The sequence below is a fragment of the Diabrotica undecimpunctata genome, chromosome 3 (genome assembly GCF_040954645.1).
Source record: "Diabrotica undecimpunctata isolate CICGRU chromosome 3, icDiaUnde3, whole genome shotgun sequence".
NCBI classification, from domain to species: Eukaryota; Metazoa; Arthropoda; class Insecta; order Coleoptera; family Chrysomelidae; genus Diabrotica; species Diabrotica undecimpunctata.
Window position 1 is genome coordinate 117,196,741 of NC_092805.1, and position 54,067 is coordinate 117,250,807.

Here is a 54,067-nt window from a genome sequence, read left to right on the forward strand (position 1 = left end):
GAAGCTATCTTTATTAGAATCTATTGAAATTAACAAATTAAAAAACATAGACATAATTTTGAATGACCAACTTTTGACAAACAGTTCTCCCCTCCTCAAACTATTTCGTTAAAAACTATAAATTGTAAGTACATCCAAAAATAGATCACTTGAGAAAGGAACTCCGCCGAAACAGCTGTAGTGATAAAATATAATAAATTTTGTGGACGTTTTGAAAACAAAATTTTCAGTGTTTTATTGTTATATAAAATAAATTTTCATCAAGTAACGGTCGAATCCATTACTTATAAAAAAATATATATCTAATAATAGGTACTTTTCAGTTAATTATCATTTTTTTTATCTATAAGTACTTTATCCATATATAAAACAACCAATTATTCAATAATTTATTAGTTTGTTGATTTGGCGATTTCAATGATCATGAAGAATTTGTTGGCTTATTTTCTTGTTGTAGGAGCTGTTTTCTGTGTAATTAAGGGTAAGAACAATAGTAATAATAAGTGATGTATTTTCCAGAGCAGAATTTAAAATGTTTAATTTCATGTTTTCATACACTGTTTTTTAAGCTTTTTTCGCTGCATAACATTGATATCGTTTTTGGCAACAGTTTGCAACTGCATAACCAAAACCGAATGAAGGTGTTAGAAAAACTAAGAAAACAAAAACTTATCTTTAGGGCACAAGTTTTCGAGTAAGGATACAGCACCAGATCCTAAAATCATCGTAATGGAATGGTATCCTACACCGCAGAACACAAGATGCAAGAAGTTTCATAGCAGTTGCGAATTTTGACAGCTAACATATCAACCATTTTGTAGAAACAGCCATTATCAAACCCTCCACTGATGGAATTCCCAAATTTATAAGAGAAATACAAGTTTATTTTAAAGACAGGTGCATCAAGCATAGAACTAGGAGCTTGTCAAATAGTAATTGCTCATTAGTGTACCTATTTTGTATGAAAAACATTTAAGCACATTAACTAAATTCAGATTGAACTTGGAGTAATACAACTTTACAATTAGATAGGTGAAAGGAGATGCCTTACAGCGTTACAGCAGATGCCTTATTAAGAATAGAAGTCATATCAGTGTACAGCTGAAGCAACTAAATAAAGACACAGAAAAAAATATGTTAGAGACATAGAGAGAGATTACATTCAGAGACTAGTATATTAAGAATGGTATAAGAGTATAAATAGTAGTCTGGACTACGACCATCATTGAGCCGCTCGACATATCAAGAACCTCGAGAGCCTTGATACAAATGTGCACACAGATGAATATATATGTACAGATATAAAAATATGTACAGTACAAGACAAACAGAACAGAGCAGATTGGAAGTTAAGAAGAATTATAATTAAAGAAGGACATGTAGGAAAAAATCGGTTGCCTGTAAAGTCGGTTTTACGGGCGAAGATTTTACGTGACAACGTCTTTTTTATATATTATTTTATATATTATATATTATTATATTATTATTTTATATATTATTTATATTTTATATATTATATTTTTATATATTATTTTATATATTATTTATTTTATATTATATTATTCTTATTATTTTCTACAAAATTTATTTGAAAATTTTTTCGATATATCAATTAGTTGCGGAGATATCGATCATTGAAGTTATTGTTTGCTACCAGTATTTTATATATTTATTTTTTTCAGTTATAAAAAATTACTATTTCCAATTGTGTCTACCAAGTATGGTCACATGTATTTGCCTACATATTAAATAATAATAAGTACAGATAATGTTATGTGACGTTCACTTCTGATTATATATATTTTAATATTTTTAATTTTAAAGAATTAATTTGAAAATCAAAACACTTATTCAGATCGAAGGTTCAAATTTTTGCTAAATAAATTTGAAATTAATTAAAATTTGTAAATGTAAATGGTAAAGTTGAAAATTAAAACATTTACTAAAATTGGAATTTGAAATTCTTACTAAACACAGTTAAATTCTAACTCCGCGCGTGGTGATTGGTCGGTTTAGTTCGTTTGTTTGGTCGCCCTGTTTTGACAGGTTAGAAGTTATAATTTGTTATTTTAAATGTTTGACTAGAAATACGCGCTGTTTCTTCTCAATCGACTGAATTACGATTGATTGCAGAGTGATTTAAACTAATAATTTACTTAACACTATCAACATTTGTCAATAGTATGACATAACCTATAAACTCAGTTTCTCAACTTTTGTGTCAATCTAACAATTAATCAATCAATCATAGTTTACGATAATGAAATATTAGTGTACAATTATTTACCTTTATTGTTGTAGTTGTTGTAAATGACGAATCTAAGCACTCCACATTTTCACTACAGACACAGCTGACGATACTTTCAACGATTTTCAACTTTAGCGATTCAACGCGCCTAATTCTCTAGTGCCGCGCGCAGCGGACCGATCATGTTTGAGTGGGAGACGCAAGGCATGCGCCGGTCCGGCGGGCCTCTCTCTCGTTCGGCGACTCACTGTAACAGACGTGAGCGGGTGTTACACTTTTTCTTTAATGACTCCGAGCCACAACTTAATTTAAGACGTTGTCACGTCAAAATATAATGTAAAAGCATTAGGAAATTTATTTTAGGAACGAGTTACGGAAGGATGTTGAGGAATATTAACCCTTAATAAGACATGGGATATAAGGAGAATTATTTTGTTTGTTTATATACTTTTGGTATCTAAAGGAGGTAAATAAAACATATTTTTGTTGAAATATAAAATAATTTGAAAAAGTAATAAAAAAATAGTGGTGGGAACTATTTTCCCGTTGTTCTTTAAAAAAATTTTGTAGGTGGGAAATTAATTACCCTTATACAGTTTGTGAAACAATTTATTAATTCAAAAATACAAAAATGCATATATGGGTGACAAAACTAATTTAGGTCTCAACTACAGCAGTGTGGAATGATTTAAAACATTGTTTTGGGCATGAAGCTACTTGACAATAACTACATATAATGTTCGTTCGTTTTTCTTCTTTTTTGTTGAGCAAAATCTGCATCTTGTATAATTTTTTTGAACATCTGGTAAATGTGGTCCTACATTTCTCAGCCGAATTTCGTCTGGAACACCAAAGTTGCCCGTTTTTTTATTTTTAAATATCACAGGTCGAGATGCCTTTACTGTAATGTCACCTATGAGAGCTCTTCCAAGGCGAAGCCTAAAATCCTTGTGAGAAGTATTTTTTTGATCATGAATTCTTGTGTACATAATATATGCATTAATTACACTTGCATCTAAAAGAAAGAAGAACAATCTCATCCACGATTTTCTAGACTTCCTGCTTATGGGATATGATGCCCTAAAGTGGTCAAAGTGATCAACTCCTCCCATGTTTAGTGTATAATCTGCAATAACTTTTGGGCACATTATATCTTTCTTTGTGCCATCTCTTTGTGTACGTTTTATCATGGTTACTTCATGTGGTTGATTAGCAGTTGTAATAACCGTGACTTCTTTGGTATCCAACCACTTTATTGCTGTTATAGGGCCACTGCTCAAACAATAGAATTCATTCTTTCGAAGATTTTTATTTTTGGTTTGCTTTTTCCTCATGAAATCGGGCAAACCTTTGCGATTAGGTCTAACTGTACCTATAGCATACAGCTGTTTAGCATATAAATCTTCCAACAGTTTGCAACTCGTAAAAAAGTTATCAAAAACAACCAAAGATTTGTGTGGTATATCTTGGCATAATTCAGTTATAACCTTGTATCCCAAGCCATCATTTTCAATGCCTTCAGCTTTTCCAGTATAGATAATAAACTGGTACAGATACCCAGTAATAGCATCACACTTTGCCCAAATTTTATAACCACGCTTAATCGGCTTCTTGGGCATATACTGTTTGATAGAACTACGTCCTTTAAATTTCACCATACATTCATCAATAGAAAATCGACTTCCAGGTTTGGCTTGTTCTTTGAAAACTTCATTTAGTCTATCTATAAATGGTCTTATCTTATTCAGTATATCAAAGTCAGGTGAACCTCTCTCTGCAGCTGCTGAATTGTCATTTAGATGGATATTTTCTATTAATTTTTTGAACCTGGTTATTGTAAAAGCTTTGGAGATAACAGGATTATTATAAAAAGGATCACTTGACCAATATAAATCTTTGTCTGGTACAGGGTGCAGTCCCATTAAAATAAAAACACTTAGCAATGCCCTTATTTCTTCTTGGCTAGTGTTTTTGTAATTTTTGCTGTCTTTTTGTACAGCATATAAATTCGTTTGAACAACAATTTGTTCTATTAGATCACAAGGGAAGAAATTCTCAAAATAAAATATTGGTTGACTTTTATGGGCGAATTGAACATTTGACTGTAACACAGGCTCAAATTTTGGTATTTCTGGAACATCTGTTTCAGAGGTCCATTGTCCAGTAAAATTAGTTAGCGTAACCACTGGACTCTGTTCTACCAAAACACTTTGATTTTCTTGTGGGTCATTCTCAGATGTTCTTTCAGTTGTGGAATTTACATCAACGGTTGTAGAAGGAACAATTTCATCAGATTCACCAAGCAATTGCCCAATTCTGCTATCAATAACATCTCCATCGGACTTACCGCAAACAGAAGTAGATGGGGATGGTATAAAAATGCCATCATCATCATCAGTGTCGAGATCAACATCAGACCAATCTTCTTCTAAGGCAGCAAGGAGTTCACGTTCTGATAATCCCCTTCTTGAATTCATAATCCTAAAATATAACAGAAATTTTAATGTTTCTGGTGCATGACTTTTGCGTTTTTTTTTTATGGAATTGGATAAGGGGAATAATTTTCTCACCAACTTCAAAGACAAAAATAACTATCTTTTCATAAATTTGTATAACAAATTACAATGTATTTAGCTTGACCAAACAATATATATATCAATAATACAATAACTTTGTACTTACCAGAATTTTTGGAGCCGATTCACCAAATAATTTGCAAAATTGTAACAAAAATCAACTTTTAGCGGCAAGAAATATCATAACCTATGAAAATCTAGTTGTCGATTGTCAACTAAAAATCAGATCCATGGAATAACTGTCAGAATAGTTGGTGTATTTATCCATGAAATGAATACGTAATATCACAAAATTCAACATTCTGTGTATTGACAGCGACAATCGAAATTTGGCGGCAAAGTAAAGTGGGAAATATGTTCCCGTTATCTTATTAAGGGTTAAACTATAGCAATCATGTCCATCAAACTAACTACCTAACTATATGTAATAACTTTACCTTAATGTAATAAATCCATACTCCAGAGATATGTTGGTTATTTAAAGCCCACATTAAACAATTTCCAGGAGAATTTAAAACAAATTAAAAATTGTAGATATAAAATATGAAATTAAACAATGGATTGGAAATAAAACAACACCATTCTATGAAGAACTGATTAGTGGAAAACAGTAATAAATAATAAATATCTAAATAGACGTTTATTACCAACTACAACATTTCTTGAATTTAATGCAGTTAATATCATGTACTCACATCTATGTACTCACATTTGTATCACATGCTATATTAAAATTAATTTATTTTTGTAAGTGCGCATATTTAACTATTTATATTTATACATTTGTTAAATATTTCTTTGTTAGAATATATTTTTTAGTCTCACGCACAAGGGGTGCTACTTTTATGGTAGTTCTACTTCAGTGAGTTTTTATGTTTACTTAGTATTTAGTACTTATGATTTTTGTTTCTTGTACTCTATATTATAGTGTCAGCTTCCTAAATAAATATTATTATTATTAAAAGATTTGGAGATGCGAAATTGTATCGACGTTCACAGTAATTTCGCCATGTTTCTGGTATATCATAAATCTCGGTTTGTAGATTTCCTTGTTCATCCACCATAACCCACGTTTGGGGTTTGAACTCTCTGGTGAGGAGTTTAAATTTTTGAGATAAATCTAGTTCTAATTATTTTGTCTTTGAAATATACCCAAGTTTTCTCAGAATCGCTGTATAATTTATCTGGCAAAAGTTTATCTTCCAGATTTCTTAGAAAGTCTTCTCTTTGAAGAATCTAGGATCCTCTTATTTGTGAGTGATTTTAATGTAGCAATTTAAATATAAGCCTGATGATTTGATGAAGTATCGGTAGTTGGAGCTCATTCTTACACTCTACATTAATGATAATTTCTCTTGACCAACGTGAAAATAAAGGCATAACAATCGATGAAAAGAAACCACGCCCATCAATCAATCAATCATCTGCCAGTACAATGCAGCTAAGTTAGGATAGGAGAAAGTTAACTTAAAAATGATCACTACAGGACCAATGTGACCAATTTGTGACAATAGTGTTAGAAGACTCTGATGACTTTCAGAGTATCAACTAACAATAACCACATAGGAAGCTACAGCTGTGTGAAGAAAGGAATGCCAAACGTGAAAAACGTTTCAAACAACAAGAAAAGGTTAATGCGACTTAATAGTTAAATAAAGGTAGAAAGTATAGGCATAGCTTGCACTAGGAAAAAACAAATAAAATATGTATATAAGATGGAAGGTAAGCGTAAATACGTATTTCTGACTATTTAGCCAAGGAGAATGTTAACCTTTAACTAACCATTAACCTTTTCTTGTTGCTTAAAACGTTCCAAACGTTTAGCATTTCTTTCCTCAGGTAGCTGTAGCTTCCTGTGGATGTGCTAATTGTTGCTCTGGAGACATCAGAGTCTTTATTTAAAACTTATTTCTACAACTTGGTCGCATTGCTCCTGTAGTGATTCTTTTCCAAGTTAACATCCTCCTATTCTAACTTGGCTGCACCGTACTGATGACGACTAAATAGTCAGAAATACGTATTTACGGTTGCCTTCCATCTTATATGCAAAGTAGTGATTTTGCCCGTCGCATGCGACGGGAGATCCAATCAATGGCCATCTACAGTCACTCATTAACTTAAAAAAAAAATAAAAACGGCGCGTGGCACTTAGGGACTGGCGACAGAAATGAATACTTCTTATAGCGCGTTATTACATGTAGGTTAATGGAATTTTATGTCTGCTTGTTACTGAATTGTTAATATTTTTTTTATGATAACACCACACATTTAAGTTCTTTAAAATGTAAAAAATCTTTTTTTTTTCTTTAAAAATTTTGTTTACTGATTTTAGTAATTTTTAAAATTTATTAAATATTATATAGAATTTATTTTCATTTCATTTTCATTATTATTACATTTAATTTTATTTATTTGTTTTTTAAATTTGTTTTAATTTTATTTAATTATATTTAATTATATTTAATTTTATTTAATTTTATTTAATTTTATTTCATTTTATCTAATTTTATTTAATTTTATTTAATTCTATTTATCTTTATTTAGTTTTATTTAATTTTGTTTAATTTTATTTAAGTTTATTTAATTTTATTTAATTTTATTTAATTTCATTTAATTTTGTTAAAATTTTATTTAATTTTATTTAAATTTTTTTAATTTTATGTAATTTTATTTAATTTTATTAAATTTTATTTACTTTATTTAATTTTATTTGTGCTATCTGTGTGTGCTATCTGTTCGTGTGGATAGAGTAGAGAAAGTGGCTCTCACAAAAATATCCGCACGTCAGCTACAAGTAACACTTCTCTATGAAGAAAAGGTGTAGGGGACAATACAGTACATAGTTAAACCGGAATAAATTTGTAAAAGGAAATTTCACTTTTTGAAGCAGATTATGAAGTAAAAATTCAAAAATTAATTTTTTTGTTATTTATAACTATTCCAATTATTTTTTAAGGATCTTCCCTGCGTAATTACAAAATAGCCAGAGGTCGAGACGCAGTAGAAGGTCAATTTCCTTACCAAGTATCGATCGAAGGACTTAGAGACGGAAGCTATAGAAGTTTCTGCGGTGGCTCCATTATTTCTCCGAACTGGATTGTAACAGCTGGCCACTGTTATTTAGATAACACTAATCCTGATGTTAGAATCGTGGCTGGAATTATAAAGATCAGTGAAACTAGTGAATATATGCAAGTTCGAACTATCGCTGAATATTATGTTCATGAAGATTATCATGGGTAAGTTAAATGATTTTAGTACCTTTGAGAATTTTTATTTAAAAGTTTCTTTTTATTGCTCAGATTGGTGAACTAGTTGATATGTGTAGACCACATTGATTGACAATTTTTTTTCATGCAATTAAGGTTAAAGTTTGTCCCTAATATACGCAATGATATATTCAACTGTTGTGAGAGTTATGGTTACTAATTAACTACAACCTATTTTCGTTCATTATTTACAACTCTCTTTTAAATCTATCTAGTTAAAAGCTTCTTCATCATCCGTGCTCTTTTTAAAAAATTCAATTAGTCTCAAGTCTCATATCATAATACAATATATTAAGATTCATTTCTAAAATTCACTGCAACAGTGTGAACGATACGCTACTGAATGCTAAACTACGAAATCAATTAGCAATTTATCTCTCTCTATCTCATCGAGTTAGAATCTAACTCGATGCTCTATCTGGCAACGTTGATCGTTGATCTACTATTCCTTTCAACTGGTGCTAACAACACGACGTTGTCATGCATGACTTTTGCACAGAATATTATCGTATAAATACAAGTACCTACATTGTATTTTTAGATATTTTCTATATAATAAATATTATATATAAATATAATACCATACATAAATATTGATGTTATTAAATACATTTTATTAGATACCTTAACGAATACAAAACGATCAATAATCTATGATAATTTTGCTGCATGTGAATGATTAAAATATAAATTGCTAGAATATCTGTCATCACAAACTGGCAGCGATGTCGTCGCTTCATCGCATTCACATTTTTGAGAATCTACTGCATACAAATTTGATTCATATTGTAAATAACTAGATGATCCTTATTATTAGTGGTACTACATATCTATGTAAGCCTTGATCTTTCCTGGTCCGATTCGTCAGTCCTTCTTATCCACTGCCAATTTTCCGAGCCCATCTTCTCGTTCTCATCTACATGTATACTCAGTCTTGGTCCGTTAGTTCTTCTGCTATTTTTCACAGTCACCGATAATAGAGTAGGTACGTCTGCGAGGATAGTTTTCATTCGTTCTTGATAGATGTCATACACATTTGAGCTTAAACACACTGGTCTGCAAAAAAATATTTTTTCCTCCTTTTTGTTTTCATATTCTTCTTCTTCTTCAGCCTTAAGTAATCCAACTTTGGACATAGGCCTCCCCCAAATCAATCCAGTATTTTCTATTTTGCGCCACTTGCTTCCAGTTGTGTCCTCCGATCTTCTTAATGTCATCAGCCCATCTCATTTGTGGTCTTCCTCTGCTTCTCTTTCCTAACTATGTTCTCCATTGTTGTATTTCGTGGTTCCATCTTTTATCCTTTAGTCGGGCATTGTGTCCTGCAAAGCTTTATTTTAATTTGGCAGCATGTTCTCTTTCTTCTGCGTCTTTTACTTTGGTTTTGCTTCTAATCCATTTGTTTTTTTTTGTCTATAAGTCTCACCCCGAGCATTGATCTTTCCATCTCTCTTTTTGCTTTTACTATTTTACCCATATTACCACTACTTGGTGAGTGTCATTATTTTTGTTTTTTTCAAGTTCATCTTAAGAACTACTTTTTCCGAAGCTTGAAATAGTTGCGTCATCATGGTCTGTAGTTCTTCGAAACTTGTAGCGAATATTACAATGTCATCAGCGTATCTCAAATGACTCAGTTTTCTTCGTCTTCCAGACCAAGTGTGAATAGCTTTGGTGAGATAACATCTCCCTGGCGAGCTGCTCTGTTGATTGGTATAGCTTTGGTTTTCGCATCTATTAGTATTTTAATTGTAGCTTTCTTGTAAATATTATGTATGAGCATTCTGTATCTGGAGTCTATCCTGCAGTTGTTCATAGCTCTCTCTATTGCCCAAAGTTCTATGGAGTCGAATGGCTTTTCAAAATCAACGAAGCCAATGTATAAGTTCAAGTGATATTAATTGGCTTTCTCTATTAGCGTTTTGATAGTAAGAAGATAATCCGCTGTACTGTAACCCTTTCGGAATCCTGCCTGTTCTACCGGTTGATAGCTATCGAGCTTCGACGTTAACCTGTTAGTTATTACTCTCGTAAATAGTTTGTACATTTGGGACAGCAGGGAGATTGGCCTATAGTTCTTCAGATCTCCCCTGTCTCCATTTTTGAAGAGAAGTATTGTCAAACTTTCATTCCAATCATCTGTGACTTTTCTACTGTGAAGACATTCGTTGAAAAAATTTTTCAATTCTTCGAGAATAATTTGTCGAGTAATAATGGTCCCGGAGCCTTATTGTTCTTTAGTTGTGCCATAGCTTGTTTTATTTCGAAGGATTCTATGTTAGGGAGTATTTCTGAGTTGACATTCGTTATCTTTCTTTTAAGATCTTCCTTTGCAGTGTTATCTGGGTTCTTGTTTGAGGAATATAAATCACAGTAAAATGTTTGAGTAACTTTTAGAATTTCGTTCTTTCTCTTATTTCTTTTTCATCTTTATCCTTCAATGATATTATTATAGGCTTTCCTAAGTTTGATCTTAAGCATTTCAGGCCTCGGTTCTTTTCTATTATTTCTTCTACCTTGTTTTCATTATAGATCCTTAAATCTTCTTTTACTCCCTTCTTTATTTGTTTATTAAATTCTTTGAAACCATTGGTGTTTAGCTTTCCTTCGTTTAGTCTTGAAGTGTGTTCATGGCATATACATTTTGTTGTTCTAAGAAGTTATATAATTTTTCTCCTCTTTCATTTCGTGTGCCATAACCATGCATCCCTATTTTAGTTTCAGTATTTTCTTTTTTTTTTACTTAATTTTGCGTTGAAATCTCCCATAATGATGGTATTCTTTGTATCATTTTCTTCAAATCTTCGTAGAACATTTGAACTACCTCTTCCTGATGTGTTGTTGTGGGAGCATACACTTGTATAACCTTGATCTTGGTTTTATTATCTAGGTCTATTATAATATAAGCTACTCTATCAGCAACGCTTTTATATGTAGAAATGTATGGTGTGAGACACTTTTTGACAAGAAATCCTACTTCACCATATGTTTCATCTATTTTCCCTGTATAGTTTAAGCGATTTCCAGAGTTTAGATGCATGCATTGTTCGCCTCTTTTTTTCACTTCTGACAGTCCTACAATATCCCACTTTATCTTAGATAGTTCTTCTTCTAATTCGTGGACCTTTTTATCTTTAGCCAGAGATTGGATGTTGTATGTGGCTAGTAGTAACTGTTTTTGTTTGTTCGTATCTATTTTGGATCATTTTGTTGAGCTTTTGCCTCCACCAGAATCCGTGAGGCTGATCGATTTTCCGGTGATTCTGAGCTGCTAGCTCTACCCACCTGGGGTATCGTCCCATTTTGTTTTAAGTTCAACATGTTGTGTTTTGAAAGGTATATTGGCATTAAAACACCACGCTTGCCGGACGCGTTGGTGAGTGTTTGCAGTATCACAGCCGGTTAATTCAGTATTTGATTTTTGCCTGCGACTTTGTGGTACCGCACCTGTCAGGAATTATATTCCTCAGCCACGGCCACTAATGACACAGCTGCTGACCTGTCTCATGTCCTCCGTTGATCCGCGGGCATTTATTTGGCGAAGCCTTATTCATACCTGTCCTACATATCTACAGGAACGTTCCCTATCACCCATTGGTACGCGCCGTATCGGGGTTGAGGACTTCCCCGCCCAGTCTGTCTTGCACAAAGTACTGAAGGACCCCTACTCAGTTCAGCGTCCCTCTTTTACACAAGCTGAGACCGGTACGATTTATTTTCATATAGAGCACCAAAAATAACGTTATTTTTGGTGCTCTAAACGCGAAATTTACCGTGGGAATAAATACAGTACATATACTTTTCATATAATGTTAAGTTAATCAAAAAACGATATTATTAGAGTAATTAATCATCACTATCAGTAGCTCGACAATCCTTTTTAGATCTTGGCCTGTTCCAGGATTTGTCTCCGTTTTGATCTGTTGTGTGCTTTTTTTCTCCAATTTTTTATTTTTAAGGTTGTTATACCAATTTCTATTTTTCTATCTAATCTTCGGTTTTCCTTTTGTTTTTTTGTTTTTTTCTACTGACACTTATTTGGTTATTTTGTTTGGTATTTCGCCTTCTTCCATTCTTTCCACATGTCAGCCATTTACCACAAAGATCATTTTAAGATTATATGGAGCAGCGTTTTTCATCGATTCACATTTGGCGAAGGGACATAACCATATAGGTAATAGAAAAAGACAAAATCTAAAGACAAGAACCAACGCAACGTAGAATACCGTTCTTCTCCTTAATATTTGTGGTTTACGATCTGTGTAAGAAGGCAGAACTGTCCTTTGATGATTGACGCGAGGAGTCCCGTCATTTGTCGATAAGTTGACACCTTTCAAAGGAAGGTCGGATACCGATGCATAGTAGGTACGTTTCGGTTACAAGGTTTCGGAGCGATGAACATTTCTTTCTACCAATGATGAAGGATACATTTTGGGATATGTCCAGTAAATTTATCGAAAAAATAAATATTTATTAATTTCACAGTAACGCGGCTGGCCAACCGTGCTCTCGTTTTTTTTTTTCACTATTATCTATTTTTCTTCGCCAACGTGAACCGGCAAACAGTGACACTCCTTGTTCCGTATGATCCCGGCTTAATGATAATATGTACTTGTAATCGTCGGACACGCTCGTCTTGTCTCTAGTCGTTACAGTGACGAAAACGCTTCTACCATCGAAACAACATGTCCGTGAAAGACATTAATACAGAAATAACTAGTATACGGGTAATATAAAATATTACTCCATAAAATATAATACGAAGTAATATGGAGAACGAATGCTTATCCCTATTTATTTTACAAAAATTACATTTTGAAAATTTATATTATAGAGGTCCATCTCCCAATGACATCATGGTGATGAAAGTGAATAAACCTTTCGTTTTCAACGATAGAGTTAAACCAATAAACCTTCCAAAACAAAATTTTGAAACTATTGGAGAAGCACTGACATCTGGATGGGGAGTCACGGATAAAGAACCAGAACCAGATAATCTACAATGGCAGTTAACACAAATATCCGACGGCCAAAGTAAGTATATGTTATCAAATATAACAAATATAATAAATTAAGAAACATATATGAAAGTTTAGACCATGATCATCATGATAATTCCTAAGTTCAATTCTCCATTCGGTCGTATTTCTTGAAGGTTAATGCCAATTGGCAACACCGATTATCCTGATATCCCCATCTAAACCATCCCTCCATCTCAACCTTCTGACAGATTCAAACCGATTGGTCTGTTTCCTTACTTCTTCTTCTTATAGTGCCGTGCACCTATAGTGCGTTGGCGAATTATCTTAAGACCAGACGTCTGTCTTTTACGGCATGCAAAAGATCGCCAGTGTTATTTATGCCTTCCAGTTCTTCATGTTCCGTAGCCACGACATTTGTTTGCGACCTACTCCTCTCTTGCCTTCAATCTTCCCCTGGATGATTGGTTGAGGGATTGCGTATTTTTTTCTCTCAGAATATGGTCGAGGTATCCAATATTTGCCTTTCTTAAGACTTCCTCGTTTCTCACCCTATCTGTCCATGGTATGCGGAACATTCTTCACAAAGTCCACATTTCGAAGGCCTCCAACTTATTAATGGAAGGTACTCTTAACGTCCATGTTTCCATGCCGTATAACAATATGGACCATACATAGCATTTAACCATCTTGCAGCGGAGATTGAAGGAAAGATTGCGGTTACATAGTAGCGGTTAAAATTTGATAAAAGCTTGTCTTGCTTGTTTGGTACGGCATTTTATTTCTTGTTGAGGATCCCATTGGTCATTTATCATCATTCCCAAGTATTTAAATGTTTTCACTTGATCGATTGGAGCATTATCTAGTTGCAGTTGTATTCTTAAAAGTACGTTTTTTCTTATTGCCATGCATTTAGTTTTTCCAGCATTTATCTTCAAGCCATATATTTTTCATACGGTGTTTATTTTATTTAACATCAACTGCATATCATGTTCGTTGTCTGATATTATCGCGGTGTCGTCGGTGTAACGAATGTTATTTATCGAAAACCCGTTTAACTTTATTCCACACCCAGAGCCTTCCAGTGCCTCTGCAAAAATGTTCTCCACATAGAGATTGAAGAACATAGGAGACAAAATACACCCCTGTCGCACCCCTCTTAAAATTTCAAATTCTTCTGTGTGTGTTGATTTGTTCAGTCTCACTCGTGCTTTTTTATTCCAATAGAGATCTTGGATAACTCTTATGTCTTTCTCGTCAATGTTAGCGTCATGCCGTATAACCGAAAAATTGTGCGTCCCTTAAAGTTATGGGATGAGTGCACCATTTGAAACAAAAAAATCTAAATATTTTTTGTAAACATCCTTTTTATACTATGTACGTTAAAATTAGAACAAGAAATAACCATAGACTAAATGCAGAAGATGCGGTTTTGGATATAGTATTATGTAGTCAGTAATAATACAAGAATAAGTACCCGACCTTTGGCTAGAGCGGTTGGCATTTTTAAAAACAATGTTCATAAGACATTTATGGAACAACTATTAGCATTACCAACGAGTACAAAATTTACACTAAGGCGACTTAGCTCGAAGATTAAGGTTTTGTAGATGGTTTCAGAACAAAATCGCCAGAGAATCCGAAATTAATGTGCAAAGTGTTGTGTGCAGATGAAGCTTGTTTTGCGAGAAATAGTGTGTTTAACTTTCACAATTGCCACGTGTGGAATGACGAAAACCCGATCTGATTGGACCATACGAACTTCCTAGAAGATTGAATGGAGAAACCTACTTATATTTTTTGCAACGTGTTCTACCGGTACTTCTTGAAGACGTACCTTTACAAAAAATACCATGTGAAGTTCAATTACAACAACGAATTTTTGATGCAGCTGAAATAATCCGACACAATTTACATACTTATGATCTTAATAATAAATAGATTCGTCGAATAAATGCATGTATCCGTGCAGATGGTGATCACTTTGAACATTTATTATAATAATAAGTTTTCATATAAGTTAAAACAGTAAAGAAACCTTAATTATTAGATATTTAATAAGGCCCATTCGCTTAGCTCGGGCATATTTTGACAGATTCATAGTTGGAAACCTGCAACACAAAAGTTTCTATCTTACAGTATTAATATTTTAATTAATAATTAAATTTATAATTAATTAATTAATTAATTTTATTTATAGCTTAAATAAACTTCTATTAAGTACAGAATTCTTTCATTGAAAAAAGAAGAATTATTATAAATAGTGGTAGTGTATATTAAACCCATAACATTTTGGGTAGTATATATTTAAAAAATATATTTCAATTGGTATAATTTAACATATAACAGTAAGTATTTGTATTAATGACGCTTATAATTTTTGATGGATTCGACCGTTACTTGATGGAAATTCATTTTATATAACAATAAAACACTGAAAACTTTGTTTTCAAAACTTCCACAAAATTTATTTTAAATTATTATCACTACAGCTGTTTCGGCTAATTGCCTTTCTCAAGTGATCTGTTTTTGGCATGGGTTTACACTTTATAGTCTCTAATGAAATAGGTTGAGAAGGGGAGAACTGTTTGTCTCAAGCTGGTCATTCAGAATTATATCTGCGTTTTTTAATTTGTTGATTTCCATAGATTCTAACAAATATAGCTTAAGGCCTTTATTTTGAATGTGGAGAATTTTAAATTCGTCATTAGAAGAATGATTATGATCTAGAAGGTGAAGTGCGTATGTAGAATCTGTTTTTCTATTATTGAAAGCCCTTTTATGTTCTGCTATTCGTTTATTAAAATTTCTACCTGTTTGACCAATGTAAGTTTTTGGGCAGTCGCCACATTTAAGTTTGTACACACCACTGTGTAAGTGTTTTTTATGTTGGCTCTTGTTGTTTTTAATATATTTGCCTAGGTTGTTATTTGTTCTGAAAGCTGGTGTTATTCCTTTCTCTGGTGGTGGAAATACTAATTTCAGGGTTGTCTTGTGGAGTTTTTGAATTAAAATTTTATTAATTGTTTGTTCGTTGTATCCATTGTTTACTGCTATTTGCTTAATGATATTTAATTCTGTCTCAAAATTCTATTTTGACATAGGAATTGCTGTTAATCTATGTAACATACTATGATAGGCTGCCAGTTTATGTTGTGTGGGATGGGATGATGAATTGTGAATAGTCGTGTCAGTATGGGTAGGTTTATGAAATATGGAGAAGTCATGTTTGTTTTTAAGTTTGGTAATTTTTAAATCTAAAAAATTTATGGATTGATTTTGTTCTGTTTCTATTGTAAATTCAATATGACTATGAAGAGAATTAATATACGATAAAAATTGGTCGAGTTGCCTGTTAGTTCCTGTGAAACATACCAGTACGTCGTCTACGTATCTCCACCAATATAAAAACTGTTTGAATATGGGATGTTTTGAAATCTTTGTCTCTAGATGATCCATAAAAATATCTGATAGCAATGGGCTTAGAGGATTGCCCATTATAAGTCCTGCACTGTTATTTGTATATAATTCATTATTAAATTCAAAGTAGTCCTGGTTTATGCAAACTTCAAGAAGATGTAAAATTTCAGATGTAATGATTGGATTTGTACTATTTTGGTCTAAAAGGTTTTTTACTAGAATAAAAGTTTCTGTAGGAGGGATACTAGGAAAAAGATTTTTTACGTCAAATGAAATTAATCTGCCCATCCGCCCAGTGTAAACCCATGCCAAAAACAGATCACTTGAGAAAGGCAATTAGCCGAAACAGCTGTAGTGATAATAATTTAAAATAAATTTTGTGGAAGTTTTGAAAACAAAGTTTTCAGTGTTTTATTGCTTATAATTTTATTTATAATTGTTATTGTACATCAGATGGTGTAAATAACTAAATATTGATTGTCGGTAATTCGTAAAGTTCTATTTTATTTAGGTTTGTTTACATTAATATTGGATATGAGCACGTGTGCTTGATTGTATAGTAATTTCCAGCTACTTCTAGTCTGTCAAAAAGTAACTAACTTCGCAAAAAAATAATCACTAAATTCACTAGACAGTTCGGACTGGGAATAGCGAACAGACTATTATAATTTTTTTTATAAAAACAAATACGCGTTTTTTCCATCACTGCACTATTATCAATATTAATACATATGATAATATTATGCCTAACGATCGATGATTCATAATAGCTGATTCACTGTATTTAACGAAATATAACAAGGAGCGCAACGTTGCCGGCTGTAAATGGTGCTCTGAGCCCATACCTTTAATGAGCGCACTATTTTTCGGGACCTCTTGTTGGAACTGTTCTTTGATCAGAATATTTATTTATCTTTTACACCCCATTATTTTCATTAAAGTTTACATTATATTAAAAGGACTTTAGTGCTAATTACTAATATTTTTGCAGCTTGTTTAGATCAACTTGGTACGCTATTTAATGAAACTACAAATGTATGCACCGAAAATATTAATCCAGGTGAAGGCACGTGCTCTGGTGATTCTGGTGGTCCTTTAGCTCAAGATAGCACATTAATTGGAGTAGTTTCTTGGGGTTCTCCAGATTGTGGTTCAGATACTCCATCGGTGTTTTCTAAAGTTAGCAACTATATAGATTGGATTAAAAAACATGACAGCGAATTGTAAAATTATTAATTTTATAATTAAGAAATAAATTATATATGATTTATTTATTTAAAATAAAAAACCGAATTCTAAAATTCCAGTGTTCCACATTCAACTAGAACTTAATTGTACTTTTTACGTAGAGTATTTACCTATTAGTTTATTGTCGGCTGTATTTGCTTTTCTATGAACAATAATCAAATGGATTAAAATTTATACTTTTTTTTTGAAAATAGTTGACGCTACAAAAAATATAAAACTTTTTTGTTTTAAATGGTGCTCTCAGTTCATACCTTTAAGAGCGTAGGCGCAAAATTTCGGGCCAATGCTTTTTAAATGCATTCATTTTTTTCGAATCCTGAGGAAACTAACAAATAATTTTGAAAAATTTAAACGCAGAATCATTGCAGAATGAAAGATTACATTATTACCGAGGGCCGAAAGTCCCTTAGAATAAACAAAAAGTTTTTTTGAACGAGATATTTGAAATTAAAAATCACTCTAAATTTTCTATTCTTTTTCACCCCTGTAACTTATTAAAATAAACATTATAAATGTTTTCAGGGACTTTCGGCTTTCAGTAATAATGTATTCTTTCATTCTGCGTTTAAATTTTTTAAAAATATTTATTAGTTTTCTCAGGATTCGAAAAAAAATGAATGCATTTAAAAAGCATTGGCCCGAAATTTTGCGCCTACGCTCTTAAGGAACGCATTATTTTCCGGACAACTCTGTATATGTTGGAACTGTTGTTTTATCAGAATATTTATTTATCCTTTACACACCATTATTTTTATTAAAGTTTACATAAATATATCATCATGCTTATTTTAGTAAAAGACTGTTATTTTTTAAGTAGTGTTAATATCTCACAAAAAGACCCAACCAATGGTTATAACCAAAAGTCCCATCAGATGTAAACAAGTGATTACCGAACACATGTTAGAACAAATAGAAAGAAATAATAGAAGAAATAAGTCAACACCGCAGTCTGAATATCGGAATACTTTAGGGATATCATATGGAGGAACAAATGAGCATAGAGATAAAATCCGGATATATGCGTAATGCTTGTAGCCCGCTCCTCTATGAGCCGTATGACCTTGAGATCGTTAGAATGGCGGTGATACACAAACGCGATCCCAATTATACATTAAGCCAAGAACGGGCAGACTTGGTAAAAAGCAAACTGCTGGAAGTATTTTATGATGCCCCTTCGGGTAGCGGCAGCGTTCCTTAATTTGAAAAATCCTCATTTAACGCAGAAGTGTCCTACGCAAATGAGGTTACAAAGAACTGGCTTAGGGAGACCGTTGAAGTGCTGGGCGTTCTTTGGGAGGGAGAGAGTTTGACAGTGGTTAAATTCAAGGACCTTCCGGTGGTCTTGGTTTTCACCCCTGAGCCTAAATTCATAAATACACAGATGATTAGGACGCGCCTTCGGCATCCAAATCCGACGAAGGATATTTTTAATAAGAACGCAGATCGCATGACAAAAAAATAATACAAAAAAATTTTAAGAATTCCTAGATGGTGTCTATTCCAGATAGGCATCCATGGAGAAACAAGGAGTACCATTACCAACAGGGTAAGATCTGGTATGGAGATGGATCCAAAACTAAAAAAGGTGTCGGGGCAGGAATATATTCCAATAATCCAAGAATTATCAAATTTTCACCTAATGGAGGAACTGCGTCTTTTTTCAAGCGGATATTTATGTGATACAGCAATGTGCAAAAGGAGATAATGAGAAAATACTCTTGAAAAAGAGCAGATCCATACATTTTCCAACAGTCAAGCAGCACTAATGGCACTGGCGTGTCAGGAAGTGACGTCTAGGCTGATGTGGGACTGCATTAAAGAACTAAATGAACTGGAAGACCTGAACAAGATTGAGCTTGTCTGGGTACCAGGACATCAGGGCATCGAAGTGAACGAAAAAGCAGATCAACTTGCGAAAAGAGGATCGACCGAATCAAATGAACTGGCCGTAACTCTAAGAATACCAAAGGCTGCAGTTCGTAGGACTGTAGAAGACTGGATCAAAAAGATTCATGAGTGATATTGGGAGAGAATCTCAAAACTAACACATGGAAAAATCTTAATTGGTGGACCATGTAGAAAAAGAACAGGGGAACTACTTCATATGGGCGGACACAAACTGAGAACAGTAACAAGAATGTTGACCGGGCATGCACCAGTAAGAGGATTCCTAAATAAAATAGGCATTTACAATGGAGAGCTTAACTGCAGACATAGTGATAAGGAACTAGAAACTATAAAACATGTATTATGTGACTGCGAGGTGCTGGACCGTAAAAGACAACAACTGTATGGGCAACCAAGAGGAAACCCTGGTATATTTAGGACATATAGTAGGTATATTTTCTTAAAGTATATATTTGCAATAGGCATGTTTTGGTAGTGAGTAAACTGAGACAGTCTTTCTCTCCTTTCATTTCTCTCACCGACTTCATACTTTCCAATGACTTGTTCCTTGCCGTTTCTCTTTCCCACTTTGACATTTAAGTCATCAATTAAACACTTAAAGTGACTTTTATTGTTATTTATTGCTTTAGTTACGTTGGAGCATCTATTTGTATAATTTGTATATTGTATCTCTTTGATAGTTGTAAGGTTAAGCTAGCGACTCTATCCGAGATACTAGTTATTTCTACTACTCTTCGTATTTATTTTTTGTTGATTAAGAATCCAATACCATTTGTTCTGCTCGTTCATGTTCCTCGGTAGTAGAATGTATTTCCTAATTCCAAAATTTGGTTACCAAAAAAAATAAATAAATAAAACAAAAAAATAAATGCATGTGCATTGACAGAACATGCATTAACGTTGAAACATGAATTTAATTTCGAGGATTCCTGTATTTTGGCAAAGAAAAAGATCCATTCAAAACGTGTTTTCTTGGAAATGTGTTCCATAAAATCTAGTACATTTTGCATCAATAAAAAGTCAGACATAGATAAACTGAGCAACATTTATTGTTACTTACTGGAAAAACATCCAAAATAAAATTAATATTTACCTGTACCTACACAAATTACACTGATATGCATAACATGTTGCATACCATTAAGACAGGTTTAAAATTAAAATCACCTAAGATGGGCCTCTAGTATTTCTTAAAAAGAAATATAATACTAAGTACACCTAATTACTTTTTAATCATGGGGTTTTTTCTTTTTGTTCTCTATGTGTCAGAGTTAAAACACACCAGTAAAAGATGACAAACTAAGTTTTACCATTTTTACTATCTGTACCTAAATTTTAAAGTATTTTAGAATGTATTTTGTCCATTATTTTATATTTTATATGTGTGTTATTAATGTTGAGTGTCTATGCTTTTATAAATAATCTCAACGACTAGTAAGTTGCACTGAAGAATTGTAATATTTTATAAATATTTACATTTTTTGTCTTATTACAGTGTCTTGAAAAAGGAATAAAACGATTCCGAAAGCTAGACAAAAAGTCATAAGAGTGTTTCATTAACATCCCGGCCACATTTCTGACTGCAACCCTAATAAACTGTGTTGTTTGTTTATATCGACTGTCACTAATATCCAGTAATTCTTGTATATATATATATATATATATATATATATATATATATATATATATATATATATATATATATATATATATATATATATATATATAGATATACAGTGTGAAAACCACTTATGGAATAAAATTGTTTGTGTCCTTATTATAGAAAATAATAAAAAACTCTGAGACACGTTAACTTTTAAATTTAAATGTGCGCTTTTTAAACATAAATTTAAATGTACAGGGTGATCCGCGCAAGTCTGGCATAGTCTATAATCCTTATTTTTAATGAAACACCCTGTATATTTTTCTGTTTTTAAAAGATTCTTAACAAACTGATTTCAACGAATTATATCATGTAGGATCTATAATGAATAATACAAGGTAAAATTTTGAAATTAATAATTTATCACGTGTTATGGTATTATTTTAAATTAGCTAAATACAGACAATACACTTCTACCATTCTACTTCTACTTCTACTTATACCATTCTACCATTAAAAAAAACCGAACTTCATTGAAGCTTGAGATGAAAGTGGATATTTTTTTAAGTGTCGCAGAGAATCCAACGTCAAGTTCACGTCAAATTGCAAGCAAAATAATTTCTATTATATCTATTATAATAATATTCTATTTATAGTGTATGGTGTAAGATTTATCCTCAACTTTATTTTAAATTAATTGGATATGTTTTAAAATAAAGGACAATTGTTTTAATATCCGAATTGATTGTCTATTATTTCTTTTTCCTTTTGTTGATCTTTCTTAAATGGAACTAGCAAAAGATACTTTGAAGCCACGTTTTAATTAAAAAAATATATAAAAATTATTTTTAGCCCTGAGATATTCTTTGCTTTTGATTTGTTTGATAAAGATAAATTTATTACATTTCAGACTATATAAGTAGATTTACAATTATAAGCAAATATAAATATATATATATATATATATATATATATATATATATATATATATATATATATATATATATATATATTACAATACATTATAATAAAAGAGGTGAAAACATTAACGCCTCGGATATTGCTATCGTGGAGTCATTCCATTGCCTCAGGAGTTAGTTCGTAGATTTCGTTTAAACTAGCGGGGGGTCTGAAATGCTCCATAAGCGATTTATTGCATACTCAATGACCTAGTCTGATTCAGTTCAGATTACATCATCTGTGAGATTTTCTATTAGGTGTGTGTTGTTAGCTTCTTTGTTCCAAGATCGGTAGCTGTCATTGTTGGCGGGCTTCGCCAGCCTCAATTAGCCCTGGTTTAGTTGATCGGTGTCGGTATTTATTGGCAGTGGTGGATTCTTTTAAAATTTCTGGTATCGAGCTTTAACAGCTAACCGTCGTGTTTTAGGTGGTGCAATCTTGCTTAAAACTGGAGGCTATTGAGTTGGCGTAATCTTTATGGTCCCCATATTATATCTCATGGTTTGATTTAGTTGTGCACCGAGAACGTTAGTATAGTGACTATTTAGCCAAACGGGAGCACAATATTCAGCTGTTGAATAGACTAATGCAAGAGGCTTGTCCTCATTATGAATGAAATTGGTGCGAGTTTTTATTTTAGCTACAGTTATGTAAGTGTTGCTTGAAAGTTAGAGTGCGATCTAGTATTACACCGAGATATTTTGGGTTAAGAATATGTTTTAGAATAATTCTTTCTCTTTCTATGTTTGGTCTGTGGTTTACTTCGTCGCTATTTAGCGACGGAATAGATTGGAATAGCTTGGACATTCTCGATATTTATTTCTTATATACATAAGGTCATGTCATCTGCACGAATAAATTTGCGGGAGAGCGTTGTAATGGGAGCTAAGCAGTAAAATTAAAAGGTAATGAGAAACCCACTAAGCCCGGTCGTAGCCAACCTTTTCATGGAGCATCTAGGGAAGAGGGTAATGGAGTCATCATACAAGCCAAGGGTATGGTTTAGATACGTCGATGACACTTTTGTGATTTGGGGTCAAGGAGTAGAAAAACTTCGACGATTTCCTGTCTTATATAAACACACTACATCCAAATATTTAATTTACGATGGAAACAGAGAAAGATCAACAACTAGCGTTCCTAGATGTTTTAGTAAATCGGAAGGAAGGTTACTTAGGACATAAAATGTATCGAAAACCTACACACAGACAGATACCTAAACGGGAACTCAAATCATCAACCAGGTCAAAAACAAGGTATCATCAAAACTCTGGCGGAGAGGGCGAAGAGAATTTGTGAACCACAGCATCTACAAAGTGAACTTCTTCATATTGAAAAAGTACTCACCTCTAATGGTTATACCAGAAGAGAAATACATAAAGCGATTAACAACGTTTCTAGAAGAAAGGACGAAGAAACAGCATGTCTAGGCAAAGAGTTCTTGTTCTATATATCGGAGGTAACAGACAGAATTGGGAATACTTAAAAAAGCCAATGTAAAGACCATTTTCAAGCCAACAAAAAAAATCAAGGACTGTTTAAGATCGGTGAAGGACAAACGTGACCCGTTAGCAACGGCCGGAGTATACTGAATACCATGCACAAGTGCTGTGATATATGTGGAAACCACAAAAAGGCACACAAACACAAGGATAAACGAACATAAAACGACAAAAAGCCATTGTCGCTTAGGGCATATCGACAAATCTGCCGTTGCCGAACACGCTTTGGGAAGCGGAGAACATCGGATACTGTTTGAAGAAACACAGATGCCGGATAAAACATCACAGTACTACCCACGGTTATATCGGGAAGCGGTGGAAATGTATAAGCATCCAAATAATTTTAATCGGATAGAAGAAAGACTAAGAATTAAGAAAACATGGATACCGATATTAAAATCAACAAACTCACTCCCCGCAAATCATGAAAAAGGAAAAGCTACAAACGACCACAGGCCCCTCACTCCGAAACCAGTGGAGGAGAGGCGAGTAGAAAATATAAATATGACCTCCGTAGTACAACACGGCGTCAGTTTCAGCTTACAAGTTGTAACATTTCCAGAAGATTTCAATCCCTAGTGTTGGCGAAACGTCGAGAACTAATCTCAGAAGACAACGGCCTAACAGCCCGAACAAACAGTTTAACAAGTTTAAAGGTATTGTTGGAAAACCAACTATATCTTGTCACTACTCCAATTTAAGCTACGTCACCTGATATGAGTAAAAAGGCCAGACGATCGTCAGTATACTTGATACCTCTTCAACTCGCAGACCCCTTTGTAAGTACTAATCAGTACCTGTATTTGTATTCAAAAACAGTCCGCTTTAGTCATTCAAGTGGTCAAGTTGCTCAAGACATTGTTCCCTCTCTCTCTCTCTCTCTTTCTTCCGTTCTGCAAGCTAAACATATGTCGTAGAATTAAAATAAACCGGTAAACAAAGTGTTGTGTATAATTTCACCTGCATAAGATACAAACAAAAGTATCAGCTGCCACACAAAATCCTGTAATAAAAATTCGACAGGTCGTCACGAAGGTTTGATGCTCTACGGCAAATTGGTAGAGATAACGTACATATTTTCCTTTAGGTATATAAGGCTTTAAAGCATGATTACCATAGTTCCAATCTCTTTTAAGTTATCTGCTACTGATATATGTTTACTAAGTTAGATGCCGCCTGTAATGAACTTGGTTTGAACCTAAATTTTGGAGAGACACAATATATGACAAATCAAGAGCAATATTCTAAATTATTGAAAAAAGAAGACATTCGACCAATGTGTGCTTCCAGTCATGACTTACGGTGCCGAAATACATAGAGCACATAGCATGTGCACTATGCACAAAAAATTATAGTGCAGAGACCACGAGCTGATAAAAGAAGCAGGGACAGACCACCTACACGATGAACAGACGACGTCAAAAGAATCGCTGGGAATTGGCTGCAGGAAGCTTAAGACCGACAGAAATGGAAGGAATTAGGGGAGGCCTATGTTCAACTTTCGACGCAGACGGCTGGATTATGATGATGATGAAGGCTTTAAAACATATTTTTCTAGTTGTATTAGGAATTTAATCGTTTTGAAGAGAAAGTTGTCATATATTTGTTTGAGTTGAATATTCATCTCTTGGTGTATATTGAGCTTACTAAATTTAATAAATATTTTGTTGAGTTAGTCGGAACATGAATTTTGTCTTGGTTGAATAGTTAATATTTTTTTAAGGTCTAGAATTTTGACTATGAGAAATATTATTTTGATCAATTCACCCAACTGTAACTTTTTCGCAGAGACAATTTTTTTCGAATTTCCAATAAAATGTAGAAACGTAACTGTAATACAGTGGCGTAAGTAGAATTTTCGTGGTAAGGGGGTTGGTTGGGCACCGAAATTTTTTATATGATACCTCCATTTTGAGTCCTTAAAATTTGGGTTTTAGTTGAATTTAAAGTACTAAAGATAGCAGTGCCAAAGATTCAGGTATCTGTTATCCTGCCTACCAACTAAAATCACTTTCCTACTTCCCAGTTGACTGTCGCACGTACTGTAGTCCGAAAGTGGGATAGTCGCTGCAAGGCTGACGATATTTTCTCTATTAATTTCATATAGATGATTCCTCCATCCCTCCTTACTTTCCGTCAGTTTCACGATCATGTCTCTCACAGTCACAGGGCTCATACCTATTTGTCTATACATTCTGTTTCTCTCCTCTGTGCACCTATTATACTCCAGCATCGTGTAAGTAACAGTGTCGGAATATTCGCAGTATAGGCATTTACCTGTATCTGTCTTTCTGAACCTATAAAGATACGCCCTAAAACAGACAATCTACCCAGTTTCTTAGGTTCGCATCCTAAAACAGACAATCCTTAGTTCCTTAGACTCGGGATCAGCATCTTAGTTCAATGGGCAACACCTTCCGTATTGTTCCTTCCACTCTTCTTGTCATCTTTTCTTTTTTTATGGCTATTGTCAAATGTCTTCTTTTATAGAGATGTCTCTTTTCTACTGCTTGTACACACCTGCAGAGGTGTGCCCTACAACACTTGCAGAGGAACATAACCCGTGATAGTCTACATATGAGCCTAATGTTAGGTATCTATATCTAAATATAATGAAAAATATTAATTTAAATCTTAAACTGTATTATCCTAAAGAATAATTTGTAAACAAATTAAACTTATAATAAAATGTCTAAACGGCGTTGCTTTAGAGCCATATGGTTTATTACCTTTTCTTCGTTTATTTGAATGTCCTGATACATAAACATCAAAGCTAAACCATTTAGTCTCTCTTCACTAATACAATTTCTTAAATAAGTCTTTAGTACTTTCAGCGATGAAAATAACCTTTCACATGTAGTACACGTCGTTACAGGTAATTTAATTATTAAATTAGCGTTTTGGATTTTTTGTATTGCGTGTGAAAGACAAGTTACATTTTCCTACTATTCTTTATATATTTTTTACTTTATATGCCCTGTGGGGGAGGGGAGAGGGGGGTTAACCGTCAAAACTCCCCCTAGGTGCGCTAATTGCGGTAATATTATATTAGCTAATGCTCGTTTGACAATCCAACTAACTGACTGTGCCAGTTATTTTCGTCTCACATAGAATACTTTTTTCAAAATACTTATTTATTAAAAGTATATTTTATCGTTTTAAATACGCAAAATAACCTACATATAATTATCAACAAGGTTTAACTAAGGTTTAAAACTATAAAACAAACAGAAAAAATGAGTGCAATATTTATTTAAATATTGATATTACAATTCACTGTCGTGCTTCTTGATCCAGTCAACAAAATGACTCACCCTTGTAAATACTGATGGAGCTCCTTCTTTGCCGCATGGTAGGAATACCCAAGAAGATACTCCAACCAATTGTTGATCTAGGACTAAAGGACCACCAGAGTCTCCTTGACATATACCATGATCTTTCTCAGGATTTGCGGTACATACGTTTGATGTGGTATTGTATGGGGCAATTTCTTCGACCTTCTTACATAACTCCAAACAAGCTGTAACATTATTATATTTATGAAAAACGTAACTTTAAAAATAAATAAACCAAAACATGGCAGATTTAAAATGGCATGTGAAGTTTAATATAATTCGTAACACTCAATAAGTTCGCGTGTATAGCAAAACGATAATATATACAAACATTGTAAAGCAATAAGGAGATATAATATCACATTCTCTAGGCAGACTACGTTCGGTCCCGATTTGCCTAAAGTGCTCAGGTACTTATTTTCATTACCTTGTTAATTGTGAACCGATATATCGTAATGGTCAAATTGGTTATTAACTAAATGTTAAATAACTTACACTATTAGACTATAAATAGTTTTTAGTGTGAACTAGTCCTACTCTGCCTTTGCTGGAACCCCCGTTGTGTGTTCAAATAAATGCTTATCGGCTTTAAACAATAATGAATCTCTTAGATAGCTTGGAGAACTATAGCAGCGGACTAGGTAACTGATATAACTAAAAATTCAATTTGTTAAAGAGAAGGATTCTGAAGATCTTATGCATGGATAATGTTACAAACGTTGAAATGTAAAAAAGAATGAACAAGGAAAAAAAAGTTAAAATGGCAATAAAAGAAAGAATCTACATCTTGTGGATCATAATTCAAGCGTGAAAACCCTAAAAGACTGTTAATTTATATTTAAATGGGAATAAGCCACAATTAAAGGTTAAAATACGTTTATTGACGTTTCAATTTCCACTTCGGAAATTGTTCTCAAAATACAAACATTAGTAAATATTAAACAAATTTTGTTTTTGTTTTTTTTTATTGTGGCTACATTTCAATTCAAATCTTTAGAGTAGTTATAGTAGTCATGATATCTTTCGTAACGAAGAGGTCATTTGTTAAAGAAGAAATATAGATATATATATATATATATATATATATATATATATATATATATATATGAAGAAAATAAACTTACTTTCTTCATCGGGCATTTCAGATTCTTGCCATTGTAATACATCAGGGAACTGTGGAAATAAATTTCCTCCTGATTGTCCCCAGCCAGATGCTACTACTGTTCCTGTAGCATTTAAATCCTGGATGGGAAGTTCTATTGGTTTAACGTGGTCATTAAAAACCCAAGTTTCGTTTACTTTAATTATGCAGATATCGTTTGGTTGCACACCACTAAAATAATAATGATAATGAGAATTAACTATTTTATGAAAGTAAAAGTATCAAGAATTTAAATAAATGCTTATAGACATATGCAAAATTGTTTTATATAATGTGTACTAATAAATCATTAATTCTACTAAAGCAATTTATGAAAGAATAAACTATCGGATAGCTAATTTATATTACCGCAGTGATTACAGTATAGCGTTTTATTTTCCTAGTAATAACGGCCCTTCAAATTTTGATTGTGCTGTACCTATAATATCTCGTAGATTGTCTTTATTGCCTCTGACTCGTCTTATTTAGAGTTCCCATATCATTAATTTCGTCTGTGTTTAGACTAAGTTAAAAGTACTCAATACTTAGGCCAAAAAACCAATTGCGTATTATAAATACAGACTCACTTATCTATTAAAAATGTTTTCATGAACTTTTTCAAGTTATCTGGTAATCGGGTATATAAAACCCAGACGCCAAGTTTTACGCTTAAGTAAGCAATTTTAATTTCGCAGAAAATTCACAAGAGGATAATAGAAATAAAGCGAAAGGTAGAAGAAATAATAAATTAGATTTACTCACAATCAATTTAATTTAACTAATCAGACGACCGGTTTCGCTTTCTACAATATGCAAAGCATCTTCAGGTCACGATACAAAGTTAAATAAATGCTGAAAATAATAAACCCATATTAGGGTGTTGTCTAATAAAGATAAAATAAAGATAGATAATATAAATTATATAAATTACAGTAATTATGCCAATATTACATGTCTGTGGTTTTCAAAAATGAATATTAACATATCAGAACTGGAATAAATATTTGAAAATATTTATACACACCATGACAGATAACTCACACCAACAATTATTTGAAAGAAAGTTTGTAATTTTGTTATACATTTTGATTGCAAATGTACATATTTATATTTATATTTAATTTAATTACCAAATAATCACTTAAGTTTGTTCTGTAACTTTGACTAAGCTGAGTTAGTTATCATAGAAGATATATTACAATTATTTATATTGTTACATTGAAATTTATTATGAAATTTATTATTAATTTATTATATTAAATTAAAATGAACCACGAGCTGGATGAACTAATGCAGAGCGCAGATATTGTCAGATTTGTAAAATCACAAAGGCTAAACTGGCTTGGTCACCTAGAAAGAATGCCAGATAATCGAGCTGTAAAAGTAGTTCAGAGATGGAAGCCCCAAGGAAACAGAACAAGAGGAAGGCCCCGTAAAAGATGGATAGACGACGTAGAGAGGGATCTTAAAACCATGAACATCAGGCAGTGGCGAAGGAAAGTATCCGACAGGGCAGAATGGAAGAACATTGTTAAGCAGGCCAAGACTCACAAAGGGTTGTAGCGCCATTAGAAGAAGAAGAAGAAGTTACATTGAAATTTAATTATTTAAAGTCTGTTAAAGTATGCCAATATTAACACACCAAATAACTTTGATATCTTAAATTAAAAATTTTTAGACATTTATTAATATCAGCTTATTTCATAAAACTAGATAACTTAACTTACAGCTTAACTCACAGCATTTAAATAGAAGAAGAACTGTCACACTTTAACCTACATTTGTCAAGTTTACCTCTAAAATCTGATATATACAACATAAAAAACTCATTGTCTCCAAATAAGAGATGTAGTTCTTCCAAATCCTTCCCCTTTTTAAATTTAATGTCTGTTTCGTCCCCCCGTTTTTTAAGTGTTTTTAAGTGTTTTCTCTGTGTCTTAAAGTGTCTCAATTTTAATTTTTAACTTTATATATTGAACCAAAGAAGATAGACGCTTAAGCGTCTATATTCTTTGATTGAACTTTACATCCATTTGCCACATATTACAAGATAACTCTATCAAAGAAATTTGATAATTACAAGCTAATCTAATTGCACACCCACACAATTTGTACATCTATTCTTATTCATTATCTTACAACTGTCACCTTCCAAAACAAAAATAAAAATCTCAATAAATAACACATATTTCATAAATATATCTCCAGAATAAAAATAAATAACTTTTTAATAACTTAATGGCATAGAACATTACTTTCATCAAACAAACAATTACATTTCACCTATCTCTACTTCATTGGATTAAATCTGTCTCCTCAAGAACTTCCCTGTTTACTGTTAAACAATTACAATAGTTGACTTGAGTTCTCCAATCAACAATACAAGATAGTTTGAACCATGTTTTTTCAACCATCAATTAATAGAGTACCGGCATGTAAGTAATGTTTTATTTATTTGTTTATTTTTTAATTCATTACAGTTTAATAGACTATTTTACCAATTTGTGGGTCTTACCTTGTCTGCTTAAACATCTATTCATTTTTGAAAACCACAGACATGTAATATTGGCATAATTACTGTAATTTATATAATTTATATTATCTTTATTAGACAACACCCTAATATGGGTTTATTATTTTCAGCATTTATTTAACTTTGTATCATGACCTGAAGATGCTTTGCATATTGTAGAAAGCGAAACCGGTCGTCTGATTAGTTAAATTAAATTGATTGTGAGTAAGTCTAATTTATTATTTCTTCTACCTTTTGAAATGGACTCACACAAGCAACACATTCATGATTAGAAATAAAGCGCTTAACGCTAGCCTGAATTTGAAACGGTAAGGTATCATGTTGGAGTTCTATTACTCAGGATTCCCACATGAAGAGCATTTGACTGATAGTTATACCCCTATCGTGCATGAGAGTGCTATAGGAAGGAAAGAGAGAGTCTGAAGCATTGGAGCGCGGTGGAGTGATTCCTGTTTACACACGTATACACCTCGCCACTACGCTACATATATTTTTTGAGGATATTAATATGTATTTAATTCATTTTATGACTTAATTCTCATTAATTTTGATTGCTAAGAAGTTAGATATTTTATTTTGAGAATATCATGAATTATACTTTTGTTTAAGAATATTACGATTAATTTGTAATGTGTAATCTACGATACCAAAAAGCTTTTTGCGGTTGTCAAATTGTGGCCCCTCGTATCCTTACCCACCCCAATAACGATTCCGAGAATGAGCAACGAGTTCTTCGTAATGTACCCATGTACGGTCGGGTTATTAACACCCAAAGTTACTCTTTTTCCACGTAGAGATAATTATCTTTATACTTTTTGGCTCCCACCTGAGGAACCTGATCTTATTCTTATTAGTTACAACACAACTTACGAATACTCTAGATTCTAGATGATTTGAATTTTATTTTAATATCTTATTTGTTGTTAATAGTAACTCCGTAAATCTTTTCTACATATACATAAAAAAAGTGGAGAGCACACATCCTTGTCAAACTTCTCTCATAATAGGATTTTTTTCGGATTCGGATCTTCTTTAATTCTAATGTCAGGTGTCTGATTTCAGTACAAATCAGCTATTATCCGAATATACCGTCAATTCAGACCTGTGTCGTTTAAAATAGCAGGGGGATCAGCGGGCTGATAGACTCATTTTGAAGTGCATAGTTTAGTAGATTTATGGTTCAAGACACATGGCAGCTAGAGAAAATTTTTAAACAGGTCAGTATATAATTCAAACTAGATTTCAGGTTTTCAATTGGAATTTGATAAGCAGTATGGCAAGAGTATTGCCCGTACAAACTTATGGAACAGAGACTTTAACACTGAACCAAAGATCCGCAAATAAAGTCAGAGGTACAGAACGAGTCATGAAACGTGTAATTCTAGACGTGAGCTTTCGAGACCCCATAACAAACAAACAAATCAGGCAACGATCAGGCGTTCAAGACGTCATCGAAGGAATCACAACGCTAAAGTGGAACTGAAAACGGCTCTTAGCAAGAATACAAGATGGACAGTGCACAAGACGAATCATGGAATGGAGGCCCAGAAACTATGTATAAAAGAAACCGAGGTCGACTACCGACTAGATGAACCGACGATATGAAAAGAGTAGCGGGAAACATGACTATAAGCGCCCCGGTGTAGAGAACATTGAAAAAAAAATTAGGGAGGCCTATGTCCAGCAATCGATGATAGTGATGGCAAGATATAGGATTTCGCAGTTTAATGGAGATCTTTCATTGATCTAACATAAGGAGTTATTATACTATGAAACTGAAATATATAATACCAAACAAGTCTTGTCCTATTGATTTACTCAACAGTCACAAGTCTAAATAACATCTTGCTCTTATCATATTAAATAAAAGTTTTTTGCAACAATCTTAAAAAATTATTCAATAGTGTATTATTACTTTCTTCTTTTATCGTTTAGCTTCTTTCCTACCGGAAGTTGATGATCAGTCTGACGAATTACTTGCAGTATTCTGCTAGTTTTAATAAATAAACGTGTTTGATTCGCCATGTCGTTCACCATGAAATGTTGTTGAGCCAAGACATCTTTCTTCGTCCTATACCTTTCTTTTTATAGCTACACATACAATCCAGGATAGTTTAACACTACACATAAGCGATTATATATTTTGATTTTGATTTATTGGCTTTCATGTCGTACAATAGTAGGTATAAACCAAATATAGTGTTTCATTAATCTTATGAATAGTGGTAGAGAGATATAAATATTTTAAAATATATTCTTCATTTTTAAGAACGCTCTTGTAGCTATTTAAATTCGGTGTCTAATTTCCATATCTGAATTCAGCTGTTGATTAACCCATACTTCTAGATAATTTTACCGATTAACTTGTGCTGCTTTTTTGAAATTTTTATCTCTATAATTTTGGAGTTTTTTGTGATGAGTTATTTTCCTTCCGCTCTTCCTGATGGCTTGAATTTCCTAAAGCTGTTGTCCGATTTAAATGATTTTTTAATATTTTATAGCCTTGTTCTTTAACAATATCGTTATAATATTGGTGCTAGACAGGTAAATTGTCATTGTATACCGGGTATACCAATCAAACTGTGATTAATTCTTAAAGTTAGCGTGACCCTGTGAAATATGTTTTCTTAACATTGTATTTTTTAATTCATTCGCTTACGTTGGATAATAAAAAAGTTAGGTACTTTAACAACTAGCTTTGTCTTTCGTCAATATAGGGTGTTTTTAAATAAGTATGTGGCAAATTTTAAGGGGTAAATTCTGCATGAAAAAATAATGACAGTTTGCTTTATAAACATAATGCTTCGTTTCCGAGATAGGGGGTGTTGAAATTTTTCTTACAGACTATTTATTAATCGCTTAAAATAAGTTAGACAACAAATGTTTTCCTTACCTTTAAATATTCTTTCTTTAATACAGCATAAATTGCGTTAGAGGTCTCTGATATAATGTGACCCAAAGCTTGAGGTTAAATGATTACCGAAAATTTTAAATCTTCGTAACATCTGCCAGTGGCGAGGAATCGTAAAGTCGCTGTAAGTCGACTTTACGATTGCAAATAATGGCGTGTTTTGTTTGACGATCAGGGAGTTACTAATTTTAAAATGGTGCAATATGTTTCGTAAACCATTCTCAAATAATTAAACCAATCAAAACATTCCAATTTTAATTCCTTTTTTGGCCCTTGCCGTTTTTCGCCCATTTTGTTCGTTTACGTTTTTTGTTTGATTTTATGGCAAACGCAGCCGCTACTGCACACAAATAAATTCGTTTAATATTCAGACACTATTAAATAAAACTGAAACAAAACTGAAGTGTGTGTGCAACTCGTGTTCTACATTTTTGTTCGAACAAACTTGCTCGTGGAACAAAACTGTCGAGCAACAACGCAATTTGTGGGCCGCTTACAGCAACTGTCAACTTTTTCCACAAGCGTCTGAAGGGACACGTCCGAATCTGTCACCATAAGGAAAGTTGTTTATATTATATTATCACTTTATTTTGTTGTCATAGGTTTTAATAATATTTTCAAGCTTTTAACTATTACCGATGAAGATTGTTCGTATCAGATGGTGGGAAGCCGGAAGATCACCAGATTGGATAAGGTACAAAAACATATACTCAAACGCTTTCAGAAATCTAGCTGGCTAAGTTTGTGATCAGAGCCGATCCTAGCAGGAGTGCAGTTCGTGCACCGCACGCAGGTGACCAAAACAAAGGGCGGCCATAGGTCGCATCTAATTTTAATATAATCTTATCTAATTTAATATCAATAAATTAAACAAAAAATAAAATTATTTACGTATTTCTCAAAATAAAACTACTACGAGTATATCATAAGTTCATAAAATCATAAGTTATTGACAAATCAAAATTCCTATAGCAAATTTCAATAAGCGATGCAGCGGACGTAAACATTAGCACGTGTAGGCCTCTAACAGGACCGCATTTACGATTATCTTTTCGTTTGGCCAGAAGTATTATCTTGTAAAATATGAAATTTATATTTTAATTTTGCAAAAATGTGAGACAAAGAACCTGATTGTTTTTAGTTGACATCCGAGAATAGGAACTATTTATACAGGACGAAAAAAACCAAGAAATTATTTTTTTATCTTAAAAACGGCCAAAAAATTTTATATGTAGGGTGTTTTCAAAAAATATAAGTTTTATTTATAATTTTTGTTATAGCTGTTTGTACGTTTCCAAAAAGTTTAAATATTGCAAAACGATTACTTTATGAAATAAAAATACAAAGTGATTCATAACTCGTTTCAGTTCGGCGTAAATATATGGTAGAAAACGAGATATAAAATTGTGCTTCTAAGAAAACGATATTACAAGGTCAATCGTAGTCAAAAAAACCTCAGTATAAAGAGTGAAACACTGCAACTACGTCGGCACCATAATAAATGACGAATGGACCAACAACCAGGAGATAAGCGCGGGCATCAGAAAAGCTAGATCCATATTCAACGGGATGAGGACTTTTAAGTCCACAATCTCTCTCTCTTAGTGTAAAAGTAAAAATGCTGTGAAGATACGTCTTCTCTGTCCTTTCTTATGGTGTCGAATCGTGGAACTTCAACAAAGATATGTCCAATTGATTGAAAGCGTTTGAAATGTTGCTTCATCGTTGAATACTCAAGATACCATGGACTGATGACTGACTGAATGACAAGTGAAGAGTTCCTCAGAATAACCTAAGAATTGAGAGGTGCTCACCATTATCAAATCTCGAAAGCTACAGAACTTTAAACATATTATGCCAAATGAATTCAGATATACCATTCTACAAGCGATCCTGCTTGGAAGTAAAATAATTGGAAGGCGATGTCCAGGAAGCAGAAGAACATCCTGGTTAAAGAAACTCAGAACCCGGTTCAAGACAACATCTGTACAGATTTTCAGTGTTCCTGTAGATAAGATAAAAATTGTCTTGATGATTGCCAACATTCATCACAGATAGGCACATCAAGAAGAATGTTATCAATATTAGTTATACTTACTAAGAATAATTTTCATGGATGTAGTGCTCCTGAACTACTCTAACTTGTGTGTTCTCGCTTTGTTCATGTACTTTCAATATCCCGGCGACTATATGAAGATTGGGATACATAGACCAGCAACAATGTCCCGCAGTAACTACCCAGTTTGGAGAAATGATAGCACCACCACAAAAGTGCTGGTAGCCAAAAGGCCAATCGTCTTTCTGCAGTGATACCTGATATGGAAACTGTCCTTCTTTTGCGTCTTGTCCGCCAAATATTCTATAAGATGAAAGTGGAGAACCTGAAAACAATATTTTTGTTGAAGAAATCCAGTATTTTTTAATTTTAATGTACTCTGTTTTTAATTTTTATCAATATTTTTAATTATTCTTCTCTGTAAATATAATATTTACTTTATTCTAGGTCTACGACGTTGTCTTCTACCTGTTGACGACTATTTTCGGATTTTATCTGACCATCTATTTTCAGGAACTCGTTCTACACGTTATGGGCAGGGGCGACTCTGTTTTAAATGATTGTGAAGTTAGTATATAGTTTTTATAAGCCCAAATTCAGACCAATACTATAAACTATTGCTAATATATTGCTCATTTATTACGGAAAGAAAAATTTTATTGCTGTAACCGCTTCCGTGCTCTCCGAGAAAGAGTGGGTATACTAACGTTACGGTAAAGTTAGCCATAGCTACATCTCAGCAAGGAAAAGGGGTACAGGGCCTTATCAATATCAAACTTCGATCGAAGCGGTCGTATTTTGCTACACTCCGACAAATTAAAATTTAATTGATTTTAAATGTTTTTTTAAAAAACCAAAGAAATAATTTATTGTGATTGTGTTTGTAGACATTCAAGTAAGTGATAAGGATAAATTTGGTGTTTATTATCAATCAAATAATTTTAATTCATATCTAAAACTGGCACAAAGTTAATTATGCCTAATACATCGTTTTGCGCTAATTGTTCAAAGCCAACTGCTACCTCCGATAGAAAGCTCCAGTGTGATGGCTGTAAGAAACCAATACACATTGCTTGTACGGATCTGTCGGTCGATAATCGAGTTACGAGGCAAAAAGTGCGTGGGATATGTATACTTTGCAATGCATGTAGTTCAAACATTGGGAATATTACTGAAATCAAGAGTTTACTAGTCGAGTTTAAAGCGGACATTAAGAAGAAAATTGAAAACTTTGATATTAAATTATCTGAATTCAGCAATAAATTAAATCAACTTGATTCTATTACAACAGAATTTACCGACAGCATTGTCAATGAAGCAGCTGACCGCATATCTTGTTAAAAGTGATAATGAGTTCTGAACACCACACTCAAAAAATTCTTCGTAACAAAAATAAACTTTTGGAAAACAAATCTACTGAAACTTATTCTGTTATTGATGACAAGACACCTATGCAGCAACTTCGTTTAAAGGAACTTCGTACTGAGCTTGAAACTCGTAAAAATAATGGAGAAAATGACCTTACGATTAAATATGTGAATGGCTGTCCAAAGATAATGAAATTTCGTTCATAATTCTTCTGCACCAAAATTTACGGATTGGCTTCTTATGTATACGAATCTAAACTCACTTATGTCCAAATTTAATGAATTTATAAGTACTGTTCAACTTTTAAAACCTCACATTATTTTCCTAACAGAAACGTGGATTAATTCTTCTATTCCCGATGCTGTTCAGAATGCCCGATGCAAACTCATGATCAGATGGTCAATGTCTTGCTGCGGTATTCTTCTACACTTTATTCAAAGGACCTCAAACAGTTACTGTCTAGTATTAAACGTAATATTTTGTTGTAAAATTTGTCTGCCCAATATGTCCCGTGCATCTGGCGATTGTGGAGTTCATGGTAAAACCTCAATTTCATTATCTTCGACGAATGTTCGCACGACCCTGGAAGTATACAGCGCGCATCGTTGTGCATTTATTGAAATTGGGCACCAGCTTGTTGTGCAAAGGATACAACAATAGGTTCGAGAATAATATCGCTGTAGTCTATTGCATTTAGAAACCATTCCAGGCAAACGAGATTGGTTCTTCCACCAAGAGTGACGCCACCCCATACCATCATACTGCTGCCTTGTTCTTTATGAACCCCCTGCACCGTGGCCAATCGTTTAGCATTGCCAGATCGTCTCCAAATTCTTGTCCTTCTGGTATCTGGTACAAATCCAAACTGGGACTCATCTGTGAAGTGTGAAGAAGTAGAAGCGCACTCACGTTTAGCCCAATTTGCATATTCTTGTGCCCACTGAAGTCAATGAGCGTGATTTCCTCTGGATAATCTGGAGGCACTCTCACAGGTCTTCGAGTATTTAACCCTATTTCATGCAGTCTATTTCTAATGGTTTGGCCACTTACAAAATACCTGATGGGTCTCTTGCATCCTCATTTGTAATTGTGATGCAGTTACAGTGCGATTTCGCAAAGCCTGTAACCTTATAAAAAGGTCATCAATCTGGTTAGTTATCCTGGTACGGCCTGCCTGCATGATGTTCAACAGTATGACCAGTTTCTTGACATCTTAACCACAAACGATTAATGACACTTCTGTTCGTGTGGAGGACCTCAGTAGCGTCTGTTTGACTTTTATCAGCTTGAAGCATCCCGATAGTACGCCACTGCGATTTAAATGATGTCTCTCCATTATTGGCAATTGCAAAACTAAATAAAAATTCACATAGACATCGAAAATCAAGTACAAATAAAGAAATATTATTTTTATCTTATAGACAAAAAAACGCAAATTAATGTTTTGTTAAAGTTTTTATAGCCATTCTTATCAGCATTACCGTTCAAGTTAGTAAAATAATCGACAAAACAACAAAAAAGATTAAAAACATAAATTTATTTTTGTATTAGCAGCTAACATTGATTTAAAGCTATTAATACAGGTGTCTCTTAGATTATTTTGATGTGTGTATTTATTTGTCGGTGACTTTAGGGTCATGGAAAACACAGACAGTTTTAAAATTATTTAAAAACTGACTACTACTTAATTCAAAACTAATTGACTAGTCTAGAAGCGTTGTATGCTTTGAATATTGTAAAACTGATTTATTGCAGTCGGTGACGGCTTATAAATTTGGAAGCACTCAATCACTTCTTGACAAGTTCAAAAATTACACTATAGGAAGGTAACTAAAATATTAAAACAGCTGATCTATTATAGCAAGTATGCATTGGTTAGTAATGTTGAAGTAATCTAACATGTTTTTATTAAATAATTGAACAATAAATTTTAAATTTCCGTTCTGAAACTGATTTCTTGTGGCATGTCTAAGATAAATATTATTTTTATAAGATATTAAGCTACAGTTGATTGTAACGGAAATTAAATTTTATATTATTTGTATTTTACGTTACGATTTCCACTCCCGAAATCGTTTTCAAAAAAGATTATTTTAAATAGTGAGCTGTTATTACAACCAAGTTATTTGGTAGTTGTTTTCTAAATTAATGGTTGACTTACTTGGCTTCGATCTTGTAGGCATATAGTTATGCTTGTAGTTTAAAATCCAAGGGTGATACTTGTACCCTTACGATGATATTGAATCCTGATTATTTTGTCTGTTTATATATTATGTGTTTATGTATTATTATATAACTTTCGTGCAAAGCTATATAATACTTAAGTATTATATAGCTTTGCACGAAACTGAAAAAGGTATTCTAATAAATGGTTGCCGGCTAAACAACATCAGATATGCAGATGACACCATACTATTTGTGGACAACTTAGAAGACCTACAAGTTTTTATGAACAAAATCACGTATTACAGTCAACAATATGGACTCAATATAAACGTTAAGAAGACAAAGCTTATGATAATTAGCAAGAAAAGAATAACAGAAGGTCAACTCTACGTCAACCAATCCCCTGTAGAAAGAGTGACGCACAACTACCTCGGCACCATAATAAATGAAGAATGGACCAACAACCAGGAGATTAGAGCACGCATCGGAAAAGCTAGATCCATCTTCAATCGGATGGCGGCCTTCTTCAAGAGTCACAACCTCTCTCTTGATACAAAAGTAAGAATGCTGCGATGCTACGTCTTCCCTGTATTTTTTTATGGTGTTGAATCGTGGACCTTGAACGAAGATATGTGCAGAAAACTGGAAGCATTTGAGATGTGGCTATATCGGAGAATGCTTAAGATCCCGTGAACTGACCGAGTCACAAATGAGGAGGTCCTCAGAAGAATGAATAAGAATCGAGAAGTACTGACCACCATCAAATCTCGAAAGTTACAGTTCTTCGGACATATTATGCGAACTGAATCCAGATATACTCTCCTTCAAGCCATCCTGCAAGGAAAAAATATTTGGAAAACGAGGTCCAGGAAGAAGAAGAACATCTTGGCTAAAGAACCTCAGAATCTGGTTCAATACAACATCTGTGCAGCTTTTCCGCGCTGCTGCAGATAAGATAAAGATTGCCATGATGATCGCCAACATTCGTAACGGATAGGCACATCAAGAAGAAGAAGAATGTATTATAACTACGTATTGTGTCTTGTATATATATTATTATGTATAATTTAAGATGATGTATCTGCGTAGTTGGCCAATGTTGGTATGTTCTTGTTGATGACTTCTTTTAGTATTGGCACCAGAGATTTCTACGTTCTGCTAATGGGTTTGCTACATATTTTTCTTCATTAAGTCATGCTCGTTTAGCCGAACACTTAATAGTCTTGCGGTTTCTCCCACATAAAAATTGTTGCATCCGCAGGGTATTTTATCGATGTAGCTCTTTGATCTCTCGTATATTTTGTTAGGTTTGGCTTTGGACATACTCACAGTGTATTGGTTGTTTTGAATATCCTTTTTATTTATTTTTTACTAAGCCATTCACATATGGTATTATTGTCTTTTAAAATCCTTTCTTTCAGAAATGCCGACAACTTATAAACATAATGAAAATCGAAGCAAGAAAAAGCCAGAAGAAATGTAGGATGCTCCATAAAAAGATAGAGTAAGGTTTGATGCTGGAATAGACAACAAATGCCTAAACTTTGGAATCAAGAAGAAAAAGAATATGAGCAGAAGAAGAAAAATCCCTATTGCACCAAATTCAATAAGATTCTTCCCTGGAACAAAACAACCAACCTACATTGAATGTACAAAGTTTCAAAACAGAGAACTTTTCCTTAAAAAAAGAGTTCAGTAGACGGTACTGTAGAGTCTACAGTGTAGACTAGCGAGAAGCTTGTATTGATCATTTATAAAGTTGCTGTTTTTCCTATTCTTTTTACAATTTCATAATATTCTTAATTAAATTTCTATTAGGTAGCAGTTTTTGTTGGTGTATCTTTTTAAGCTTTTTACATGCTTTATTGCATTCGTTAGTATAATATTTTTTACGTTTCCTGTACAAAAAATTATGAAACATTTCAAAAATCAAAATAACAAATTGTAACCAGTTTTGACATTTTGTATACATCTGGCCACTCCCTGTTTAGTTACACAAATGGACTCTTCCGTTGTAACTGTATAAAGTACATTCGTTCAGCAAATTCCCAACTGTAAACAAACGCACGTGTTGATATTCGCCCTCTCATTCGTCAAGAGGCTATTAAATATAATTTATTGCTTTAAGCCAGACTGATTCTCATTTTACAGGTCCAAACTTGTCAGTCTGTTTAAATTCAAATTGTAGCGTGTTGTTTTTTAAGTTAATATATTGTGTGTTAGATATTATAGTTATTGTTAAGTTATTTACTGGTCGTGTTATTTTTTAGAGTTTAGTTTAAGTGTTTAGTATTAAGTTTTATGTGTAGTGAACTTTAAGTATCCAAAAACAAAGTATTTGTTAATTAAAAGTAAAAATAGCTTGCGGTAATCACTTTAATAAAGGTAAGAGAAACCAATATTTAATTTAATTTATTGATGTTTCGAAAAGTTTTATTTGCTTTTTAGTCCATTTATTCACAGTTTTTGCTGTAAATATTAAAGAACCGCTTGGATTGACATGAAATTTGGCATATACCTACATAGCTAACGGCAAAGAAAAAAAGTGATATTGTGCCGATGTTTGCTTTTGCTACGGGGGTGAGTTTCACCCCTTCTCGGGCGTGAAAAAATATGCGTTCAAAATAAGTCCAGAATTGAATAAACTGACTAATTCTAAGCAATTTGTATTTTATACAGTTTTTGAACAAAGTCAATACTTATCGAGTTATTTGCGAGTGAATATGATCATTTTTCAATAAAAAACCACGTTTTAAACGGTTTTCAGCAAATAGCTCAAAAAGTAAGTATTTTATCGAAAAACATATACTTATACCTATATGAAGTCTGTAGATTCAGTAAAAGCAGAGTTGTAGCTAATGAAAAGTAATTCAAATTTAAAATCGAATATTTCAGCGATAACTATTAAAAAAATGAAGTACTTTTCGGGAAAAACTCGCTGTCGAGGAAAGTGCTTATTTTTTTTTATTGTTTCACGTTGAAATATTCGATTTGGAATTTGATGAATAAGAACCTATTTTTCATTAGCTACAAATGTGCTTCTGGCTTTATACGTACACCATTTTTTTGGTATTGTATAAGCTACATTTTTGCTAAGAATATTTTTTCGATAAAATACTTAGTTTTTGAGTTATTTGCAAAAACCGTCTAAAAACTTGTTTTTTTTTGTTGTTGAAAAATGAACATATTCACTAGCAAATAACTCGAAAAGTGTTGGCTCAGTGAAAAAACTCAATAGAACAAAGGTTGCTTAGAATTAGTCAGTTTATCCAATTCCTGTCTTATTTTGAAAGTATGTTTTTCCTCCCCTGAGAATGGGTGAAACTCACTCCTAGGGCAAAAACACACATCGGTACAATATAACTTTTTTTATTTAACATGTTAGCTATGTGTATGCCAAATGTCATGCCAATTCAAGCTGTTCTGTGGGGAGATTGTATCGTGAGTGAATGGAATATTTCTGGACTTGAAAAAGTATACAGAATGCATTCATAACTTTACCGATATTTTCGATGATGCTGGTTTTATTACAATACATATTATTTTTCCTTAGGCTATTTTGACATTTTCTTAATCAACTAAGTACATTCAGTTATTGAAGATAAATAGAATAACAAAAATGTCAAGCACTGATACAGCCGATGAACTCCTTGATATTGATTTAACCCTCACTCCACCTAAAAAAGACCAGTAAAGGGACATTTTGACGTTACAACGAAGGAAATGATTATAAATGTATTTAAAAAGGAAATCCAGGAGAACCCTACAATGTTGAAAAGTGCGATTTCTATTAGAGTAGCAGATATAACAGGTACTGATATTGTTTCTCCATTACTTGTTACTTTTTATCTATTGTAGGCGTGTGTAGCCGTAGTGTACGCAATGTGGTTCATGAATATAAAATTACGGGAACATTGTCGACACCAAAATCAGCTGAGCATAGTAAAAGTATTGTTAACTCGCTGGATAAATTTGACAGAGAAGCAATAAGAAAAATAATCCATCAATTCTTTTTTCGAAATGAAATACTCACAATTGACAAAGTTCTGAGGGTTGTTAATGAAGATCCGGTTTTGCCTAACTTTAAAAGAAGTACGTTTCTTAAATTATTGACAGCAATAAATTTTAAGTTTCAACGTTGTCAGCGAAACAACATTTTGATGGACAGGGACGAAACTGTCTTGTGGAGACGAGAATTTCTGATAAAAATGAAGTCCTATAGAAATGAAAACCACAAAATTTACTACTTAGACGAGACTTTGCTAAACGCTGGTCACACCAAATCTATAGTATGGGTCGACAATTCGGTAACGTTTTATAAACAAGCGTTTTTAGATGGACTTTCTACGGGGTTAAACAATCCTGCAGGTAAATGTTTATGTGCTTTTTCACTTCAAGTAAATTTTAAAATAATACTAATAATCTGTCACATTGGCAGTGAAAATGGGTTTGTTCCAGAAGGGTTGTGGGTGTTTGAATAAAAAAAAGTGGGTACTACCATGAAGAGATGGACGGGAAATTTTTCGAAAATTGGTTCAAAAATATACTGCCTTGATTAGAAGACAACTCCATCATCGTATTGGACAACGCGTCTTATCATTCCAGAAAATTGGAAAAAATTCCAACTACTGTTTCTAGAAATGCTAACATACAAGCGTTTCTGAAATCAAAAAATATAGGGTTTGAGGACTCCATGTTAATATATATAGCTGGCTATCGCTAAGGAACATAAGTGACAATATAATAAATATATCATTGATGAGATGGCAAAAAGCCAAAACAAAGTAGTGTTAAGGCCGCCCCCATACCATTGTGAGCTCAATCCGATTGAGCTCATCTGGGCCGAAGTAAAAAATTATGTAGCAGCCAAAAACACTAGGTACTTTTAAATTTGCAGATATGAAAAATATTTTTTATGATGCAATAAATAATATTAGTCCAACTACGTGGCAGAAATGTGTGCAACACGTTCAATAAAAAGTCGAGTCCAAAATGTGGAAGTTGGACAATATAATAGAGAACCATATCGAACCCATAATAATAAATCCAGACGAAGACAGCAGCACATGGAGCTCCTCAGACTATGAGTAATTTAAATGGTATGTTTTTATGCTTTGATAAACTTATGACAATGCTACTTTATTCAAAATGTTCACTTTGTTATGTATCTCTCAGTTAATGAATATTTTATTTTAGCACATTTTTCTTCAATGGAACATTAAATTTTGCTCACAATGATTAAATTTCAAGAAATTCTTACACTAATAGTTTCAAAAGTAAATATTTTTAAAAATCATCTGATACACCTCAGTACGACCCTGTTTGGCTTTCACGTGCGTTTGTTTACAGTTGGGAATTTGTAAAATGAATGTAGTTTAAACATGAGAATGTTTTACTAATAATTCTTTTTATCGTACTTTAATACAATAGTCGAACTGATAATTGCAAAAATCCACATCCACACAAAAATTCACATTTATGTGAAATTGTATTTATATCAAATTATAAAGATGTAACTAAGTAACATTTAATAGTAAATTTAATTATTGTAAAAACTAAATAAGTTGTTTAAAAATAACAAGTTATATTAAAAAAAGTGGAACAGTAGGCGGTACTGTAGACTAGCGCGGAGCTTCATACTGTTTTCTGTATTTTTAAAATAATATATCTTTAAATTAAATAAAGTAATTTTATTTATTTATTTTTTGCTGCTGCTAATGCCACCTGATAACGTATTAACTAAACATACGTTGTTTACTTATGACAAACCTGTCAAATTCAGACCAAATATTAATAATAAAATATAAATAAATATCATTTGATAGTAAATTGAATTATTACATAAACTAAATAATATTGTATTTATATGAAATTAATTTAAAACGAGAATTACTATAAAAATTTAAACAGATGATTCAATGTTGTTATTAATCGAATGAAATTTATGACTTTTATTAAATTTTGACAATCGTTACTAATAGAATCTTTTAGTGACAGATATTCTTTTAATTTTTTACTTCTCATTTAATGTCTATATTTTGTTAGTTATTTTTTATGCAGTTTTTAATTTAAGCCTGCTTAGAGTAAATATTATAATGATGACTAGAAACGAATTCATCGAGGGAAGTGACTTTGCCGGATTTATTGGGGCTTAACTAGAGTCTGACGAGACAGAGTAATTTTAAAAGCATTAACCGACCTACATTCTCGTTTGTTATAATTATAATATCATATAATTTGCAGTTATTGTTCTTTTAACAAGCAATAAATCAAATCAATTTTCTCGAAATATTATAAATAAAAATACTCGATAATGGAAAATAATTTAATTAAAAATAATCTCTACCAAAAATCGATCACTTTGTACATAGGATTACGCAATATAAATACAATGAATTCGATAAATATTACCTTAGGTGAAATTTCTATTAGCTATATAAATAATCATCTTTACCGCAATAAAAATTTTGACTTATTGATTATTAAAAGGATATAAAGAATTATCTAAAAATATAAAATAAATAATATAAACATTTTTTCCAACAGAAAGATTATTTTTAAGAATTGAAACATTGAAAACATGCGGGTTATGAACATTTTTTGTAAGGAAAATTTTCATATAAAGAATTTCCAATGAGAAATAAGAATATTTCTTTGTACTAAGCATAGCAAAATGAAAAATAACATAGAAAGTTACCAGTATGGAATATAGAAGGATGTCAGTAACACAGAAGTATAATATATAGTTGAAATTATACAAAACTGAATGTATCATATGGAAAAATGAGGAAAATATTACGGTAACGTACATTCAGCTGTATGCTGATAAGGTATTTTAAGATTTTGATAATGGTACTAATAATAATATTAATTTTTAAGTAAACTTACCTTCAACGGAATAGAATGTAAAAAATAACAAAAGGAAGATGTGATATTTCATGGTGATTATTGCCCTTACTAAACAAACCAAGTTTAATAAATTAATAATTATAATAAAATATAATAAAAAATGTCATTTATATCTACATTGTTAGATTACTTTCTAATCAAAAAATCTTAGATATGTTCATATTGAGGACTAAACTGATTTCATTGTTTGCTGATAGAGATAGGTAACAAATTTACAAAAATTATATACTTTTTTAATTAAAACGTTACTTTTAACAGACAGTCAATAAAACTAGAAAATCGATACATAAAATATTTGAGTTAAGGTTTTAATTTTATTTTAAGACTTGTTTGGTCTGTTTAAGCTGTTATTTTACTTTTTCAATCATAATATTAATAAAGATTTCCAAATATCGAAATTTACTTTTTTGTTTGATACGGCGAGTACTTTTATCGTATTTGTGCAGGTGCTCAAATTCATAGACGGGGAAGGTGTCCTTGACAGTGCAGCACTCAAGATAGGTGCTCGTAAGTGCTGTGGACTACTCGATCAGGAAATGTGTATGATAGCACTGCTTTTATGGTAGATTATAAATGGCTGTTCAAATTATCAAATTATATATATATATATATATATATATATATATATATATATATATATATATATATATATATAAATCATGAATGTGTTGCTTGTGTGAGTCCATTTCAAAAGGTAAAAGAAATAATAAATTAGACTTACTCACAATCAATTTAATTTAACTAGTCAGACGACCGGTTTCGCTTTCTACAATATGCAAAGCATCTTCAGGTCACGATACAAAGTTAAATAAATGCTGAAAATAATAAACCCATATTAGGGTGTTGTCTAATAAAGGTAAAACAATGATAGATGATATAAATTATATAAATTACAGTAATTATGCCAATATTACATGTCTGTGGTTTTTCAAAATGGATAAGATGTTTAAGCAGACAAGGTAAGACCCACAAATTGGTAAAATAGTCTATTAAACTGTAATGAATTAATAAATAAACAAATAAATATCTTAATATAAATCTAATATAAATATAAATCTTATATATATATATATATATATATATATATATATATATATATATATATATATATATATATATATATATATATATATATATATGAATTGAGACGCCGAATATATAAAAATAAACGGCGAAAGGTACACAATTCGTTAAACTTTCCGTGTATGAATTGGTATCAATAGACTGATAACGTTATTCTGTATGCTCTAGGTCTTCCGAGAGTCGGGAAGATACAAACTCAAACACGGAATGCCAGCGAATGGGTCCTGTAATTTCCACTATTCTAGTGTAATGCTGCAAAAAGCGAGTTTGTATTATTTTACAGAAAATTAACTACAAAAATTAATACAACATACTTTTATTTTATTGTTTTGTTTCAAAACTTTAAGCCTTTGCAATATTATTTTTGACATCCCGTTAACTTTCAATTATTTCATTTCTAAAATGTCACTGATGTTCTTTTGTCGAAATCTCTAGCTAAAACTCCTTCTTTAGACTGCTTACAGGGAATCAAATGTCCTAACAATCGTTCCTATCCTTTTTTGGCTGCCAGAATATCCTTGGCTACGGTTCTCTTGATGAATGATAAATTTATTTGTTCTTATAAATACGGGAAAACTTAACTACTGCAATTTTTCCTAATCAAACTTATTGCAAAACAAGACCAACTTTCTTGGCCTAAGACTGGACAGTCAGTTAAAACATGGACAGAACATATTAAAACGCTAGTCGTATCATGTCAATCTTAAATAAATCTTCTTAAAATGTTATCTAACCGAACTTGGGGAGCAAACACTCTAAAACTGCTGCATATATACCAATCATTAATCCAAAGTAAACTGAATTAATATGCTACTCAACTGCAAGTAATCATATTCTTAAAAATCTAAACGTTATAGGAAGCACATGTTTAAGACTTGTTCTGGGTGCTTACTGGACTAGTAAGTGTTTTAAGCTTTCAAGTCATCCTAGGTGAACCCTCCTTTCAATAGGAACACATTTCTTTAAATTATGCTACCAGATTGTCTTCCAGCCCAAATAACATAAACTTCCTACTTTTTACAAAACACATCCACCTACTCATTGCCATAAATATTAAAATATCCATCCCTTAAAGAACGTTTAACGAGATATGGTTTTGAACTGGAGAAGCTGACAAATTCTTATCCTAAACAACCAACTTTAATTCCCTGGACTACTAATACACCCACTGTTGATATATCCCTCACGACCTTATTATTAACAACCTCTATCAATAATACACTGGCTATAACAAGATTCTGAACATGCAATTCGCATCCCTCAATTTAGCAGTATTTTTATAGGAGAAGTAATCGCCGTTTTAAGGTATTAGATGTATATAAGATTCATGCAAGCTCAAACTTTCTTCTCATTACTGACTTTTTATCTGTTCCTCAGAGCTTAAGGCAAATATATCCAGCACAGGCTATTCTGCAATAAATACAACTTGCATTTTACCACCTACAAAATAGACACGAAAACGTTAAATTTCTTTGGGTACTGTCAGACACAAGTATCGTAGGAAATGAAAAAGTCGATAAGTTGGCAAAGAAAGCTGCTACTGACGAAACTGAAATGATGACAACAATTCCATTCACTGATATCCAGCTCAATATTTAATGGCACTGTGTAAAAAATTGGCAACAAATGTGGAATTATAATAAGGCTAAACTTAAAAATGTTAAACCTACGATTAGATTAGTGTAGAAAAAAAGTGACAACAAAATATGAAGAAAAGAGAAAACTTTTTTACAATACAAAACACAACAAATACAACTGGCATGCGACCACTATAATCGAATCAGAAATGTAACGTATAGAGATCATTTATGTTCAAAATGAAGTACAGATAATCTCAAAGCCAGTGCTTCTAATACCAAATGTTGGTCTTTTATATTCGAAGACAAGTATCCATATTTAAAACTAGTTGTTTTAACTCTTCAGTTAACAGGAATGTTCGGATCAACATACGTGTGTGAGTCTACATTTTCAGAAATGAAAATAGTTAACACTAGAAAGTCGGGCTTAGCATACCTACCTAGAAAGCCCGAAGGCATCATTTTGGCCCCAAGTTCCTAAATCAATAAAAACCAAGTTTAGAATTAACTATTTATTTGAGAATAAACAAAAAATAAAAATAAACAGTTTTAAGAAATTATATAAACTCTTGACGATAGAATTTGATTTAATTTTTTAGTTTCATTTTAAACATTTGGAACACCATACAGTTTGCAGTTTTTGGCATTTGCCACACATTGCCTTGTTACAGCCGTGGCACTCATTGGAAGTATGATTTCCTTTACAAAACATTTTTAACTGACATTTTTTTCTTTTTTGGCTAGTAACAGTGCTGGTGGTTGGTAAATCCGGTGGTGCTGGGTATAGTACCAGATTTCGGGAGGCAAGGTATGGAGCCCGTAATTCTTCACACAGCTGAAAAATAAACTTACGACGACTGATTTTACTTCCAGTAACTTCTTTATAAATAATCCATGCATTTATTGCTCCTAAGTCAAGAATGTTATAAAACACGTGCATTGGCCATCGTCTTGAAGCAACTTTTGTAGTATAAAGACGCGCCATTTGGTCCACTACATCAACCCCGTATTTTGTTTTATTATAAAACTTACTGTTTGAGGAAGTTTTTTTCCATCGACAGCAACATCCACTGATTGATGTAATGAGCTCAACAAAAGCACATTTTTGTGACTCTTTCCTTGGTATGCAGTAAGTGTTATCTTTTCGTCGCTCTGGAATATATGGGTAACATATAATTCTCCATTTTTACTCTTTACGCTTAGAGGAACTTCCTTTCTGTTGCGATTCAAAGTACCCACAAGACTTGTTGATTTTTTTGCAATGCCTTGGCCAATTTTAACGATGTACAGTAGTTATCTGTCGTAACATTTTTGCCCTTTCCCAGTTGATTTTCCATTAACCGCAAAACAACATGTTCACCAACACTTGTATCTTTCTTGCGTAGATGATCAGTGCCAGTATAATGGTAACCATTTACAATATATTTTGATTCCACGCATGTCAAAAGCCAAAATTTTATGCCAAACTTATCCGGCTTATTTGATATGTACTGTGTGAACGGGCACCTGACTTTAGAAGGCAGTAGTTGTTCGTCCACAGTAAGGTTTATTCCTGGTTTGTAACATGCACCACTATTTTCTATAAATCCATTCCAAACCGCAGAGGATAGAGCAAATTTGTCGGTTTTCAATCGTTCAGATCTCGTTTGCTTTATGTCAAATCTGAGATATTTTATAATATCCTTGAATCTGTCTCGTGGCATAGTTTGCCTAAAAAATTGAGGACCCCATACTGTTGACCACAAGCTGTTGGTTGGGAAATTTTTGGCGCCGTAGACTCCTCTTGCGTACATAATAGCAAGGGCAGCCTCCAGTTCTTCCAAAGTTATAGTCCATGTGTCATTTTTCAAACATCGATGTGCTTCTGCAATAGTGCATTCTTTTATATGACGTAACATGCTGTCGTTGATTATTAGATGCCAAGCACTTACCACACAATTGTTCCTCACGTTCCTTTTTGCATACGACGTAGGACCTGATTCCTCTCGATAAATGTTGTGCTGAGCGCGGCGTCCTGTAATGAGCAAACATTCAATGAATATGAAGATACTTAAAAATCATAATCTTACCAGGTACTGATCCAGAATCAATAACTTTCCACGTTGTTCCGTCTTTCGATTGTTCGGTGTCTCCGATTGAAATAGTTTTTCCTTTTTGACCTCTTTTTCTCTTGTGACTTGGCTTAGATGCACTTGGATTCACGATAAAATTTGCTGGCTCGTGCTGTTGAGTTGTAGAAGCAGTGTTTACATAAATTGGTGAGTCTTGTACAATAAAACTTTCTAACTGCTCTGAAGCATCAGAGTCACTTGAATCATTATTTTGTGGTGGTACGTATTGTTCATCGTCTGACTCATTATTTTCTGCGAATTCAGATTCACCTCCCGAAACATCTTCTTGTATTTTTCGTTTTCTTCAAGAAGTTCAAGCTCTGATAGTCCACGACGAGACATCTTTACAGTCGTCTTGAATTTTCACAATTGAACGAATGTTTCAATATTCTAGAAATGAGAGTCAGCAGAACCTAATAAACCGCTCAATAAACAAAATACTTTCAAGGAACAAACAGTATGTAACAAAATACGTTCTAGGAATAAACGTACATAAACATAATTTTATCTATCCGACAGAAAGTTAAAAGAAATCGTCAAATTTCCGAGAAAACGATAATAATTAATACAGGGCCGGTTTGACCCCTTCATACTTCTATGGTAGGTTTGTTAGAAAATCCATTTAATAAATTTAGTAAACAATATTTTTTTGCGTTAAATAAGACTTTGTATCAAAATATTAAAAGTAGTAAAATATGAAATTATTATTGTGTCAAATAAAAGAACTACAATAACTTCAAATCGCAACAGGGGCCAAATTGGCTCCTCCGACTTTCTAGTGTTAAAGCAAAATATCGCAATCGGCTAACGGACGAACATCTCAGATCGTGCTTGCTGTTAACATTCAGTAATTACGTATTTTCTTACGAAAATATTGTGCATGATATGCAGTATCATGTATCAACATTGAAAGGAAATTAGTGGTTTAAGAAAATTGTCTTAGCAAGTGACAAATCACCAAGTGGTAAAAGAAGTATTAGTTGACCGCGCAAAAGATAGAGTAACCACGTTCCATAGAGGCAACAACGTGCCAATAAACAAGAAATATTGTTTGTATAAGGAACGAAGAAGTAGAAGAAAATTATAAGTTTACAACTATTAGTGTTATATGCTTGATACTAGATATCTTAATTATATTTTGTATTTTAGCATTTTCATAAATCTACGTATTTTATTATCTAGGCTCTCCAGCCTAGTTGTAGTAGTCGGTAATTGATCGCTTGTCTTCTAATTATTTTGTGGTAGATCGCAGACACTATTATAAGTCTGAGCAGCCCTGGTATAAAATATCACGTATTATGACAGGTTAGTGGAAATTTCTAAATATGACACATAATTTTGACCCAAAATGAAGAATATTTATTTGTTAGTAAACACACACACACGCATATATATATATATATATATATATATATATATATATATATATATATATATATATATATATATATATATATATATATATATATATATATATATATATATATATATATACTCAGAGATTCTACAGTATTCACTACCTTCCCTCGCTCAACCGTTTCCATCTCTCTCTGTTGTCCCATTCTTCATCGTTTAGGCCTCTCTTACTCATGGCGTCATCTACTTTGTTCCTCCAGGATTTTCGGGGTCGTCCTCTTTTCCTCCTTCCTATGGGGCCCCATTCCGTTATTCTCTTTTTCCAGCTGTTGTCGCTAGTTCTTCTTACATGTCCATACCACTTTAGTCTTTTTTGTTCTATATATGTTAGTATGTCTGTTTCTATTGATGTTATTTGCTTTATTTCGTCATTACTTCTCATATCCATTCTTGTTACTCTGCAGCATCTTCGCAGGCATTCCATCTCTGTTGCTACTATCTTACTGCTGTTTTTCTTGTTTATGATCCAATTTTCAACCCCATATGTCATAATACTTCGCACTATTGTTTTATAAATCTGTGTTTTTGTCTTCATATTTAGGTGTCTATCCCACCATACTGAGTTAAATTGTCGGATTGCTGTTCTTGTTTGTCCTAGTCTTTGTGTAATTTCTTCCTCTGTTGTTGCATTTTTCGTGATTATAAACCCCAAGTATTTGAATTTATCCTTTCCTTTGATTGTTACGTTGTCATCAATCTGTAGATCTTCTATGTCTTCTTCACTTGTAGATAGGTACTCTGTTTTCGCGAGGTTAATATCTAGGCCAGCCTTGGTATATTCTTCTTGTCGTTTCTTCATCATGTAGCTGAGGTCGTATTGGTCTTGTGCAATCACTACTTGATCGTCTGCAAAGCTCAACGTATATAGGTATTAGTTCCGTACCGGTAGGTACTCCCATGCCTTCGCATTTTCTTATATATTTATATATATATATATATATATATATATATATATATATATATATATATATATATATATATGTTATAAATAATTATACATACAAAGATTTTTTTAATTTGTTTGTTGAGTAAACATAGAGAGATTTTTATATTTCGCTTTACATCGATTTACAATTTAGAATAAACGTTAGACTTCTTCCAGTAAAGATCTGTTCTTATTCTCCATTAACTACTTAGCATTGAAATAAACCTTTTCCCAAATAATACCTACTCCAGCGTTATTACATGGCGATCCTGCGGTCTTTGTTAAGTAGTTATTAGGAAGTAGTTAAGTATACAGTTTAGAATTTAATTAAGATCGAAATGAATTAGTTAATTTAAAAAAAAAATTTTAAAAATTTAAAGTAAAATAAATAGAAGCAAAACTAGCGGACCAACTCGACATCGAGTTTTTTAAATGAAATTTTTATTTTGCGAGAAAAATATACAATATATACAATGACCGGAAGTAAAAATATTTTTATCAATAACTCAAAAACTATAAATGATAATTTCGTGAACTTACATTTTTGAACTCTACGTTGAATTCTCTATTGATTTGACTAATAAAAACGAAACCGGAAGTCGACCTCAAAACCGGAATGCAATTTTTAGTTCATCAAAATGTCGACATGGATATCATTTAGCAGTTAATTTTGCATGCTGATCACGAATCCGGTGTCAGATTTGCTCTATCTTGACATCTTGACTCTATCCGACACTTCCGGTGTCGGATCGCAATCGGAAGTACATATTTAGATTCGTCTCGACAAGACCTTTCGATCCATATATACATTGTGGGGTCTAAA

At 32.6% G+C, this 54,067-nt stretch overlaps 2 protein-coding genes across 2 annotated transcripts; one reads left to right on the top strand and one right to left on the bottom strand.

Moving 5' to 3' along the window:
• Positions 1–366: 366 nt before the first annotated feature.
• LOC140437279 (trypsin-1-like) lies at positions 367–18,553 on the top strand. The gene is made up of 4 exons (XM_072526710.1): positions 367–481; positions 7,781–8,063; positions 12,928–13,127; positions 17,484–18,553. The coding sequence occupies exons 1-4, from the start codon at positions 418–420 to the stop codon at positions 17,717–17,719; spliced, it is 783 nt and encodes a 260-aa protein (XP_072382811.1). The 5' UTR covers positions 367–417; the 3' UTR covers positions 17,720–18,553.
• Positions 18,554–26,948: 8,395 nt separating this feature from the next.
• LOC140437280 (trypsin-1-like) lies at positions 26,949–46,264 on the bottom strand. The gene is made up of 4 exons (XM_072526711.1): positions 46,112–46,264; positions 35,732–36,014; positions 28,173–28,381; positions 26,949–27,233 (listed from the first exon to the last, which is right to left on the bottom strand). The coding sequence occupies exons 1-4, from the start codon at positions 46,161–46,163 to the stop codon at positions 26,980–26,982; spliced, it is 798 nt and encodes a 265-aa protein (XP_072382812.1). The 5' UTR covers positions 46,164–46,264; the 3' UTR covers positions 26,949–26,979.
• Positions 46,265–54,067: the final 7,803 nt, after the last annotated feature.

What these genes read in the sequence shown, in the direction of transcription:
- LOC140437280 (XM_072526711.1), bottom strand. Translation starts at nt 46,163, where the DNA reads ATGAAATATCACATCTTCCTTTTGTTATTTTTTACATTCTATTCCGTT. An exon ending in TACATTCTATTCCGTTGAAG is followed by an intron (nt 36,015 to 46,111) that starts GTAAGTTTACTT and finishes TATTGTTTTCAG; the next exon opens with GTTCTCCACTTTCATCTTAT. An exon ending in TGAAATGCCCGATGAAGAAA is followed by an intron (nt 27,234 to 28,172) that starts GTAAGTTTATTT and finishes ATAATGTTACAG; the next exon opens with CTTGTTTGGAGTTATGTAAG.
- LOC140437279 (XM_072526710.1), top strand. Translation starts at nt 418, where the DNA reads ATGATCATGAAGAATTTGTTGGCTTATTTTCTTGTTGTAGGAGCTGTT. An exon ending in GTTCATGAAGATTATCATGG is followed by an intron (nt 8,064 to 12,927) that starts GTAAGTTAAATG and finishes TTTATATTATAG; the next exon opens with AGGTCCATCTCCCAATGACA. An exon ending in ACAAATATCCGACGGCCAAA is followed by an intron (nt 13,128 to 17,483) that starts GTAAGTATATGT and finishes ATATTTTTGCAG; the next exon opens with CTTGTTTAGATCAACTTGGT.